The sequence below is a fragment of the Dermacentor variabilis genome, chromosome 10 (genome assembly GCF_050947875.1).
Source record: "Dermacentor variabilis isolate Ectoservices chromosome 10, ASM5094787v1, whole genome shotgun sequence".
Taxonomy (NCBI): domain Eukaryota; kingdom Metazoa; phylum Arthropoda; class Arachnida; order Ixodida; family Ixodidae; genus Dermacentor; species Dermacentor variabilis.
The window spans coordinates 127,217,665-127,289,753 of record NC_134577.1 but is presented as its reverse complement, the minus strand read 5'-3'; the positions used below and the strand labels follow the sequence as shown (position 1 = coordinate 127,289,753).

Here is a 72,089-nt window from a genome sequence, read left to right as displayed (position 1 = left end):
TGCAAAGAGTAATAGCGCTTGAGCACAGCCCATAGTGGAAATATCATCGCGGTAAAAGTAATTATTTCTTTTTATAAGTCTAAAAAATATCTTCTGACATGGCTGATGCATGCATTATTTTTTCGCGTTGCGTGTCGCTGTTGTCTATCTGGGGTAAAGAGTATACATTCGGTTCGAAATCGAATGCGAATGAGTTCCCCTAACTCATTAGATGACAAATGTCATTCCATTCGAATGACATTAAATTTTCCTGCGTAAATCCCGATTGGTGGGATTATATGCGAATGCCTTTCGATTTGAATGACATTAAATATTCCCGTGTGACAGGGGTATAAGTTGTAAACCGAATGTTCTGGCCAGTCGCGGCACCAACTGATACGGCACGCGTTGCCTGCAAGCATCTGGCGCTGTGTGTCTGGTCAGGATTTTCAGGCGCATGCTATTATTCAAACTTCGCCCCCACAATTCTTTACAAGGCGTTGTCATCTGACGCGCAGCGGGACGCGCTCAGTTTCGATATTGCCTCAATGTGGTCTTCAAGTTCGATGATGATTATCTCAAATTATATGGGACTTCCTATTGAGATAGCAGTTATATGGCCGTTCCAGGCGAATTTATGTCGTCGCCATCGTCGTCGCCGTGAGGTTCCATAGAAAGTTCAAGGGGCAATAAAATCGTCGCCGCGCGTAAAAGCCTGCGAGAGTGCGGCGGCGAACGCGGCTCAATCCCGTGCACGCAACGGCGGAGCAGGCAAACAGTTTTATAACTGCGCAAACAAACGACCACAACGACAGAGCACACAAGGACTGGCGTAGACTTGCAAGTAATCTTTATTCCACAAAGACCAAGTATATCTCAGAAATACAGCACTGCGCGTGCGCAGAGAAACCATGATCGCCCAAAAACTTTGTTCAGGCAACACGTAACCTAAATACGTTCATCAATAAACGTCATCTCACTGTTGTACAGATAAACGGAGGTGTCGCTGACAGAATCATCTCCCTTCTTTTAATATGATACGCCTCGCGTAACTCTCTTGCTCGGCACTGGCACAAAATCTTTCAGGATCGGCTTACATGGGCATGCCAAGCAATGAGCAGGAAGGTGCCCACACGTTTTATCTTAATCGACAATTCATCATAAGTATGTTCACGCACCTTCCTGTTTGGCCTACGTAGACTTTGAATGAATGAATGTGCGGTTTTTATTGGCGCAAGGGCAAGGTATGGCCAAAGAGCGCCATACGTAGACTTTGACGCATGAGGAAGCGCGCCGCCTTCCGTGACGCACAAGGCTTCGTGGGAGCACGTGCTAGTGGGCGAGATGGTTTTCAACGAAGGCGCCAAATAAAACAACGGACGAAGAAAAGAGACGTGGTTGTCTCGTGTGCCCTTTCTTCGTCCGCTGTTTTATTTGGCGCCTTCGTTGTAATCATTCGGGGGAGGGTAAGGAAGGGAGGGACGTTTTATTTTGGGCGGCCTGGGCGAATGTGCGTGCCCGGTCGGGCGGCTGTACAGTAGACTCGCGTTAAGATGAACTCGGCTAAGCTGAATTGTCGCTTATAACGAACAATATGGGAACCTTCGTTCGGTATTCCATAAACTCAATCCAAAAACAAAATCCGCTTAAGACGAACCACTTCAGACGTGTTCTTCGTTAAAGACGAACATTGGGAGCGCCGCCGCCACCGATTCTAAATTGGGTGCCTCGATGCGGCGCGCCCGGGTGCGAGCGCATCAAGGCACCCAATGGCGGTTTGTGGCACACATCGCCCATGAACATAGGCGAAAACATTAGGAAGAAACAAAAAGAGACAGTGATGTTTCACTTCGTGAACGCGGGTGACGTGCAAGTATGTGAGCGCTATAGCGCATACGAAGCTATCGGCCTTCGGTGCGCCTATGTCCACATCGCAGATCGTAATCAAGACAGGGCTGCCGCGATACGCAGCAGCCGCTAGAGCAGAACGTCCCTTTGTAAACATTCTCTTACCAACTGAATTAACAAGCATGGTGTCTGCGCGCACAGGCAAACATGAACACATCACAATCGATGACCGCGTACGCTCGCTGTGAAAATGCCGGTGGGTGTGAGGAATCGCGGCAGTAGCAGCGAGCGAAGCGACCTTCACGCGCTGTCGGTCGCTTCAATGCCAACTTAGCGGCGAGAACAAGGCCACGAGCCATCGGCCCACCTTGACTGTGCCCGGAAAGTAGATTGTGTTCAAGAGAAAGCCCGCGTGACCGCATGCGGCCGAAGTGCAGCACCCACGTCCCTCCCTTCCTTGGTGCCATGCGTGCGACGGAAGACTGTGCGCTTCGTACCCCGCCCCCAACCGTTCTTTCTTGAAAGGGAGCTTGAAATAGAGCGTGAAATTCTGCAGCGACACGCGATGAGACGAAGACGATCACCTCTGAGGTTAAGGCACTAAGAAAGGAAATCAGTGAACTTGTTAAGTGTAATGAAGGTTTGAGGATCGAGAACAAGCGGTTGACACGACAAGTTGAAGAGCTACAGCAGTACACGAGGCTGAAAAATTTCGAAGTAAAGGGTGTCAAGGCGAATGCAGAGCCTGTTGATGTCACAAAACAAATTGGTGAAGTTGTTGGCAAACCAGTCAGTGAATCAGACATCGATACATGTCACCGCATTCCCACTCGGAAATCAGACGAGACGAACACTATAGTTCGTTTTGTTCAACGAGAAAAAGGGAACACGTTTCTTTCTAAGGCAAGGAAACAGAGCCTTTATTCCTCGGATGGAGGGGCTGTCTATGTTAATGAGCATGTATATCAGTTTAATAAGCATTGGTTAGGGGCCGCCATTGCACGCAAGATATTAGTATCATGGAAATATGTCTGGACCATAGGGGGTAAGGTGTTCGCGCGTCAAAGTGAACTGACTGATGCTCCGACGATCACTGATCATGGTGATCTGGAAAAAATGACTAGGTAAGGTCTGTTTCCTAAGATGGACTGTCGCACGGCCATGAACTGCGAGCCAACTTGTGCTGGCTATAATGTTGAAGACTTCAGAACGAAGCTTGGCCCTCTAGAGAAAGGGCTCAGTGCTATTCATTCTGACGCTCGAAGTACCAAACACAAGGGTAACCATCTGAACTTGTTTTTTGCTTCCATAAAGAATAAATTGGATTTTTAGTGTTTACAGAAACATGGCTAACATTCCATGAGGATCATCCCCACTTTGACAACTACACTTACAATGCACTATTAAGGCTTCACTGCAAGGGTGGTGGTCTCGCTGTGTATGTAAATAAATTGTGGAAACATTCTGTATTAGATAAATTTTGCGTAATAGACTCTAATGTGGAATACATTGCTGTATCTACTAAAAAAAAGTACCGACGATTACGTTACTTCCTAATGCGAAATTTGAGCGCAGCAAATAAGCTGTTTCACCTTTTCGATAGATTGAGGCAAAGAAATCGAGCAACACATGTATGCGCTATCACAGAATTTTTTTTTATTTTTCACACGTATTCCTTTAACAAAGACTCCACTAACAGTTCTTGACAGTCATGAAGGAAGCTTTGTGGTCGGAGAAATAGACTGATATATGTTCGACTTGGTACACCAATGCTTGATTCTCAAAGACGAGATCTATACAAGTGCCTCGCGAGGTTGTCACAGCCGTGGGACGCGTTACGAGCGAGAGGAACGGGATGTTCTCCCGCATAAGTGTTAGGAAATTGCTGTTTGTCTTTATGTCAAGCCGCCACCGATCTCTCTGATTGCCACCGCACAGGGCGAACGGCAGCGGCAATTTCGGCTCGGGCGGTGCACATATACAGATCCGCCGCCACCGATGTGGCTCTCTGATTGCCACCGCACAGGGGTTGCATTGGAGGAGGAGCGAAGAAAGGAATTAAGTTCGAGCCGGCGCTTTGACAACCGGAGACTCGCAGGAAGAGGGGGGAGGGGGGCGGCGTGTACACCCAGCGGCAAACGATGGGGGCAGAAGCGCGCGCAGCAAGCGGACAACACGATAAAGGGAGGACGGAAGAGATAGCAGCGACTGACTGATGCCGCTGACGCCGATAGTGAGTCAACCCCAGCTGCGGAGTTGGTTTCAGGGACAACGCCGCCGATGCCGACACAAACAATATGATACCCTCGCTTCCGCAGCGCTAAAAACCAGGTCTAGCCGTGGGAAGGTGGTCACGTATTCGTCGACGTGCCGGGGCCTACGTGAAATAACCGGCGCGTCGGCAACTGAAGAGCACCCTATCCGCCACACAAGAACAGGGGGGGGGGGACCCTTTCCTCCTCTTTCTGCATGGCGGCGACGGTGTTCTATGCAGTCACGTTATCTTGACTCTCTAGCGGCGTCAGCGGCATCCAGCGGTATCAGTCGGTCGCTGCTAGCGCTGGGGGGATGAAAGGGGGGCGGAGCTGGTTACGAGGCCGACGACAACGCCGACGACGACGCGAAACCCAGGAACGGACGCCAAAGAGCTGCGCTCTAAAATGTAATGGTCGTTGCAATATAAAAACCTTCTACCGGTAACAAACAGCACTTCTTCGATTTCCTAACCCGCCGTGGTTGCTCAGTGGTTATGGTATGGGGCTGCTGAGCACGAGGTCGCGGGATCAAATCCCTGCCACGGCGGCCGCAATTTGACGGGGGCGAAATGCGAGAAACACCCGTGTACTTAGATTTAGGTGCGCGTTAAAGAACCCCGGGTGGTCAAAATTTCCAGAGTCCTCCACTACGGCGTGCTTCATGATCATAAAGTGGTTTTGGCACGTTAAACCCCTTAATTTAGTTGTAATTTTTCGACTTCATAAAAAATTTACTGGTGCGTCTAGCTTCTACCGAATGCGTATTTATTATTATGGGTGACATAAATATTAACTTATTGTCGAACGATTCGTGTGCAACGCAATTCAATAATACCGTTGCATCCTTTGCCTGCGGGAATTGTATATCTTTACCCGCAAGGGTAACTTTTGAAACAAGTGGTCTGCTTTACGTATGCATTATAAATATGGCGTCTAATAACATTCCCTCCGGTGTCTTGTCCCATGACATCAGCGTTAATTTGCCAATCTTTTGCTTCCTGCCGGTCATGCAGGACATAGATGTCGAGGACCCACGGTTATACAGAGTACTTAATGCTAACGCGATGAGTATGTTCAAAACATTAGTGGAAAGGTCACATTGGGATAATGTTTACGATAAAACTGACGTAAGCAAAACACATACTGCATTTAGTAAACAGTTTCTTTGGTGCTACAATGCCTTTCCACTAAAAGAAACTAAAACTTGCAAAAAGTGTAAAAAGCCGTGGATGACTCGGGAACTGTACAACAGAATTAAAGCGAAAAACCATTTCTATTATAAGTTTATCAAGAGGCATGATGCCGACAGCCTCATTGAATGAAAAAATATAGAGAAATAAAGTTGACAAGAATATTAAAGTAGCTAAATCTACTTACTATATTGATCGGTTTACAGAAGCACAGTTTAACAGTAGAAAAGCTTGGCGCGAAATTACCTTTTTCACTAATAAATGTAATCCAGACCGGCCCCTTACTATTACGATAGTTAATGGTGAACTTACAGGCTGTGATCTCGCAACCACTTTCAATGATATTTTAGTTAATGTAGCAGATTCTGTATGTACGTCGGTGACCACATCAGTGCCAGACGCACTTTCTAATCTAATCATTTCCTTACAAAGTTCTATTGCGCATTTGCCAACTACTACTCATGAAATTGCTTCAATAATTGCTAAATTAAAAAAAAATTATGTTTCACCTGGGCATGATGGTATACTAGCAGTACCTTTGAAGCATGTACCTTCTTTTATATGTGACGTCTTCTGCTACATCGCAAACGGCATATTAGAAAGCGGAGTATACCCAGATGAGCTGAAGAAAGCACGTATATGTCCAGTTTACAAAATTGAGGGAATGAATGACATATCTAATTATAGACCCATTCCTGTGCTCCCCGTTTTATCAAAAGTCTTTGAAGGTGTGATTAGTACTCGTCTCGAAATTTTTTTTTCACAAGTGCAATGTTATGACTTTCTCGCAGTATGGATTTCTGAAAAACAAATCAACAGAACAGGCGCTGTTAACAGTAAAAGAAAAAATTATTACGAATATCGAAATGAAACAATGCACTGTTGGCCTTTTCTTACATTTGCGAAGGCACTCGATTGCGTTCATCACAACTGCGCAAGCTTAACAGTTGTGGCATACGCATCTGACTGGCTAAAGAGCTACTTAAATCACAGGTTGCAGTTATGTTCAAGTTAATGGCGTACCCGCAGAGAAATTGGCGATTCAGCATGGTGTTCCTCAAGGATCAATATTAGGACCGTTATTGTTTTTAGCATACATCAGTGATATTGCTAACATACCCGAATCGCCTAATCTGGTCATGTACGCTGACGATACGAATACATATTTTTTCATCCCACTCCTTGACCCAAATGGAGGCTACGGCAAATGCATATTTCAGAAAGCTACATAACTGGTTATTGGCCAATAGGCTAAGCCTTAATTTATCAAAAACAAAATACATTATTTTTCATCCTATTAATACAGCAGAAAGTCACTCTGAAAGTTGTCTACAAGCATACTGAATTAAAGCGAGTTTCAAAACACATTTATTGCTCTTTGGTTCAATTAGAATCTTTCTTAGAATTTTCGCACCACCTAATTAATGTCTGAGCCAAGTAAAACAGTCGGTTGTTTGTATAAGATATTTCACTTGTTGCGCCCCTGGTTAAAGATATCCATGTATTACGCACTCCTGTACTCAAGCTTATCATACTGTCTTCTTGTTTGGGGAACTACGGCAACCAGCAATTACCTTAAACTAATTTCCATCCAGAAACGCGTTTGCGTACTATTGAGGGGTTTCCTGGCACACCTTCAGATTTACCTAAGTCACCGCTATTTCAGAAACACAGCACCATAAAGTAAAAGAAGTTTATAATTTCTGTCTGCAGAAGTGCATCGATCGTCATATATTGCTCTTTTCTTGTCCAAATAATTCCAGCAGCCGCTATGATTTCCGGACGAAACGTAAGCTTGTTCCCATCACACGCACCACTTACGGCAAGCAAACACTAAGCTACCAAATTCCCATGGTAATAAATCAATTTTCGTTTTAAACTGAATATTAGCTTCCACAAAAACTCTTTAAATCTACAATTTAAAAATGCCTATTGGAACAAACGGAATGGGATATTTATTTAGACGACAGACTCTGTATTTACTTGTACTTATTTTGCTACCTTTGAGATGTTTTTTCTCTGACGCACATGTGGAAAGCTTTGTGATATTGTTTCTGAGTTTTACGGCTGACATATTTATGTTTGTAAAAAAATTATGTATCTTTATACCGCTCATACGAACAGTTGTGTATACAATTTAGTTATTCTTTTCTAGTACAAATTTCATGCTTGTTAACTTACTCCGGCATGCTTTTCACAAAGTTTGAGAAATTCATTGTGAATTTGTTCGGAAGTGCTCGTGCACAATGCCAGCTGTTCTGCGGGTGACCAGGACCTTGTCAGGCTCTAGCCTTTTGTCTTTGCGCCATTTTTTCGTTGAAAAGAAAATAAACTTTCACTTTCACTTAGCGCACGCGAGATATTGAGCCGTTATCGTAGGCTCACCGTCGCAGGCTTTCCCTCGCAGCCAGAGCGTATGGCGTGCGAGGTCGATGTTATCACAAGACGAACGCGGTACGTCCATATCGGAAAGGAAACCTGTAGCAACTGCCAGAGGAGGGCGACACAGCGCGACACCGCCTACCTTCCTCCCTTGCGACGCTTCGCCTCGTTTCTTTTTCCCCACTTTACTCAACGTCCTCTAGACTTTCTTCTAGGCTGCGTTGCTTTGCCGCGCGCTCAGCACGCTTCTTCGTGTTTTCGCTTGCTCGGAGCCTACACCGGCGACCTACGAGGCAGCAGATACCTGCTTTAACTCCCTAGTGAACGTTTATTGCGATAGCAATTATGTGGACACTCAAGCCGCATTTCTGCCGTCGCCGTGAGGTTCCGTATCAGTGAAGACGCGGGAGAGGGGGGGGGCGAGGAGAGGCGATGATGATGATAGGGATCTAAAGAAAGGAAAGGCGCTTGATGGGTGACGAGCGAGAGGAGGGGAGTTCTTCTCCGGCGTCTGCTATGGTGCTATGGCGCCCGCCGCTCCGTACAGACTGGAGGCTGGTGGAGGCAACCTCGGTGACTACGGCATCGGCCATGCTAATCGCGGATGCTGTAGTAGGCGCCTTGCGCGTGCGCCGTAGGGACGCGTTGCCGGCGCTCGTGTGTTTTGAAAGCGGTCTGCGACGTGCCTAAAGTACGCGCCCGCGCCGGCCTCATCTTCAAAGCCATTTGCGATGTCTGCAGAGTGCGTATAGTGCCGTTATCTTCGTAAGCACTGTGCTTTCGACGTTTCGTAGGCGCTGAAGCGACAGCTAAACGGAGGATAATTGACTCGCGGTTGCTGCCTCGATTCCTAACTCCAGCGTTTTCACAGTTTCCGCTGTCATAGAGCGATGTGTGTTCATGTTTTACCTGTGCACGCGTGACACCCTGCTGGTTAATTTAGCTGAAACACGTTGATGGGCTAGGTAGTTTGAATCCATGATAGAATGTGTAAGCGCGACTGAACAAGGACGTAGAAAGGAGCAGACACACAAAGACAGCACTGTCTCCGTGCGTCTGTTTTTTTCTATATCCTCGATGAGTCATGCTTACATATTCTATCATTGTGAATTTCGTTAGTAAGCGAGTGTTTACGAGTTTATACGGCCGATAAAACTACTGTTCTTTATTGGTACAGCTATCTACTAATTTTTTGTCGCAATCGGTGCTTCGCCTTTCCAGCGTAACTGCGAATTTTTTTCCCGCAGCACGAAGGCGCAGAAGTATTTTTAAGGTCATTAGGTGAGATGCCACCGTTTGTGGCTGCTCGCCCATTTGCACAGAAGCGCCAGACATGCATCACCGGCTGGATGAAACCAAGCAAGAATACCACTTGAAAACAGTTTTCTGTTAATTTCAGCTAAATAAATGCTTTCTATATCGTTTTTCCCCACTTGTAAGTCTACTTCATTTAAAATATTGAAGTAAGATACTTGGATGCACCTGGTCATGTTGCCAGGTATTGTTCTGTTAAGACGAACAAATTTTCATGGTCTCTTCCAGTTCGTATTAAAAAAAGCCTACTGTATATCTTGAAGGCCATCTGGCACAGAGCAAGCACTGCGCTGCGTGCTTCGCGGCGTGCTTCGAGGCGAGCGGCTGCACGACGGTCCATTCGTTGGCTGCCGTGTTTCCTCATTGCAGTGTTTTGACAGCGAGTGCGCGTGGTGATCGAGTGAGATGTGTTTATGTTCGTTTGTGCGCACTTGACACCACGCGTGTTAGTTAGTGCGTCTTTGTTTTTTCATTAATTTTTCTTTATTTTGTGATACTGTCAATCCCGTCAGGGAGTTTTGCAGGGGTGGGTTAGATGGGTATGTAGACATTGTAGTGGATGCATTTACATAAGAATACAAAAGGGTACTTAGTAAGTGCAAAGGATAATGGACTTCCTTAAAGTTTACACGGCCGAAAAAGCTACTATCCGCTCTTCGTATTTTCGTCCGCTAATTTGTTATCGCAATCGCTGCTTCGCCTTTGTGGCGAAACTGCGACTTCCTTTATTTCTTAAAATGGGTATGTCATAAATTATGACACCCTACAAGTTTTCGAGATCAAAAAGTGCCCTCGAGTTATTATTAAAAAAGCAAAATTAATAAATTTTTGTTAATTACGTAGCATTCTCAGAGTAGCTTTAGCAGCGCAAACTATTTCCACGTCGCCGTAGAGCTCGTATGCGAAGAAGACAGGTGTCTCATGGTCATAGGTTTTTATACAAAAACCATATTATCTAAAAGAAAAGGACACCCGTATGTTATAGAAATAATAGGAAGGATACTGGGAACGTTGTCTTTCTACTACGGTGGTTGCCTGTAAGAATGCAGAATGTTGCAATAGAATGTGCGTTCATAATTTTGTACGAATGCGTTTCACTTCGTATAAATATATTTCCGCAAAATAAAAAAAGACGCTAATGAGCAGCTTGTATTTGAACCGAGATGTGACACCTTAAATATTTTTTTGGTATTATATGCATCTTTAGACATTTTGCTGCATTGCTGTGGTAATAAATGGCGCGTGCACTGCTTACAGACACCCTCGGCTTGTATTTACAAAGTTTGGTGCCGTTCACAATGGGCTATTGCTGGGCATGGCCTCTGAGGTCAGCGCCACATTATCTCAGAGGCGCTGAGGCGGCCGCCTCCATATGACGCCGTCCGGTGGCGGTCCCCCAATAGCTGCAGCCGATGATAGCTGATTTAAAAAAATTGGAAACGAGTGACGTGGAAGCAGGGTGAATCTAATCCACAAAGTCAAAGGATACAAGATGAGTTTGTGCAGACCAGTTGCAGTAATATCGGCAGTATACTGGGCGATCATTTGTAAGTTTTACGTAATTATCAAAGATTGCCTTTTGAAAAGTACTTAATTGAAGTCCTTGAGCTGAACTACTCAGAGGGGCGGACATTAAAAGCACGAGAAATCGAAACATATATTCAACTATTAAGAAAATCACTAATTACATTCTCAATACCGCAAAGCAAAACGACATAGCACGCCTTCCGCGTGGAAGGCATACAAAGATTTTATGATAACTTACTGTTCTACAGTAGAATCTGCTAAACAAAAATATTTTTCTAGTGATTTGCCTTCCCTTCTGAAATCTAACTCTAACAAGTTTTGAAAACTTGTATCGCCTGAACACGATCCGCAACAGATATCTCTGCTAGACGACAATCATGTTCCGCTTTCAGACAGTCATTGCACCACGGCATTTAACACATTCTTTTCATCTGTTTTCACCCGGGAAGACCGTTTTGACGTTCCATACGTACCCGATTTTGACTTCCCATATATGGAACCGATTGAAATAACTGCCGATGGCATAATACGTCTAATTAAAAACCTTAAATTATCCACTTCAGCCGGCATTGACAATATTGTAACGTAGATTGAAGGCGAGTCTTACAACATATACGCTTCTCTTTAATGGCGGGCCAAAAGAAGAGTGTGAAGCGTACACGCTTCTTCGTCTTCCATGGCGCCAGCCGTTGCGCGCGCCGTCGCGCGGTGCGGGAGCCCCACAGCATTGTGTCAATTGCCCCCATGCGAAAAGCGACCGTCTCGGTCGCGTGAAAAAAGTTCTTTCAGCGACGACAACAAATGGAGCTCCTCAGGTGCAGCTCGGCATTCACTTACGCGCACAGCAGGGTTTCATGCGCACTACATGAACAACTTCAGCGTGAGGACGACGACGGGGCGAACCGGGGTCAGAACTGCAGGGGACGACTTCGTAGGTAACGTCACTGAGGCGGCGTGTAACTTTGTAGGGACCAAAATACCGGCGGAGCAATTTTTCCGAGAGTGCACGGCGACGGATGGGCGTCCAGGCCCACACGAAGGCGCCGGTACTGTAACGGACGTCGCGTCGACCCTGATTGTACCGACGGGTGTCTGCATGCTGTTGGCTCCGGATACGATGCCGAGCAAGCTGGCGGGCTTCTTCAGCTCTTTGTACGAACTCTTTTACGTGTTCGCCGGTCGGGCTATTATCAGCTAGAGGTAGCATGGCGTCAAGTGTGGACGTGACGTGACGGCCGAATACAAGCTCGAACGGCGTATACTGCGTAGTCTCCTGTACAGCAGTATTATACGCGAAGGTCACATTGGGTAAAATCTCGTCCCACGTCTTGTGCTCTACGTCGATATACATGGAGAGCATATCAACCAGCGTTCTGTTCAGACGTTCCGTTAATCCATTGGTCTGAGGGTGATACGCAGTGCTCTTGCGGTGAGACGAATGCGTTAGCTGGGGAACGTCCTGCATAAGTTCGGCTGTAAATGCTGTACCGCAGTCAGTGATGACAACAGACGGTGCACCACGTCGTAGGACGATGTGGCGTACAAAGAACTTGGCCATTTCATACGAGTTTGCTTGCGGAATAGCTTCAGTTTCGGCGTACAGACTTAAGTAGTCGGTAGCGACGACTATCCATTTGTTGTGCGAAGAGGTCACGGGGAGTGGCCCAAATAGATCCATTCCTATTTGTTGGAACGGTGCTTGAGGAGGGTCCACAGGGTGGAGAAAGGCAGCCGGTTTAACTGGTGGTTTCTTGCGGCGCTGGCAATCGCAGAAGGTCTTCACGTACCGTTTCACAGAAGATAAAAGCCGGGGCCAGTAATACTTCTGTCGTACTCTTGCTAATGCTTTAGCGATTGCCACGTGTCCCGCGCATGGCTCATCATGGCAGGCTTGCAAAATGTCTTGGCGCAGCGCCGACGGCACGACAAGGAGGTACGTGTTGGGACTGCTCCCGAAGCTTTTGCTGTAAAGGACACTGTTGTGCAAGCGGTACGATGATAAGCTGCGGACGAGCGAGCGGGGTAAAACACCTGCAACTCCTTGAAGGTGCTCGATCAACGGCAGCAGCTCAGGGTCAACGCACTGGTGCTCAGCCACCTTTATGGCTTCAATAACGCCAACAAATGGCAAGTCATGGTCAGGGTCCAATGGTGTCGTAGGGAGTGGTGCACGTGACAAACTGTCAGCGTCACTGTGCTTCCTCCCAGATCGGTAGACAACTGTTATGTCGTACTGTTGTAAGCGCAGGCTCCAACGGCTAGTCTGCCTGAAGGATCCTTAAGGTTGGCAAGCCACCACAGGGCGTGGTGACCACTGACAGCCTTAAAGGGTCTACCGTACAAGTAGGGTCGGAATTGACCGATGGCCCACACAACAGCTAAGCATTCTTTTTCAGTGGTTGAGTAGTTATTCTCAGCCTTGGTGAGACTGCGGCTTGCATGAGCAATGGTAGCATATTTAACAGGGATAAGCGGGCTAGTTGGTGGTCGTTATTGGAATGCATCATGTAACCGCACAAAAACAAGGGAAAAAGAAGGAACACACAGGACAGGCGCGGCTGTCCTGTGTGTTCCTTCTTTGTCCCTTGTTTTTGCGCGGTTACATGATGCATTCCAATAAGCAATGGGGCGTTCCGCACCAGCTTGCCACTGCACAAGAACTGCACCGAGACCCGTATTACTGGCGTCAGTATGGATTTCAGTGTCAGCGTCTTCGTCGAAATGAGCAAGTATCGGGGCAGCTTGCAAACGCTGGCGCAATTCATTGAACGACTGCTGCTGCTCGTACGCCCAAATGAAAGGCACATCGTCGCGTGTAAGTCGTGTCAGAGGCTCAGCAATTCTCGAGAATTCCTCGACAAAGAGCCTATAATATGCGCACAAACCAAGGATTTGTTGGACAGCCTTCTTGTCTGTGAGTGGCGAAAACTCGGCGACGGCAGCTAACTTGTCGGGGTCTGGTCGGACGCCTTTAGGACCAACGACATGGCCAATAAATTTGAGCTCTTGCAACCCGAAGTAGCGCTTTTCAGGCTTGATGGTGATGCCCGCAGTGCGGATCGCAGCCAGGACACTCTCGAGTCGTGCGAGATGTTCGTAAAACGTGCTCGAGAACACGACGACGTCGTCCGAGTATACGAGGCAGGTTTGCCATTTGAGTTCAGCAAGCACGGTATCCATCATCCGCTGAAAAGTGGCAGGTGCGGAACAGAGACCGAAGGGGAGAACTTCGAACTCATAAAGCCCGTCAGGTGTCACAAACGCTGTTTTTTCACGATCCTGTTCATCAACTTCGATTTGCCAATACCGTGATTTAAGGTCCAACGAAGAAAAAAACTTGGCATGTTGTAGACGATATAATGCGTCGTCGATACGGGGCAATGGATAAACATCGCGCTTAGTGACACTGTTCAATTTCCTGTAATTTACACAGAACCGTAGTGTGTTATCTTTCTGACTAACACTACAGGGGAGGCCCACGGGCTTGTGGACGGTTGGATCACGTCGTCTTGGAGCATCTCTTTCACCTGATGCTTGATTGCTTCTCTTTCCACTGGAGACACTCTGTAAGGATGCTGACGAACAGGACGTGCAGATTTGTCCGTAATAATGCGGTGCTTTGTGATGGACGTGCGCCGTACTTTGGACGACATTGAAAAACAGTCCGCGAATTCATTCACGAGACTCAGTAGATGGTTGTTCTCATGGTGTGGCAGAGCAGCGTTAACGTGAATCCGTTCTTTTAGGCTGGGTAACTCAGATTGATGAGACGATGCGATTTCCAATGTGGCAATGTCAGTGACATCAATGATTTCGCGAAGAAATGCGATTGTCGTTCCTCGCAGTACATGCCGATACTCGTTGGTAAAGTTTGTTAGCAAAACGACTGAACATTTGTTTCGCACCTGAAGAAGCAAGCTGGCTATGCAAATGTGGCGCTCAAGAAGCAGGGTAATGTTGGCCTCAGAAATTCCTTCCGCGTCGTCTTTCATGTCGCATCGGACAAGGGTAAGCACGCTGCTCTTGGGTGGCAACGTGACGTGATCGTCAGCTACGCGAAGCGCGATGTCACTGCCGTTGTCATTACTGTTCGCTATGGCTTGCGTAGTAGCGAAGGTAACTCTGGACTCTTGCAGGCCGATGATGGCACCGTTCACCTGAAGGAAATCCATGCCGAGTATAAGGTCCTTTGAACATTCAGATAGAATGACGAAGTCGCCGATGTACGTGAAGCCCCGAATGTTGACTCGTGCCGTGCACCAGCCCATTGGAGTTATGAGGTGCCCTCCTGCAGTACGAATTTGTGTTCTGGTCCATTGCGTCGCAAATTTGTTCAGTGTGCGCGCGAGATTCTGGCTCATAACAGACGTGTCCGCACCCGTGTTGATTAGCGCCGTGACTTCGTGGTCATCTATGGTAACTGGTACGTCGCAAGATACTGACACCGAACTACACTGCTTTCTCTGCGTCTCAATTACGTCATTTCGCGGTCGTCGTAATCGAGGATCTTCAGCGTTCGCAATGTCAGCGACCTCACCTCCGCAGGTCGCTGTACTCAGTTTTCCTGGGAGGCAGGGCTGGGAGAGCGACGCCTTGTTGCGCTCGGCATGAAGACGGGGCTGGAAGACCTGTATCGGGCAGGTGACGGTGACCGGGGGTCACGGAATCGTGGGCCACACGAGCTCCTGGCATCCGCGAGGTAGGCTTTAATCTCGAGGGGGCGTTCACCATTGCGTGGGCAAGGCGCATTCAGTGAAAATCCACGGAGCCGCGCACGGCGGTAAGGACAGACGCTGTAGAGGTGATCGGCTTCACCACAACGGAAACACAAGGGTCTGCGGTCTGCAGTGAGCCATACGTCGCTCTTGCGGGGTGGTCGTGTTTCACCCATGAACGACGTGCGGCGAGTCCTGAAGTCGGCAGTTGCTTGTTCAACGGCGCGCACACCATGAAAGTCCGGGACGTCGCGCACCTCGTGAAAAGTCGGAGACAACGAACTTCGCGCAGCTTCCGCATACGACATGCGATGCCGTGGCTGCCGTACCTCGTGCTGTGATGCCTCGCTTCGCTCCGGGACTTGAACTGCCTGCCTGATTTCTTCCCGGACGACATCAGTAAGAGCGAGTCGCGGTACCGATACCGGAGCCACCTGAAGCTTTTGGAGCTCCTCTCGGAGAACAAGCCCAATGAGCTCCCGCAAGGCGTCGGTATGGTCCAAGGGTATAGCGAGAGGCTCACGCGATAGGGTCGACACGTCGCTGTTGTACTGTCTTGTTCCTTGCTGCAGTGCCTTTTTCGTTGATATGGCTTCCGCGAGAAACTCTGTGACGGTCTTTGGTGGGTTGCGTATTAGGCTACCGAATAACTCTTGCTTGACACCACGCATCAGGTTCCTGACCTTCTTTTCTTCCGGCATGGATGGATCCGCGTGTCGGAAAAGTGGGCCCATATCTTCGACAAAGATTGCGACGCTTTCGTTCGGCCGCTGTACTCTCGCCTGAATTGCAGATTCAGCTCGCTCCTTGCGATCGAGGCTGGCGTATGTGCTGATTAGCTGGCGTCGGAATTCCTCCCATGTCGATAAGGCCGCCTCACGGTTGTCAAACCATGACCGCGCGTAGTCCTCGAGGGCAAAGTAGGCGTTGAGTAGCTTGCGCTCTGGACTCCAGCCGTTGAATTCTGCGACGCGCTCAAAGTGATCGAGCCAGTCCTCAACATCCTCGAAAGTGTCCACGTGGAGGGATGCGGGGATTCGCGGCTGCTTAAGGACGACCTCAGTCGGTGCTGTTGAGGAAGAATACGGAACTGATGTGCTCATCTTTCCGACTCGATTGGGTAGAGGCTCGTGCTCAGGTGGCTGTCCGTGAAGTTGACGGCTTGTCCGTACGGGAACAGGAGTCAGCTCCACCGGACTTCGTACTGGGCTTGTAGACGGCGTTCCATCTGGGCGTGGTAGCATGTACCCCGCACCTCCACCAGAAAAATGTAACGTAGATTGAAGACGAGTCTTACAAAATATACGCTTCTCTTTAATGGCGGGCCAGAAAAAGAGCGTGAAGCGTACGTGCTTCATCGTCTTCCATGGCGCCGGCCGTTGCGCGCGCCGTCCCGTGGTGTGGGAGTCCCACAGCATTGTGTCAATATTAACTCTAATATTCTTAAGAACACTGTCTCCGTTTCTGCTAACATATTATACCACCTTTTCAGGCAATCTTTAGCGACAGGTCAACTTCCCTCCGATTGGAAAATTGCTAAAATAGTGCCTGTGTTTTAAGCCGGTGATAAACATACTCCCGAAAGCTACCGTCCAATTTCTTTAACTTGCATCTGCTGCAAGCTTCTTGAACACATAATCGCTTTGCATGTTTACCGACACTTAGAATCTAACAATTTCTTTTTTAACAACCAACACGGATTCAGGAAAGGTTTCTCTTGCGAAACACAGCTACTAGAATTAAGTACAGAACTACATTGCAACATGAACAATAACCTCCAGACTTACTGTATCTTTCTTGATTTCTCAAAAGCCTTTGATCGCGTCGCCCATTGCCGTCTGATTTCTAAATTATCTGCGCTTCAATTAGACTCGCAAACCTTATCTTGGCTCCGTAACTTCCTTTCACTCCACCAGTAGTTCGCCGTTATTAACAATTTACAATCCTCCCTTTCTCACGTACCTTCGGGCGTACCACAGGGGTGCGTCCTCGGCCCCCTATTGTTTTTAAGCTACATAAACATCTTGCCAGAAAACATTTCTTCCTGCATGCGAATCTTTGCTGACGATTGCATCATATATCGCCCAATAACCTGTGCCGACGACCACTTAACGCTGCGAAATGACCTTTACCGCATTAATAACTAGTGTACAAAATGGCTTATGTGGCTGAATGCAGAAAAATGCAAAATAATCTCCTTCACACGCTAGCAAAACATTTCCAACTACACCATTAACAATTACCAACTGTCGCAGGCACCATCTTATAAGTACCTTGGTACTCATTTCGCACCCAACCTCTTCTGGTCCTACCATATTACCACCATATGCGCAAAAGCTTGAAAATCTTTAGGATATTTACGTCGAAATTTACATAACTGTCCCACTCACGTTCGTCAACTAGCTTATCAGACCTTCGTTCGCCCACAGCTTGAATTCGCCGCATCTATCTGATCCCCCTACCACAATTATTTAATTAACATGCTTGAAGCGGTTCAGAAAAGGGCCGCCTGTTTTATTTCACGCAATTATGACAACTATAACAGAATAACGCAAATTAAGCTCAGTCTTTCACTTGCACCCCTTAGTGCTCGTCGCGACATTGCCCTTTTATGCCTTTTTCACAAATACGCATACAGCAACCAGCCATTCCCACTTCACATTGATGCTCCTTCCATCAGATCACGTCGGTTGCATAATCACTTAAGTTTCACGAGCTTATATGGGTCAACTCACGCCTTCAACTCATCTGCTCTTCCTCGCGCCATACGTTTGTGGAATGGTCTTCCAGACAACATCGCGCCCATACCAGACCACGATAGTTTCTGTCAACTTCTGCACTCTTTCTTTTTGCAATAAAAACTTGCCACTAGTTTTTCCAATTTTGTTTTACTGCCGATGCCATGTTCTTATACCACCAATTTATTTATTTATTTGTTATTTTGAGAGCTTTAAGACCAAAGACATGCGTCATTTTTTGTACTACTACACGTGTTTTTCTGTTGTTGTTTTTTCGGTATACCACTTTGTATCCGACTGCATTTTTTATATTGATAAATGTGTTTACTGTGCACGCGATTAGTTCCTACGTTTTTATCATGCCCTACCATTGTGCGTATTTGAAACCCTGCCAACTGTTCCTGTGCCTAGAGCCCGCATATTTGCCAGTCTATCTTTGGTTGTAGTTTCTTTTCTTTTTCCTGTTGTCATTATGATCATCCTTATAGTTCTTTTGTGCAGTTTACCCATATGTATAATGCCAGCCAATGTTTTTTCTTTTTTTTCGTGCTATCCTTTTTCCTGCCCACCCTTATATTTGCCGTCATACCACATTATCATCGCTTGCTCTCTTTTGTGTTAAATTGCAAATTTGAGCCGTATGTTACTTTGTTACTTTGAGACAAGTTACTTTGTACCTTTTCTTACCCACCATACTGAATGCCCTGTCAAGGGGCCTGTAAGGTATGTTAAATAAATAAATAAATAAATAAATAAATAAATAAATACATAAATAAATAAATAGGTTACATTATGGCACATATGGAAATTTACAAGTGAGTTTCCAAGGCGTATCAACTTAAACGCATTTCCACAATGAGACCAATTTGGAGATATGCGCCATCAAACACGCCGCAAAAATGCCGTGTTGTTGGACTTGATTTTTAACAAAACGCTCTTTTATGCATGGAAATAGAAGTAACTGGAATGCCCATGTGTTTCGTCCTACACTTTGGGAAATAATATCTGTAAACTGGTGTAATCCAGGAACTTCATTTGAAGTGGATACACCTAGCAATCTCTTCGGTTATAATTCGTAATTTGCAATATGTGCTGTAAAGTAAATGATTATGGAGGTTACTAGTGAGATTTCGTTCATTCGTTGAATAGCTGTTTCGATTTTTCTTGCTAGTAATGTGCGGCTCTTTGAATAATACAGCTCAATGACAAGAACTATGCTATCTGTCTCAGGCGATGTTTAAATATGCAGTAAAGCTTTAACGATTACAAATGACAATAGAAGATATAGAAATTGTGCTGTCATGGTGGGCGCCTAAATATTTTGGGAGAACGAAAGAATGGATTCAAGGCAGGCGGGCGCTTAGAGGACCTGAGCACGAGGTCGCGGGATCGAATCCCGGCCACGGCGGCCACATATCGATGGGGGCGAAATACGAAAACACCCGTGTGCTTAGATCTAGGTGCACGTTAAAGAACCCCAGATGGTCAAAATTTCCGGAGTCCACTACTACGGCGTGCCTCATAATCAAAAAGTGGTTTTGGCACGTAAAACCCCAAATATTATTATTATTATTATTATTATTATTATTATTATTATTATTATTATTATTATTATTATTATTATTATTATTATTATTAGAGGACCTTTGTCCCTACTCAATATGTCGAGATTTCAATGGACCAGTATAGACCGTCATAGATAGCCTTTCTAGATAAGGGAGCTTACGACAAAGTGGACAGTGAATTGCTATGGGATGTATACTCTACGGGAAGGGGTGTGCCGTGAAGTTGTGGAAGCTGTCTCAATACAAGACCCGTCAAGTAGCTGTGTGCAAATTTTCCCTTAAAGCCTCCATAAATTGTTTGTTTGTGGAAATAAACGCAATTTAACACGATGCAGACAGTGACTGTGCCAGTGCATCAGCACATCTTTCGTTCAAGGAAAACACACACAGCCGCACACACTACCAATGGCGGACAGTAACGTAACCTAGAAAAGAGTGAACCGAAAGCCTGCTATTGGATTCACAAAATTTACTTTAACTTTTTTTCAAGTTCAATATATCTTTAGTTACTTATTATATTGCTCGAGGTCTTTATTTCTGTGGTTCGTATCCGCTGGCCGTGCACTTTGAATAACTAAAGTAGGGTGAATTGGCGGGCGACTTCATGCATTCGCAAAGGCTTACACTCTGCACAAGTTCGCTTGCGGTGACTGGAATTTTGCTTGTGTGTATATTGTGCATATATTTTGTTCTCCTTTGCAGTAAATTAGTTGCTAGTGAGTGCCTCAATTGTCGCCTATCGTTTTGCCCTGGGTGTGTCTAGCGCTAGCGTTGTGGAAATCGCTGAATAATTTTGCAGTTAACGAATAACGATGCGAATGGACGTGGAGGTGAAAAACATATGCGCTGTGTGTGTCGCCATCTCGTCCCGTCAATTCGCGCTATTATTCGCTCACTATGAATGAGAACCAACTAGCGCTCAATAAGTTGGCCGCTTTCAGCCGGCGCGAATTCGCGAGAGCGTTAATGGAGCTGTCACCTGGTCGATCTGCTCCTCTGCAAGAACTTCTGGAGCGGGTAGTTGGTGGTGAATTCGAGGGGCGTCGATGGCCTCCTTGACAGTGTGGTTCATCCACAGCGACCGCATCACCACCTGCGCAAGGAGGAACGCGAAGCGTCGTCGCCGTCACTAGCTCATCCCTGCCTGCACACACGCGTGGCGTTTGAGCGTGCACGGCGTAGCAGGGATTAGTTTTTGGGAGGGCGAGGACAGCGGCGGCCGCCCGTCAAGCGCATCACTGGGTGTCGTTTTTAGACAGTAATGTATTTTTAAATATCGTTTATGGCAAGTAGCATAGTTCTAGCCATTGAAAAATAACAGCTATAAACGGACAAGGACTTAGGCAAGGACGACAAGAGGGGGAACTTTGGGCCAGTTGGTCCGACATGCATAGAGAGGAATAGAACCGCGACTTCGCGTTAAAAGAACCGCGTTAAAAGACGAAGGAGTAGACCGCATACCACTCGCCCTGTCCACTCCTTCGTCTTACGCCCCGTGTGAAGTGGCGGTCCGTTTTTGCCTTTGAAAGACGACACCTCGGGCAGAGTCCGTCGAGCGCCGTTGCGCTTCTGGACAGGAATCCTGGTCATTGAGCTGTATTACTCAAGTAGGCACACATTACTTGCACGAGAAAACGTAATGCGTCATCGACTCATTAACAAAAAATTACTAAATAAATTTTAATTCAGTGATTTATGGCCCATATTTCAATTTACGAATTGTAGCCGGAAGACACCAGCTTCGATATATGTGCAGTGATACTTGCGCGAAAAATGCATCATTGTTCCACTTACTTTCTTAACAAACCACAGTTTTCTGCATTGAAGAACAAAGCTAAATGGGACGCCCATGTATTTCGTCACGCACGTTGGGAAGTCTCAAGATTACGGATTTTGATTTCTCGCGCGAGTAATATAGCTCAGAGACCACAATTGCGCTATGTGCCACACAGAGTTTTTGAGCAATATGCTTAATAAAAAAGAACACCTCGTGTAATAGTATAAACGCATTATACAGCATTAAAGTCTGAATCCGAGCTAGTTGGAAGGCAACATATTTGAACAAAACAGCGCAAAGCACGCGTCACGCCGACTAGACTCGCGTTCTAAGGGTCTGGTTGCTATTCGACGCGGCCGTGTTTCACGCTGTTTCGTTCGAACATATTACATATTTTGTCCTTTTTTGGCACAAAGAGAGCTAGGCGGCAAATCGCCCTACGTCCAGGGCCGTAACCACGTGGAAGGTTAGGAGCTGTTCTGACAGCCCCCCGAAATTATCGATGCAGCGATATACTGTTTGACACAACTTACATATTAAATAGGCATGCTACACTCCTCGAGAGGCTTAAACTCAATAACCGTTGTAGTTGCTACAGCCGATAGATGTCGCTAAACACCTTCAAAAAGCGCAGTTGCGTGAGATATTGTGGCGAATGGACGTGTTTTTACAGGGCTCCTTGGCGGCGACGAAATCATGTTTTTTTATGTATGCTTTGAGCTTGCTTCTGTTTTTGATTTCCCGATCGGCCTCTAAATAATACTTGGGTAGTTTTTCTTCTCACTCTTTTTTCATGTGCGCGGGCGTGTTTCGTGTACATTTCCTTTTGCAGGATAGCCGCAGCGTCCTTTCGTGCCACGTGCTTTAGTAACACGTTCAACCAAGTGGGACGTCAAGTTTTGCAGCCTTTAAATAGTAGCTTCGAAGTGGCAGGACTAATAGCTATTACTGGTTTTCCTTCTGTGTGCCTTGCTACCGGCAACATTGCTTTGGTAGGAAAGTGAGAGCGTGGCCGCGTGGTTGAACACGTGCGAAAACGTGTCATACCTTAAGTCTATGCGCCACTGATTTCTTTTAAAACATTGGTGACAAATACTTTGCGGCATTCTATGGATTTAGATTATGTGCGCATTGGTTTATTAGAAAAAGCCGTACAATACATGGCAAGAAAGCCGGGAAAGCGTGCAGTACGCGGGGGGTCCCTCAAGGCAGACGAGTGGACGGATGAGAATGGAGATGGAATCGAGTCAATCGGCACACACTGTGATGTCGATGCTAGGCTGAAGAAAATGGAGGCTTTCCCGGATGAGCTTGTCGAACAGGTAGAAATGCTCAAAAATGAGCTAAATCTGGAGCGTGATGCACGGAAGGTATGGGAAAACAGACATCAAGCAGCCGAGGAATAGCTGAACAGGGCCGACATTGTGAACGAGAATGGTCGTGACAATGGAACGCTGTCACCCGACGTGACAGGAGAGAGAATGTCAGCAAGGCACGTGTGATGCGTGGAACGTGGGGAGGGGGTAGCTGGAAAGAGCGGCACCTGCCTTGAGGCCGCCGCACAAAAAAAAGCAGGAGCACGGGGGACATTGCCCCTGGTCAAGTTCGATGTACGCGGAAAATGGCAAAGGGAAGCAGGGAGGGGTAGAAGAGCGTGAAATGGTGATTATTGCCGGTGACTCAAACCTGGGAAGGTGCTCTCACACAAATGTGGAGAAGGTTAAAGGCCATAAAGCAGTGCTGGTAGGGACATTTCAAGGGCGGACACTGAGTTTTGTCATGAGGCGAGCAAAAGCAAACCTCGCGGGAAATGCCCAACCTACCTACTATGCAACCTTGTCATAGTAGAAGGTGGACCAAATGACGCCCTAAACAGGAAAGCGACAGGGCTAGCCCAGCGCTTGGCGAAGGAGGTAGACGACTTGCGCGAGCTGTCCCCTGAAGTGCAGATCGTGGTGTGCACGGTGCCGGAGGTGCCTGTACGTGACAGTCGCGTACAAAGAGCCGTAGTGGCAACTAATGAGGCGATATAGAAAATGAGCCGAGAGAAAGGTTTCGAGGCTGTCGAAGGAAACGGAGAAGTGGGAAGGTGTTGTCGTTTTGAAAGAGATGGGATACACTTCAATTACAGGCTTGGACGAGAAGTGGGCTGGCGATTGGCTGGTCGCATTTTGCTTCTTAAGGGGCCCACGGGCGCTCAGGATGCCAGAGTAGGTAGTAATGAAGAAGGTGGCCTAGGGGAACCTCAGAATAGCATCGCCGTCAATAACAGAAAAAGGAGGAAAACAAGAAAGAGAGCTCACCATGTAATAGAACATACAGGGCGGCAGAAGAAAGAAAAAGTGCGCAGAAATTGAGAAGCAGTTAAATAGAGAACAAATAGGGGTCTATACGGTTACAGAAACTGACCTCAGAGACCCGGAACAGGCGCCAGTGTTTGAGAATTATGTTTGGAAAGAGTGCCACAAAACTAAGTTGGAAAAAAAGAGGGGGGGGGGGGGAGTCGGAATGCTCGTCAATCAGGGAGCCAAATGGAAAGGAGTAAATTCAAATCGGGATCATCTTTCGTTATCACGTACAATGATTGGGAATAAATGGCTGGGCGTAACGTACTTGTGGTCCGGAATAATTGCAAACAGAAGAATCGAGAGTTAGTGGAATGCATAAATGCTGATATTAAGGGTTTCGGGAATAGTGCTGAAATTATCCTATTAGGTGACATGATTGCCTACATACGGGATTTAGGTGGATATATTGACAACAACGGGAAGCCAATGCTAGATCTTTATGACCAAGATAACCTCGTTATCTTGAACACATGGCCTAAGTGCGAAGGGAAGATCACGTGGGAAGTGGGAAACCTCAATGGACCATTGATTACTGTCTGATGACAGAAGGAATTCATGTTAAACTGAGAGAAATTGCCCTTGATGAGGAACGGTATATTAGCAAAATGAGTGACCATAAACGCATCACTTTGAAAATGGAATATGTAGTTGGGAAAGAGAGCAAGGAATGCAAAATTGCTAGTCCGAATTTGAACGCTGAACAAATAACAAATGTAGTCACTAGAGTCGAGGAACAACTTGGCGAATGGCCATGTAAAGAGTGGGAGTATATTGAGCTTCTAAGTGAAATAACTACAGAAATACGGAAAGAGAAACAACATGTTCGTTGGAAAGGAAAAGAAGAAACCGAAAAGCTGGTGGAACAGGGAGATACGAGAAGCGACCGGCGAAAGACAGAAAGCATCCCGAGAGCACAGGCAGGCAAAGAAGGCGCAGTTGCCGCAGCATGAACTAGCCAGTAAAAGGGAAATATACCGGGAGAAAAAGTCTATGGTTCAAATGCTGCTACAAGCAAAGATAAAAGGTGAAAGTGAACGTTCCTCGTCAGAAATACGGGTGAAAAAGAAGGCCGCACCTAGAATATTTTCGAACCACATAAAATTATTAGGCAGGAAGTCAACAACAATGCAACAACATATCCTCGACGAAGATGGAAACAAACTGGAAGGGGAAGCGGCAATAAATTACATCCAAAAAATAACAACCGAATCTTTCCAAGGCAATTACGAGGTTGTATTCGAAGAAAAAAAAGAGCATCAAAGAGACCCAGGTGGAAAAGGGGCTGGTGCTGAGAAATTTCCGCTGGAAGAAAGCCGAAGAAAAACATCCTAAGCGCACAGCCACAGGGCTAGACGAGGTTCCTGTTAGGCTGATTAATGAAGTAGTACCAAAAAGTGAAGAAGCTCTGGTGAAAGCTGTGGAAAAATCTCTAAAAGATAGAATACCAGGCAGCTGGCGACAAAGTAGAATTCATCTAATTTATAAAGGTAAGGGGGAAAAAGATAGAATTCACTGGTATAGATCGTTGACGATTCCATGGGTAATATACAGGATAGCAATGCAGGCAATCAAATGAAAGCTGCAAGCATGGGCAGATAATAATGGCATTTTGGGAGAACTTCAGAACGTCTTAAGAATAAGTAGACGTTTGGATGATAACTTATTTGTTCTTACTCAGTGTATTGAAATATCAAAAGTAGAAAGCAGACTGGTACATGTGGCCTTTTTAGACATTACAGGAGCCTATGGCAACGTAGACCGCAACATATTGTGGGATATTCTAGAAGGGTAAGGCTTAGGCGACGGTTGTTTGCATGTTTTCAGAGGTTTGCCTAGAAAATACCGTTTGCGTTGAATGGGAAGGGATGAGGAGCGAGGAGAAAGTTGATATCAAGAGGGGACTGAGGGAGGGGTGCCCTTTATCCCCACTGCTGTTTATGATGTACATGGTGAGGATGTAGAAGGCACTAGAAGGAAGTAATATCGGCTTGGAATCACTCATACAAACTGGCAGATACAGTAGCAGAGCAGCAGTTCGAGGTTTAGTTTTTTTCGGACGACATTGTGTTCCTAGCTAACAAGCAAAGGAATTTGCAACGTCTGGCTGATATCTTTGGACAGGAAGGCGAGAATTTAAGTTTGAAAGTCAGAGAGCATGAAATAATATCATGGGTGCCAGCAATTGAAAAGAAACCTCTCATGAGTAACTATCTAAGAGGAAAAAACGCAATCAGGAAAGAAACAATTTATGGTAACTCAAACGGAAGCTGAATAATTTTCGAAGTGAGATCAGGATGCCTTAGAACGTGCACCTATAAAGCGAGATATAAGAAGGAAGAAGAAGCATGTGCTTGCTGAGGTGAAGCTACGGTAACGATGGAGCATGTTTTATTAGAATGTGAAGATATCTGCCCAGCGGTAAAATTAGGCACCACTGGCCTCCTTGAAGCCCTTGGGCTCATCGAGAGCAGGAGGAAGGTAAACGTGTCCGCAATAGGGAATAGTAAGAGGCGTATGGAAGAATTGGAGACGAATAGTAGAAAAGGAAGTCACGAAATTTGGTTATGCAAAGTCATCGCGTTCTTTTTTCTTTTTTAACCTAGGTAGGACATTAGGCAGTTCGACCGACCGACAGCTACGCCGCTTCATGCGACCGGGTTCACGTTTTGTGTACCGGCGGTTGCGAAGTTGTGCCCGTGGTTTACCGTTCGTAGTATCGCAGCTCTTGTTTATGCTACATGTTCGACAATACTCATGGCATGTCGCGAATGATACAATTTGAGCATCACTTGATTTCACAGGCGATTATTGTGCAAATTTTCCAGCAAATTTTCGGTGACGACGTTTATGTCGCTTGCTGCGGTGATGCGCTCCCAACGGTCGGCTACGTGTCGATGGTATTAGTAAATCTCTTTTGGTTTCTCTTCAGAAACAAAGCGCCGACGACCACCACTGCATACCTTCTATCTAGCTGAACCTCCCGGTCGCCCTAATTTGAATTTCTAGGAGAGTGACACATATCTGCGGTATGTAGCCAGAGAGGCTCGAGTACGGGCTCGCCGCGATGTGCATCGGCAGCCGCGGGCAGTCAGAGTATTACGCTGGTTCTAAGTTCAACTTTTCTCGTTTCGCGCAGCGCCCGTTCGGGCTTTAGGTCGAACACTGATGCTCGCCTGTCATTAAAGATACAATTTAGACTTCAGGTTAAGCTCGCTATCATCGTTTTTCTCTGAAACAAGCTGTGGTCGATGCTCGAGTCAGCGGCAGCGGCGATGCATGTATCTGATACGCACGTAAGAGAGAAACCTTTTCCAAGTACGTCTGAAGGAGGAACTCGCCTGCTTGAAGGACATAAGCTTTTATTTTGTTATCGATGGCCCGTGGGAGAGCGATCCCTTTCCGAGAGACTTGTGGGGTAGCAGGGATGCAGCCGGCCTTAAATCCGTTCCTCTACTAGGTGCACTTACATCGGAAATTAACAGCTGCCTGTCAAAGTGGCCTATGGGGATAGAGTGACTGTCCGTGGCGCTATCAGTTCGGCACTGCGCAACCACGTCGTCAGAGCAGCTTACAGCAGCTGGGGAGACACCAGCCATACCAGTGTAAGCTGATGGAGAAGCTTTGCTCCATATCTGGTGCGTTGCCACCTGCACAGTGTCCAGTTTTCCTGTCTACTTCTCCATGCGCGTCACCGGCGAACGTCTTCTGCGCCCGAGTTCTGCCTTGTCTGATCGACGCTTCACTATCGTCCGTGCCATTACCTGGCTCTCTAAAAGGCGAGTGGCTTGCGGAACGTTCCACTGGAGGTTCAGCAGTGAGCCTTCAATTGGAGCAGCAGGGGTGCCACCAGCCGTAAATCCCTTCCTTTTCTTTGTGCAGTTTGGTGAAGCTCCTTCGCATTGTAAAAAGTAAAATAATGCACTTCTGCTGCTCCTATCATGCCCTAGTGTTTTTTACCCAATTATTTGTGATTGCTTCAAGACAGCCAATCTACTAATAATGTGTATTGACGTTGAAAAAAACACTGGAGCTGATCCAATTTGCCACCGGAGTTAGCTGATGCTGTTACACCTATTGTTTGTTTCACATGTGCACTCGTGTCATGAGTGGCTCAGAGCAATGCTTTAGGACGGGAAAAGAAGTCACACCGCGCTGGAACAAACGGTAGCCGACATTAACACTAGGCGTGCTGCCCTAGATGATCACGTAAATAATGCGGACGAGAGCCAAACTAAATGACTACAGCGAGTGGCTGCAGACAGTTAGCGAAGAAAGTGCAGCGCTTCGCAGTAGGCTAGACGATGTTGAAGATTGCGTTCGCAGATAGAACCCAATATTCTACAGCTTCCCCGACCGTCCAACGAATCCTAGGTTGAATCGGAAGAAAATGTTTAGACTCTTGTGTGCAATAGTTCAGGTATTTTTATCTCACTTGATGGCATATCTTGAGCCCCGAGGTTAGGAGCATACGTGACTGACAAATGTCGGCCCATAATTGTCAAATTTTCGCGTTTCAAAACGAAAGACGCCATATTTCCCAAGAAGGGCTAACTTAAAAGATCAGGTGCAAGCATTTGTGAAGGCTTCGGTTGGGCAACCCGTAATTCTCTAAATAAATTTATCGAACATGGCAAATCAAGCGGGCAGCATTGTTTTTTGCGACATAATAGACGGTTCATAAATTAAAAAAAGCGCTTATGTAGACTCCGCAAAGCAATAATATGTACGAACTTCCCCCAGATTGTAGATCCATCCGCTGTTTCGTTGAATGTTAATCCGTCACAGCATGACAAACCACCAAAAAGATCGCATAAGTTTAAGAAGGGGGCTCCTACTGTAGGTAATCTATCTTTTGTTTTAACTAACATAAGGAGTGTTGTTAACAAGCAAGATGATTTGTCTTCCATCGTTCATGAATGTGCCTCTAATGTGGTAGCATTAACAGAAGCCTCGCTTTCAAGTAAAATTGTTGACAGTGAAATTTTGCGTTTGTTATGCTTGCATGGGACAGCCACTTCCATGCCGGGACTAGTTTTATTATGTTTGCAACATTGCTTGGTTTTGATGACGACATCACAGAATTGAATAAAGAGAGGCCGCTGTGTGATAGAGCCGACAGGCGTCGTTCAGTTATTGTTATCAAAAGGGAATAAGCAACCGTCAGCGCGTATAAGAAGCACGTGCTGTTCCGAATAAAGCATTCTCTGTTCCAGAGCCCGTTGGTCTTCTTGCTCGTCACGCGGCGCGCCTGCGCGTCACCGTCCACGCAGTACACGACACATGGCGATGAGGATGAGATCGACGCGAGTGGCTTTCGGGAACCGCGGCGGATGCTGACAACAAGCGGGGCAGGCAACCAGGCGAGGGTGGCGGAACCTCGAGGAAACGGCAACATGTCAAAGGCGGGAAGAATCGATTGCTTCGACGAGAAGGCTGAATGTTTGGACTCGTACGTGGAACGGTTCGAGTTGTATGTGGAGGCAAATGAAGTAGCCGACAGCAAGATATTAGCCGTATTCTTGACGGTCGTAGGAGAGAAATCATACGAAATACTGAAAAACCTGCTCGTACCCCATGCACCGTCCAGTAAAACGTACGATAAGGCTTAAGCGGTTTTAAGAACCATTACAGCCCCCGAAAAGCCATTGTGGCGGAAAGGTGCGGATTCAACTACCGCGTGCAGTTTGAACAAGAAAACGTGGCAGACTTCATACTCCAGCTGCAGAATTTAGCTAGAAGTTGCGCATTCGGTGACTTTCTTGACCAAGCCTTGAGGGACAGGCTCGTACCGGGACTGCGATGCGCGGGCACCCAGCGGGAGCTGTTTGCGGCTAACGCCAGGGTTCTGCCCTTGAAGGGACTTGCAAAATTGCTCTGAACCGCGAAATGGTATCGAAGCAGTCGCAACAAATTAAGTCTGACGAAGCAGCTCGTCAGACGCACCTGACAGGTGAAAGCAGGCAAATAGGCAAGCTCTCAGGCTAACAACGCCCCGTGAGAGAGAACCGCAGGCGAGGGGTCAGGACAGAACCGATAGAATGTTTCCGATGTGGAAAAAACTACTCGGAAAGAACATGTCGATACCGCAGGTACAAGTGCCACAACTGTGGCACGCAAGGTCATCTCAGGACGATGTGCAGGCGGGGAACCGAACCACTCAAAGAACTAAATTGGGTGGACGACTCCACGGAAGAATGGGATAATGATCTGCAGATTTGTAGTATCACCAGCAGCAAGTCCGCGTATTATGTTACCGTAGATGTAGAGGGCCACAACGTGACCATGCAAATAGACAAGGGCACCTCAGTGACAGTGATGCAAAAGGCAATCTATCAGCAGAACTGGGTGCACATGCTCCTGCAGGCGGTGGCTGATCTGTTAAGAACGTACACGGGCGAGCTTGTCCCAGTTCTTGGTTCGGTCGACGTGCAAGTAAAATACAACAAGCAGACTTGCGTCCTTCCCCAGATAATAGTCGATGCTGCAGGAAAGCAGTGGTCGTGCCTACTGGGAAGAAACTGGCTGAGTCGACTAAGGGTAAATTGGAACGACGTGGCTGCCATAGGGACAGTATACATTGTAACTGAGCTGAAACAGAAATTTGCGCTTGTTTTTTCGAAGCAGTTAGGACCAATTTCCGGGTTCAAAGCGCAAAACTAATAAAACCTGACAGCAGACCCGTGTTCTGCAGAGCACGTAAGGTACCTTTCGTTCTTGTTGAACCAGTGGGAAATAAGCTGGATACTTGGGAAGAAGCGGGCGTCGTGAAGCGAGTAACACGGAGCGATTGGGCAACACCCTTGGTCGCTGTGCCAAAATGCGGAGGGGCAGACATCCTGTTGTGTGGTGACTAAAAGCTCACTGTGAACCCAGTGCATAAAACAGAGCATTACCCGCTTCCGCTACCAGAAGACTTGTTCGCAGCCTTAGAGGGCTTGAGTGTTTTTTCGCATTTTGGATCTAGCCTCTGCGTACCAGCAAGTGGAGCTATTCGAAGACTCCAAGTCGCTCTTGACGATAAACACGCCTAAAGGGCTCTTCTAATACCAGCGTTTGCCCTTTGGCATTGCAAGCGCTCCGGTAGTATTCCAGTCACTTATGGACAGAATTCTCAGTGGTATTCCTGACGTAGGATGCTACATTGATGATGTAATCATAGGGGGTACCACCACGTCGGATTGTCGAGAGCGGCTAGAAGAAGAACTCCAGTGGTTTCAGGCCTACAATGTAACTCTTCAAGAGGAAAAATGCAAGTTTTTTCAAAGGGAAGTTTGGTACCTGGGCCACCGGATATCTCCAGCCGGAATCCAGCCTTTGGGATCAAAAGTTAAAGCAATTACGGCTGCGCCAGAGCCCTCAAATGCAACGGAATTGAAATCATTCTTCGGCATGGCGCCCTTTTATTTCAAGTTCCTGACGAACTTGACGACCGTGGCAGCACCGCTGTACGCTCTTTTAAAGAAAGACCTGCGGTGGCACTGGTCCAAAGAATGCGCTGCTGCTTTCCAGCAAACAAAGAAGCTGCTCACGTCGAGCCCCCAGTACTCGGCTACTACAACCCAAAGCGACCGCTTGTACTCAGTTGCGATGCATTCCAGTACGGACTGGGCGCAGTGATTTCGCATGTGCAACCAAACGGGGAAGAACGGCCCATTGCGTTTGCCTCTCGAACATTATCGGCAGCGGACCGCGCGTACTCGCATTTTGAAAGAGAAGCATTGACCATAATATATGGGTTGAAGAAGTTTCATCGACATCTGTACGGCCGTCGTTTTACGCTTTTCGCGGACCACCAGCCGTTACTCGGCATTCTAGGTGACTGCAAGCCGATACCAACTTTGGCCGCGGCACGCATGCAACGATGGGCGCTTATCTTGGCGGGATATCGTTACGAACTTAGGCATCGGAAAGGGTCCAAAATGGAAGTGCTCGATGCGTTAGCGAGATTGTCACTTCCAAGTCAAGCAATGGATGAAGAGGCCGACTGTTTGGCAGTTTTTGAAACGACGCCGCAGTTGGCCAGAGATGTCGCCAAGACTACCAGACAGGACAAAGTGCTGTGCAAGGTTGCTGAACTTACGCTTAGTGGATGGCCACTGCAAGTAGAAGCCGAGCTACGGCCATACCACACCAAACCAATGGAACTATCGCTAGAGGAAGGATGCGTGACATGGGGTAGCAGGGTCGTTGTTAATCTGCCCAAACTGCAAGAACATGTGTTGACATTACTGCATGCTGAGCACCCTGGAGCAGCCCGAATGAAGATGTTAGCTCGCGGCCTAGTGTGGTGGCCTGGGCTTGACGCAGCCATCGAAACCGTTGTGAAAAGTTGCAAAATCTGCCAAGCAACGCAGAGTAGCGCTCCCCGCGCCCCTTTGGAATCCTGGCCATTTCCCGCGCGCTGCTGGCAAAGAGTACACGTTGATTTTTCGAGGGCGAAGGCTCTTCATTCTTGCTGTGTGTCGACTCTTATTCGAAGTGGATTGATGTCGTGAACATGAAATCGACAACGACCTTGAACACCATTGAATGGCTTCGTACCCTCTTTGCTGCATACGGGTTGCCGGAACAGCTAGTGTCAGATAATGGCCCCCAGTTCACGGCGAGAGAGTTAAATTATTTTCTCGAGTCATGGGCAGTGCGTCACACGTACAGCCCACCTTATCACCCGCAGTCTAATGGAGCAGCTGAGAGGTGTGTGCAAACAGTAAAGAAAACCTTGCGTAAGCAACTACTCCATGATAGCGCTTCCGGCAGCCACAGGACGCTAGGAGAACACCTAGACCATTTTTTGCTTGCGTACCGGACAACTACATGCGCAGTAACGGGCCTCTCACCAGCCAAACTGTTTCTAAGAGGGGCGCCGCGTACAAAGCTGTCGCTGCTAAAGCCATCGTTTCAAGAAGACATGCTAAAGGGGCAACAAATACCCAAGGCTCAACGCGATCGAGGTCACTCTCCATGGCGCTTCTTCATGGAAGGGGACCGCGTCTACGTTAAAATTGTCAGAGGGGAGAAAACAGCGTGAACTGAAGGCCGAATAGTGAAGGTCATTAGCCCTGTGACGTACTTGGTGGACACGATGAGCAAAGTGCATTTCGTTCACGTTGATCATCTGCGTCTAGCCACTTATTACCAGCACGGAGATACGTCTACCCCATGCCAGTCATGTTCCAGACAGTCCCGGCGGGTATGCCCGGGAGCACGACGGGTGTGCCCGAGCGAGACCAGCCCATGGAGGGAGACCGTCAGCCAATGGGTCAACGAGAGCATTTTCAAATAAATCCTGAGGATGAGGCAACCGTTCTGCCCACGAACCCCACACCAGCACGGCCCCTATGCCAAGCACCCTTCCAGCCCACGTCACCAGAGCCCCCTGCCGTACCGCGTAGAAGTTCACGACAGCGGCACCAACCTGTTGGTTACGAGTCGGAGGACTTTCACAAAGGAACTTAACTTGTGGGAGAAGGAATGTGATAGCGCCGACAGGCGTCGTTCAGTTTTGTTATCAGAAGAGGATAAGTAACCACCAGCGCGTATAAGAAGCACGCGCTGTTCTGAACAAAGCATTCTCTGTTTCGGAGCCCGTTGGTCTTCTTGCTCGTCACGTTGCGCGCCTGCGCGCGTCACCGTCCGCGCAGTACACGACACGCAGTAAGCGGCTGCGCCTTTTTCGGTTGAGTCGAACTGCGTGTCAATGCTTCGTTGCTTCCGCGATAAAATACTGGCGATGAGGATGGGATGGGTGCCTAGTTAACAGAATGCTATCACTGGGAGTTCATCCGGTTCATCGTCGTAGATTCACCATCGAGCCCAAGTGAAAGAATAGGACAAGACACGCCACCGGAAAATTTGATGGGCGTCGCCATGGAAGGCTATATCGAGCCATTCCATTTATCTCGGCCGGACGACTGGGAAGTTTACACTCAGCGATTCAAAAAAAAGTATTAAAGAATAAATTGTGGGTTTTTACGTGCCAAAACCATGATCTGATTATGAGGTATGCGGAGTGAAGGACTCTGGCAGCTTGGACTAGCTGGGGTTCTTTAACATGCACAAGATCTTAGTACATCTCAACAACCACATAGCCACCACATAAGCGACAGCAACCAAAAACCAAGCCACCACATAAAGAACTCCGACAAGCAGATGTTCACGCTCCTGAGCCGCTGTGGTTCCGCGACATTCCAATTAGCCAAGGTCCTTGAGGCACCGGCACAGTTGAAGAACACTACGCTCTCAACGATATTGTCTGCCCTGCAAGAATCTCTTGCTCCGAAACCACCCGAACTGGCGTTACGATTTACATCGCCGAAACCAGGCGCTGGGGGAGTCGGCTGCCGGTCGCCTTGCTGCCGTCGGGAACTCAACGCTGCACTGCAAGTTCACAGCCCTCGACACAGCGTTTCGGGATCGTGTCGTGTTCAGCCTTTACAACGAAAAGGTGAACAAGCGACTGTTAGCGAAAAATGAGGTGCCCCTCATCAGCGCCATGGATGAGGCCGTCGCAGCTGAAGTTGTGGACTGGGAGGCTGATATTCTGCCCCGCTCTGGCACAGCCGCAACGCGAATAGAGCCACTGCACCAAGCAACGACGGCGGCAATTCCGAAGAGCAGGACGTCACGGAGGAGGATGTTCTACGTTTACGAGGTATTTCTGGTACGCGGAAAGACCAAGAGAGACTGCAGGGTGGATCCTGCGCTAGGTTTGGCGGGTCGCGTCAGCGTCGTCTCTGTCATCTCAGGGACGCACAGTGCCAAAATCGAGGAAACACTGGGCACATTGCCAGGGTACGTCGTTCCCGAGCGTGGTCCGACCCCCGAGTATACTGGGAAAACGGAAGCAAGAATCAATTCAATGGCGCCTCTCACGAAAATAGCTCGTACTGCGACGACGGTGTGCCAGCCTCCATTCATGTACTGGCGGAACCGTCAAAGAAGAAGGTTCATGTCCACGGCAGCATCGAGGGCGCAGCGTGCCAAACGGAAGTGGATGCGGGATCGACGTTCTCGCTCATTTCCGATGGCACAGCTAGGAAGATTTTTCCGAACGGACGACTTCTACAGCTGCAACCGCTCGATATTGTAATGAGAGATTACCAACACAACCGCGCTGCCGTGCACGCAATTAGCATATTCAGAGTGACATTCAAAAACTTCAATCGGCTACTGAGGCTGGTGCTCTTCAAAGGCGAGCGCCCGAGCCTGTTCCGTCTGGATTGGTTCCTGGCAATAGGCATTGGTTCCTGGCATTAGCACCTGGTAGCAACATGTCAGCCAGCCGCCAGCTACGTGTGAAGCATGGTCAAAGATTTCGTTTCTGTATTCGACAGTGCGCTGAGTTGTTACCGTGGAGCACCGGGGCAGTCCGCTCTCGACCCGGACGCTGCACCAGTCCACCTGAAGGCTCAGAAAGGACTATTTGCGTCCCGCCCAAATATCGACGCCGAACTAGATAAGCTGATACCACAGGAAATTCTTGAGGCCGTAGACCACGCCCAATGCGAAATACGTGTTGTAATTCCTTTGAAAGCAAACAGAGATATCCGCATTTGTGCTGACTACTAGTGCACTATTAACAAGGTCCTGTAGCCCTGCACGTATCCTGTGCCGGTAGATCAGCAATCTTTTTGCATCCCTATCGGGTTGGAAAGTATTCGCAAAACTAGATTTGTCCACGCCTACCAGCAGCTACCATGACCGATGAAGCTGCAGACGCACAAACTAGTGGTATACCCGACGGCATTCCGCGTCCGAAGAGTTTGGTTTGGAGTCAGTGTCGCGCCCGGCATTTTTCAAAATCTGAGGAAAACCCTGTTGCGCGGCAGACCAGGCGTGGTTCCGCATTTCTATGAGATCATTGCTTATGCCTCGCACCAAGCTCTTTCTCGCCGGCTCCGCGATGTCCTCAGTAGATTTCAAGACGTCGAGCTGAGGGTTAACAAGGACAAGTGCAATTTTGGTGCGGATCGCGTGGAATTTCTATATTCCTTATGGATGCCGGAGGATTCCATGCAATGTCTAGCAAGACACACGCAGTCATAAACGCGCCTGACCCCACGAACAAAGCCGAACTGGAGGATTTTCTGTGGTTCGTCAACTTCTACCACGCATTCCTACCCCGCAAGGCAACAATTGCCGAGCCGTTATATCGCCTGCTGGACAAGCATGCAACCTCCGTCTGGGGTCGAGGGTAACATAGCGCCCTTATGTGTGTGAATCTGCTCTTGGCATCCAACCAAGTCCATAGACATTTTGATGAAAGGAAGCCAGTGACCTTGCGTGCCATGTTTCTCCATTATGGTTACTTAAAGTTACATACGCCAACATATATAGAAGTAATTATTGTAAATGTAGTAATTTGCGTAGCACTGACTGTCCGCCCCCCCCCCCCCCCCATGAGCGGGATCTGCATAATTTTCTCTTTCGTTTTATTGGTAATGGCTATGCACTTTGTAGCGACTATGACACATTGAAGAGCAGCCTAAACCCTGCCCGTCAGCTCCCATTCAACTCTCAAGCCAATAATTTTTCTGTTGCTGCGAGCGCTATCGGCGGCCTTTGCTCGTAGCAAACGTTTGGGGGATCCTAGATGCTGCACTGGAACGCTCCAACGCGAGTGCCGCGAGAATTTACCCACGACTTGTGCCTTCGCTAAAACAGGTGAAATGAAGATGCTTGACCTAGGCGTATTATGTTCGCACTCATAATCTTGCTCTTCCAGCTTTTCCCTTTGCACTTTAGAAGCGATTTTAGGTTCCGTGCGTTTATTGAGAGCTACTAATTTATTCCACACAGTTTGTGCTGATCATTCGTGAATGGCGACTAGCGTTTTCTATTAGGAAAATTTATTTGTGTGAAACACAATACGACCGAAGCTGGTATTATGTATCGCGAGCTCAAATCAAGTCACATAAGTTGATTCAAACATGAACATGTCTACGTAGAACATACCTATGGGGTGAAGCAAATTGAAGAAGCTAATAACATACTCTCTGACGTGGCGTCACCCCGGGTTACATGTGAATGCCAGAAGGGCAAACATGTTCATTCACAAAAAAAAAAAAAAACTGCAGTTTAGTTTTGCCATGGTTGGAAATCAATCAAGACACATGGTATTATAAAAAAGAAAATACATCAGTAACTTAACAATGCACGATACAAAAGATAGTAGGAATAAGGTTAGCACTACAATAACTACATATTAGAAGTATTTGGTGCATCACAATTAGGCAAAAATAGTATCTTTGTTTTCTTCTTAAATTGCAAAATAGTTTTACAGGTTGCAGCGTGATCAATTATTCGAGGATACACATTGCATACTGTAGCAATTTGGTTATATATGTTGTTACGGCTGCCACCAGTTGTTACAAGATGGTACCAGTTATTACGGGGACGGGGTTTCGGCGACCTTCAACAGCGTCTACTTAGACCTCGAACCAGATTGACCTTCGGAGAGGGTGCGGCAGGGAAGAAGAGACCATGTAAAACAATAACAGAAGTTTAATACATCATTACGGGTGAGCGGTGCGCTCCGACACAGAAAGTACAGGAACGTTCGGTGTGCGTGCTCCTGCCTCCGAGGGCAGAGAAGATGCGTCCGTGGCGTCTCGCTGGCCTTCTTATGCCCTACAGCATCGGCCAACCGCATTCTCTGTTGCTTCCTCGCAGAGGACCTTGTCAGACATTGGTCAGTTCGCACAGAGGAACCCGAAGAAAACGCAATGGTGTATAGGTGGGGAGTGTAGGTGACGTCGGGTCAACACACTGGTCAGACCGCACAGGAATTCGGAGAGAATCTACTCCCTGGCGTAGAGGGGGTGAATGTAGGGGCAAGGGAGAGTAGGATTTGCGTTGGCGCATAATCCCGTCGGCACACACCCGATGGACAATTCTTTTCATCTTGACAAGCGGGACGATTCAAAACGTCGTGTCTCAGGCGCTTGGCAAGCTTTTCCTTCATCGACGCGTACAGTGAACCGTAACAATGTGTTGGACGCCGTATTTAGTTCGGGCGCGAGGGGAAACGAGGGAAGTAACTTGTAGACTATAACTTATGTTTCTTTTCTCGTATGTGTTTCGAAAAGATGTGATGTCCTGGTTAGTTTTATTACAAATATGAACAGCAACACAATACTCATGTCACAGTGGGAATGCAGGAACATGAAAGGCCTGAAATAAGCGGTCACCCATAGAAGGATTTGGAGACGAAGCGTTTAAAGTTCGTTCTTTAATGAAAATAATCTGAATGGATCGGTTTTGTTGCGTGGGCCCCGGATTAAATTGCAGCATACCAGTTGTGGATGAATTAGAGCTGAATTCCTTACCCGTGCCAAGCGAAAGAGATTAACCTAGATCCGACAACAATGGTATCAATAAGACTGAACACACCACATTTATTTATGTAGAAATGAACTGAAAGGGTTCGCATAAGCTGGCCTGATTACATGCAAACAAAGGCCATCATTCGTGCTTGCAATATAAATGTTCTGTAGAGAGGTTCCGCGTCGCTGTGGTGACTTGCTCTATACTCTAGAGCTTCGTAAAAGCACTTGGAAACATTGTACGCGTGCTTTTCCCGTGCCCTGGAAGGAGGAAATGTAGCAGCAAGTTTGTATTGCTCTGATATAGAGGCCATATAGTCGGAATCGCGCACAACACAATTTTAAACCATGTCGCTTCATTGTGGTCTTTGCAGTGAGTTATTTATTCCCCTGGTGCAAATCACTGCACAAGCGTAATACAAATGTGTTGCGTTCTGATTGACAAAAAAAAAGACTGTGACAGCAAGTGTGCATATGGACAAAAATAGAGACGTTCCATGAGTCATTTGCGGACGAATACTTAAAGTGCACCAAATGGAAAGCACGTTGAGCCGTTGGTAATTCATTTTGAAAACTATTGACAGCGCAAAACGACACGGGCGACCAAATGCGCGGTTTATTTCAAAATAAAGAAAATGCAAATACAGCTTATCAAAAAAACAAAAACAAGAAATTGACCACCCTTCCAGTACTGTTAAGAGGAGTTGAAGCGAAGCTTGTGTTAACTAGTTTAATGCTTGTCTTTTAATGTGTATATCTTTAGTGTAACCCTTATTTATTTATAACTACAGCGTGTGATAAACTGTGTGACTATTATTTGTGTAACTATAGAAGCATCACAACACCATGTAGAATACCACTGATGATAACGACTTCGTGACCAAAACACAACCGATCACACACATTGCAGCTGGCCCCGAAGTTCCACTCGAGAAATTGGCGTTGTAATGGGGTGTACTGAACAGTTCAGATGCTAGCGTCTGTTCGTAACCGAGAAGGCAGGTGACGCAGAGCAGGAACAGCTGGTTGCCAGAACGGCTCACACTCGTACTAAGCATTGGAGATCCCCTGGTCCATTGGTTGCACTGCAGGCATGGAACAGACGATCTGGCTGGCTTTGTTCTTGTGCTCGTGTTCTTCATTACAATTACCCCCGGTGCAAAAGCGGAGCCATCCTGGCGACTTACGACGTGGAGACGAGCGGGTCATAGGATTGTTTCAGGCGGCGAACGTCCCGTCCACGGCGGCTCTTGTCGGATGTAGGTGCAAGCGGCGCTATGACATAGTTGACCGGAGAGGTGCGTTCGACGATGCGGTATGGTCCATAATACTTCGAGAGAAGTTTTGTCGAAAGCCCAGGCGTGATAGAACGCACGGACAACAAGACAAGTGTGCCGGGAGCGAAGTTCGAATTCGTAGCGTCGCCATCACGATTGGCTTTTTGTTGTTGTTGGTCGGTGGAGGTGAGCTTTCGGGCTAATTGACGGCATTCATCGGCGTATCGGGTGACGGCTGAAACGAGAGCACACTCTGACGTGTCTGGTGTATAAATCAAAACCGTATCGATGGTATGGGAAGGATCGCGACCGTAGAGAAGAAAGTATGGAGAAAATGCTGTAGTACTTTGTGTAGCCGTGTTATATGTGCACGTGAGAAATGGGAGGACGACGGCCCAGTTTGTATGCTTCGATGAAACGTACATGGTGAGCATATAACCAAGGGTGCGATTTAAACGCTCCGTAAGCCCGTTAGCTTTAGGATGGTACGCCGTGGTGGTCCGGTGAACTATGCGGCATTGAGCAAGCAGAGCTTCAACCACCTGCGACAGAAACACACGGCCTCTATCACTCAGCAGCTCCCGACGTGGGCCATGACGAAGAATGAAACGATAGAGCAGAAGGGATGCAAGGTCACTGGCGGTCGCTGCAGGTAGAGCAGCGGTTTCAGCATAGCGTGTAAGGTGATCAACTGCGACAATAATCCATCGTTTTCCAGCGGGCGTTAGCGGTAGCGGCCCGTACAGGTCAATTCCCACGAGGTCGAAGGCGCGAGCAGGGCACGGAAGCGGCTGTAATAAACCGTGGGCTGGATGAGGCGGATATTTGCGGCGTTGGCATTGCGGGCATGAGCGGACAAACTTTTGGACAAAAGTAAACATTCCTCGCCAGTAGTAACGTTTCTGCAGGCGCTCATACGTCTTCAAAACGCCTGCGTTTGCACATTGTGGGTCAGTATGGAAAGACGCACACATGTCGGAACGCAAATCCTAGGGATAACCAGGAGCCACTTGCGACCATCGGGCTCGTAGTTGCGTCGATACAAGAGGTTATGCCGGACAGCGAAATGGACAGCCTGGCGATGCTAGTGATCTAAAGAAAGGAAGGACGCTTGATTCTCACACAAGGAGCGGGAGATGGGAGATGCAGCCGACCCAGAAAGGAGATCCAAAAGAGAGGCCACCGAAGGATCCTTGCGCTGTTCTGATGCGAAGGTGTCGATGTCGAGCGAGGATACCGCCTTAATGGTGGAAACGGGGGCCGTGTCGGCTGGCAGCGTAGAGCGGGACAGAGCGTCAGTGTCAGTGTGCTTGCGACGTGAGCAGTATATGACGTGTATGTCGTATTCTTGAATGCGCAGAGCTCAGCGGGCAAGGCGTCCAGACGGGTCCTTTAAAGAGGATAACCAACAAAGGGCGTGATCGTCACTAACCACATTGAAAGGCCTGTCGTATAAATAAGCGTGAAACTGCCCGAGTGCCCAAACGATGGCCAGGCATTCTTTTTCTGTGACGCTGTAATTGCGTTCCGCTTTAGTCAGCGCACGACTGGCGTAAGCAACGACGTACTCGGAGTAGCCAGGCTTGCCCTGCGCAAGGACAGCGTCAAGACCAATACCACTGGCATCGGTATGCACTTCGGTTGGGGCGATGGGGTCGTAATGTCGCAGTATAGGCGGAGACGTCAGGAGACGACGTAAGGTCACGAACGCGGTGTCGCATGCATGAGACCAGGAGGATAGGTCGTTGGCGCCACTTAAGAGTTGTGTCAGAGGTGATATAACCGAGGCAAAATTGCGACTAAAGCGTCTGAAGTAAGAACAGAGGCAGATGAAGGCGCGGAGTTCTTTCAGTGTCTTAGGTTTCGGAAATTGTACCACAGCGCAAAGTTTTGATGGGTCGGCACAAATGCCGTCTTGTGATACGACGTGATCTAAAATCATGAGCTTGCGCGCGGCGAACTTGCCGAAGGCGAAGAAGATGCGTGCTGAAATTAGGGGTGAACACAACGATGTCGCCGAGGTAGCACAAACACGTCCTCCATTTTATGCAACGCAAGATATTGTCCATCACTGGTTCAAACGTAGCAGGTGCATTGCATAGGCCAAATGGCGTCACATTAAATTCGTATAAACCATCTGGAGTAATGAATGCAGTTTTATGGCAATCAACTGCTGACATCGGGAGCTGCCGATGTCAGCCCGACCTTAAATCCAACGAAGAGAAGAACTTAGCATCTTGCAAGCTGTCCAGGGCGTCGTCAATGCGCGGTAGAGGGTAGACGTCTTTTCGCGTTATCTTATTAAGACGGCGATAATCGACGCAGAATGAAATGGAAGCATCTTTTTTTTTTCGACGAGAACCACCGATGATGCCTACGGGCTATTGGAAGGTTGAATGACCCCGCGCTGAAGCTGATCACCTGACGCTCCTTAGCGGATACGCGGTACGGGCGCTGCCGCAATGGCGCATTGGAGCCAGTGCCAGTGGCTGACGGTTGACGTGCGACCCAGAGTAGGCTTAGCGAAATCAAAAGAAGAGTTGACCTGGGCAAGCAGGTGAAGAAGCTGGGGGCGCTGCTCGGAAGTGTGGTAATCGGCAATGAAAGGTGTGAATAAGTCAAGTGATAGCGGAGCAGATGTGGAAAATGCACAGAAGTCAGTCAGCTCTGCATACGAAGCATCCGGCATGTCGGTTATAAAAATGTCACCAAGAGGCTGAACATGGCCAAGTGATTCGCCGCAAAGAGCCGTCAGGGCTATAGGAAGCGGATTGCAGACAACGATGGCGCTGAAACCGGCTGAAATGTGAAGCGTTGCGAAAGGGAGGGGAACGTCTTTGCGGGTTATGAAGAGTTCCGAAGGAGTGAAGAGAACAGCGCCTTCAGAGACAGCGCCACAGAAGATGGAACAACGGCGGACGAGTACGGCGGTATGGCGATGTCTTCCCGAAGAACTCGCTTAGCGGGAAGAGAAGCGGCGCCCACGAGGGGCACGTCACACAGAGGCGATAACTTGACTTCAGCACGTGCACAATTGATGACGGCGTTATTTCACGAAAGAAAGTCCCAACCAAGTTTCATGTCGTGAGAACAGGACTGCAGAACCGCAAACTCCACAATATAGAGAACGCCCTGAATAACAACTATAGCTGTGCATGCTGCTGAAGGCTGAACTGGCTGGGCGCTTGCTGTGCGAAGAGACAACCCATAAAGTGGCGTCGTAACTTTTCGTAACGCGCGAGAGAGGCGTTCGGTTAGGACAGACACGGCTGCTCCAGTATCAATTAGCGCAACGGTATGGACGCCGTCAACAGTAAGGTCGACAACATTCGAAGGCTACAATGGAGGACTTGTACAGATTGATGGCGACGCGTTTCCTGCCTCCTGAACTGCGGCGCTTAATTTTCCACTTGCGTGGGTGAAGGGTGCCGACGCATGGGGGACAACGAAGGGCAACGCGGAGACGGTGAATGACGTGTAAGGACCGGGCGCTCGGCTGGTGGCCTGTGCGACTGCCGACTAAAATAAGTGTCATGGAAAGGCTGCACGTCGGCATAGGGAGGCGACTACACAAACCCCTCAGAGTGCAGCATGCGTCGGCGGCAGAGTCGTGCAACATGGCCGGGAATACCACAGGCATAACATATGGACCTGTTGTCTTGCGTGCGCCAAGGATTAGCAAAGGCAGGAGCAGGTCGATAAACGGGATGATGAACGGGTGGTAGCGGCCGAGGATGTAGCGCAACGAGTGGTTGACGAGGAGGCTGCGCGGTGACGGATGCGTAAGTAAGTGGCGCGGCGACAGGTTACTGCTGATGCTGCATTGGCAGAGCCTCAGCAACTTGGTATTCATTAACCCGCCGGAGCATAGGGGCGAGCTGTGTAGGAGGCTGTTGCGGCAGCGGCTGCTGTTGGGGTAGCTCAGCGAAGGGTAGTAGGGAAAGCGTCCTCCCGCACGAAAGCTTGGACTTGTGTGAGCAAGGGGGAGCGATCAGAGAAGGCTGTCATGGAAGAGAGGGCCTCGTCAGCCACTGAGGGGCGCGTGGTCAACTCGCGCTGCCTCCTCAACTCATCGTAGCTTTGGCACAAGTTTATGAGCTCTGCTACGGTGTGCTGACTCTTGGCGATCAACATTTGGAAAATGTCATCGGCGATGCCCTTCAAAATGTGCTTCAATTTGTCATTTTCGGACATAGAAGCATTCACACGTTTGCATAGATCGAGAATCTCTTCGAAATAGCTGGTGAATGTTTCAACGGGTTGTTGCGCTCGCTCTCATAACCGCTGCTTGACGCGCAACTTGTGGACGACGGGGTAACCGAAAACTGCAGCGAAACTGGTCTGGAACGCGGACCAGCACTGAAAGTCTGCTTCGCAATTTTTAAACCACAGGAGAGCCACTCCCGCAAGGCAGAAGATGACGGCATTTAACTCGGCGGCATCGTCCCATCGATTGTGCCAGCTCACCCGTTCGTAGGTAAACAACCAGTCATTGGCGTCCTATTCATCCGTACCGCTGAAAACCGCTGGATAGCGTTGCGGGACAGCGCCAGAGCAGGCAGCGGGGGGTGGCGGCGACGTCGACTGGGGAGAGCCAGGCATGACGGGAGGCAGAGTCCGAGACCGGAGTTCCAGGGTGTAGATGTTTTTGAATACTCCACACCTTCCGCCAATTGTAATGGGGTGTACCGAACAGCTGAGGTGGTAGCGTCTGTTCGTAACCGAGAATGCAGGTGACGCCGAGCAGGAACAGCTGGTTGCCTGAACGGCACACACTCGTGCTAAGCACTGGCGATCCGGCTGGTCCACTGGTTACACTGTAGGCATGGAACAGACGATTTGGCTGGCCTTGTTCTTGTGCTCTTCTTCTTCATTACAGCGTTCAAATCTGGCCCTCGCGCTGAGAAAGTTGACGCTAGCGTTCCTGAGGCTTCCGTTGTTTTTGGAGTAGACTCCGAGACTTCTTCGTTGTCGACGACCTTCTGCTTCACGTTCTTTCAGCTCGAGCTTCGCAGCTTTTCGTTGTCGTAACGCCTCGGTTTCGCACTATGTTAAGGTGAGGTCGGCACCAAGGAGCGTTTTCTCGAGCAAGTTCCCAGCGGCATTCATCAAACGCCGCCTGTTCTTCGGCCGAACGCACAACGCACGGCCAACCTATCGCAGCTCCGATAGTGTCGCCTTGCGCCAATAAACACCATACATTCATTCATTCATTCCGATAGTGTTCTGACGCGAGAAACACTCATTCGACTCAAGTTAGTTAGACACACGGCTGCTATTGGCGGAAAGAATGACGTCAGTAGCACGGCGGCGCCGCAGGATTGTCGCTTCCACGCGTCTATTGCTCTTTTTGTATAGCAATCTCTGCACCTGCGGAGCTGTGAGAGCAGCTGTGTTTTTTTTTCAGAGTTACATCGCCGGCGCAGGCTAGCAGCAATGAGACTTAGGAGAGCTTACGTGTGGGAATGCGAAAGCACTGAAGTCACTTTTGGGAAATGTTTTCCCTTAGGTATTCATCCGAATGTCGTCATGCGCGTTGTAAATTTTCACAGAATTGTTTTTTGTGTTCCCTTGCTTCGTCTTCTGCGGCGTTCTTCCAGAGGCAACTATGTTTCATAGATGCCGCTGAAGTAGGCGCTTCGGAGTGCATCCCAGTAGACGCAGCACCGATAAAATCCGAAAAGCAAGTGACGCGCCGGAGGCAGCGAAGTGACGTGTGCAATGACGCGCGTACTAGGTAACCTCATTTTCTACAATCGTGATTCGGCGTTGAGAGGGCATCGCAGTAGACACAGCACTGATGAAATCCGGAGAGCAAGTGACACGCGGAAGACAGCGACGGAAGCAGTGACGTGACCTGTGCAACAACGCATGCGCTACACACACGCACAAGTTTAGTCAAGCATAACTGTGGAGCTACCGTGGCGTCGGGGAAGCGCGCTCGTCTCGCAGGTCCGGGTTCGATTCCTGCCTAGGCAGAAAGGAACCAAATTTTTTTTTCAATTCCATGAATTGACCTTGTTTGCAGAAACTTGCGTGACAAATTTAAGGTCAATCCGAGCACTTTTGACAGGTTTTTACTCGTCGCACCGTCGGCCATTTTTGGTACCTTCTTTAGTCACGCCGCCAGCGACAACGCCAGATTTTCTTGTAATGGTGCATATATGAAGCTTTCGCATTAAAGGAAAGCTTCACTGGAATGTCCATTGTGATCGTGCAAGGTCGCTCAAGCATGCGTTTTCTTCGTCTCTTTTATTTTTTTGCCGTGCAGTGCCAGCCACGGAATGAAGCGCAGGGATCGATCTCAGCTTACTATTTGTAGATATGGCCGATCGATCAGCACGCGCATCGTAGACTGCGAGAACGAAAAGCGCATCGTATACCGCAAACTGAAAGGCACAGATTACAGCGTGAGCGAAGATTTTTTACCCGCAGTTGGGAACGCCCGCAAACATCTCATCGCCTACGCTAAAAGTCAATCTATGCCTTTTTCCATGCCTTTCAAAACACTCGTTATCGGTTCCCAGCGCTATGAATACAACGATTTGACGAAATCAGTGAAAAAGATTCAGTAGCAATCATTGCACAAAATACGTGCAGTAAATAACCGCCCTTCTGCCCCTAAGAACCTTTTCTGAGTTGTTTACACTAATGCCCGCAGTTTCATTCCCAAATGGGACGCAATATCAAATCTCGTGACGTCATCTAACAGCAACTTTCTAGTTCTAAAAGAAACGTGGCTCACTAGTGAAATTAGGGACGATGAAGAAGTCCAAGACTTGCCAAACTTCGATGTTTATCGCTGTGACCGTCAAGAGGCACGCGGGGATGGCGTTCTGATTGCTTGCAGTCGTGAATTATCCTGGACATCAATTATTATTTCTTCAAACTTTGAAATACTACGGTTTCTTATTCGTTCTTCCCCTCGACATGTCTTTCTAGGCATGTGCTACAGGTCACCTACCAGTAATCCAAACTTCTAGCCAGAACTTAACAGTACTTTATGCCAGATTGCAGCAAGCCATCCTAACGCTCATATACTTCTGTTCGGTGACGTCAACTTCCCCATTATTCATAGGAATAACCTGACTTCAGCAATAAATAAAACACAGGCGAAGGACTTCGACGACATCTGTTTGAATTTCAACTTATCTCAGCTGATCTCGGAGCCGACACCTGTAACGCGCGACTGCGCAAAAATTTTGGACCTGATATTTACTGACCATCCAGAGACATTATTATCGGTTACCTACCTTCGTCCTATCAGCGACCACAGTGTAATTCATGCCACATTTGAGTTTGCCCCAGCAGCGCATGTTCTTTCCAGCAAAACTATCAACCTATATGACCAAGCAAACTTCGAAGGTCTAAATGAAGAATTGTGCATTTTTTTTCCAGTCTTTGAAACCACATACAAGGAACAATCTGTTCAAGACAACTCGGAACGGTTTAAAAATAAAATCAACGAACTAGCAAACAAGTATATTCCGAAACTAACATTGCGTGAGAATCATCATAACCCCTGGTTCGATAACAATTTAAGGAGGTTGGGAAATAAGAAAGAAGGATTTTTCGTAATGCCAAGCACAGACCAAGCCCAACTTCATGGGATAAATACTGCGCCGCGGAGAGAGAATAATTACGTGCTCTCCGCAATGCCAAATGGTCCTTTTTCAATATTGACACACCTAAAATGTTAACAGACAATCCCAACCAATTTTGGAAGGTTATCAACCCAAGTAACACACGCACTATAACTCTTGTTAGTGATATAGAGGAAATCATGCCTGAAACTGAGTGCGCACTCATATTTAACAACGCATTTTCGCCAGTATTTTCTAATGATAATAACGTTCCATTGCCTAATGTCCCCTGCAACATAGCTTCTAGGATGCCGAGCGTGGTGTTTTATCCTGCTCGTGTGTTGCGCATAATTGAAAACCTTAAACTCTCATCCTCAGCAGGTATAGATGGTATAAACTCTAAAGTGCTAGAAATACAAATGATATTTCTTTATAATTTTTATATCTTATATTCTCGCAGTCACTTTCTACAGGTTCCATGCCTCACGACTGGAAGGTGGGCAAGGTCGTTCCCTTCTACAAGTCTGGTAATAAGAACACACCCTGAATTATCGACCCATTTCTCTAACTAGCCTTCCGTGGAAATTCATGGACACGTAATCTGCTCCCTGATCATGAATCATTTGGACGCGAATCAATTTTTTCATTCGGCACAGCATGGATTCTGTAAGGGATTCTCTACCGAAACGCAACTAGCTTTGTTTCTGTATGACTTACACGTAAACCTTCACTCTAACCAACAAACTGACGCTATTTTTCTGAACTATGAAAAGGCCTTTGACAAAGTTTCTCACCGCCACTTACTTCTAAAGCTTCCTTCTCTGAACTTACACAGTGACGTACTCAAATGGCCCGAAGCATTCCTTACTGATCGCTACCAATTCGTCTCTGTAATTGACAAATTATCGACCCTCCTCCCGGTAACTTCTGGCGTCCCTCAGGGATCAGTTCTCGGTCCTCTTCTCTTTTTTAATTTATATTAATGGTTTACCGCAACACGTAGCTTTCAAGATACGAATTTTCGCCGATGAGTGCGTGATTTACCATCCAGTTTCTAATACTACTGTCGAAAACACCTTACAACAAAGCCTTAACATCGTGCAGTCTTGGAGTGAATTTTGGCTGATGACTCTTAATCCTCTGAAATGTAAACATATATCTTTTACCCGCCCCCGTAACCCTTTCTTGTGCTCTTATACAACAGTAAACGTACCCATAGAATCAGTAAGATCATTTAAGTACTTGGGCGTTAAACTTCCGCGTGATCTCAGTTGGTGTACGCATATTTCCAACATACTTTCATCAGCTAACCGAACTTTTGGCTTCATATGACGACACTTGCGTGAGGCCCCGCAGCACGTAAAACTCGTAGCTTTCAAATCCCTTATCAGAAGAAAAGTTGAATACGCATCAACCATCTGGCACCCATATCAAGTCTATCTTGTTAACACGCTCGAGTCCTTTAAAAACCACTCATCAGATACATCCATTCATCCTACTCATATGACGTAAGCCTATCATCCTTGCGAGCAAAATCTGATCTACAGCCTCTTGCACATCGCCGCGCTACAGCCAGTTATTGCCTTTTGTGTTCTTTTACAGTTGCCTAATTCACCAGCGATATATCACACCAACCGCACGCATATCGCTACGGACTGGGCACCCATTACAAGTTTTACGGCCACGCTCCCATACAACTACTTTTTCCTCGTCTTTTTTTTTTTCAGCACAGCAGCAGACTGAAACGCCCTTCACCACCATATCGCTGAAATCACTTGCCCGACACCGTTTTTCCACAATGGGTCTTTGTTGGCTGAAAAGTAACCTGCATTTTTCACGCGTGATTCTTTCTGTTTTTATGCACTTGCGAAAATGTAGCTTTCTTGTAGAACTTTCCTGTATACCTGTGTTTATGTTGCACCATCAACTGTATCCACCCCTTATGTAATACCCCTAGTAAAGAGGTCCTTAAGGAAATGAAATTGAACTGAAAACTGAACTGAACGACGATACGTGCTTTCTCAGTGGCTTTTCGCTGTGCTTGTTTCTGATAAGCTTCGCGTACGAATTGCAAAGTGCTTTTGCGGTCCACAGGCTGTGTCAGACCGGATGTATATCTTTAAGTTTAAAAAATTCAGCGTTAGCAACATTTAAAAAACGAATATGTGGCATAAAGCACAGCTGGATTGCTCAGGAAGGAAGACATTATTACAGCGTAAATCAAATGTAAAAATGTCTAAGTAACACAATTTGGCTAACCAACTTTTTAACTAATTACTTTAGCACAAATATTGAAAGATACAAATCGAAGCCAGTGATTTCACAAAGCAGATTCATTTCGACCGAATTCGGGACACCACTTTTATGATATGCGCTGCCGAACTGGCAATAAAAGTACTTGGTGTTCAACGTAATTTTCCTTTAACAAAAGTTGCTAGGTTTTTATGCACTGAAGCTCAAAAATCACTGGGGCAGCAATGCATTTAGTCGCTACCCTTGCGAACGCATAAGTCGAAAATTAGGTCGTTTTTATCATTTGTTCAATGTGAATTCTTTAGAAAACATTCTTTAGAAAACATCAACTGCTTACACTGTGGAATGTTATAAACAAAAAGATAGCGTTAGCTAGTTACCTACAAATGCCTCCCAAACTTACGTCTTCTTTTCATCAGTATCTAACGAAAACACATGCCTACAACACCCGGCACATATGTTACAATAAGGAATAAAATACGTACGAACTACGGCACCCAGAAACTTAGCTACAGAATTTCCAGTATTTTAAACGATCACCATCCTGCTGTAAACATTATCCAGGAAAGTAAATCATTCAAAGCTTTCAAAAATAACATCACTATGTATGTATTGTCACTGCAGGCATGACCACTCCTTTTGTTTTTGTTTTTCTGTTGTTTCTTACAACATTTTCCCAATTCTACATAAATGTTCAATATGGACGCGTGTATTCTTTGCAGACGACGACGACGACGACGACGACGATGGGAACACTAAGGGACTCCGCCTAGTGGGTCAGAGTGAGATTGGATGATGACGAAGAAGAGGTGTCTCTGCTCTGTTTGTTTTTGAACAGATTGTCCTGTTGTTCGTGAAGAACGTCTTCCTGTGTTCTTTGCGCGTTGTACTGCGACACTGGTGGATGTGCTGGGTACTGACCGCGTCTGATGCGTCGGAGTCCTTCTGGGAGTCGCTCATCTAGCCCGGACGCACTGTCACCAGTTACGACACCCGTGCATCGCTTTAGTCGTCGACTGCTAGGCCTTGCCCCGGAGTTCTCCGCTCTTCAACCGCCTCTCTCCAGCAGCTGCACACATCTCGCAATGGCCGAAACCAGTCCACCACAAGCACCCCAAAGCAGTGGGTTTCCCAGTCCACAACAGGTAACCGTTCTACATCCACTAGTTCCCTATCGCTATCGCGGTGCAGTCTTCGAAGACATTGAAGACTGACTGGACAAGTATGAACGCGTCGTACAGATTAATCAGTGGACTGAGCAGCAAAAGCTCTGCCACGTCTATTTCGCCTTTCACGACAGTGGCCGTACTTGGTTCGAGAACCGCGAGGGTAGCCTCACGAGCTGGCATGACTTTCGGCAGAGGGTCACGGATACTTTTGCGAGTGCCGACCGACGCGACCGCGCCCAGCAAATGATGGAGCTACGCGTGCAACAACCTAATGAGTCGGTCACAATGTTCGCCGAGGACATGGCCCGCCTCTTTCGTAGAGCCGACCCGAACATGACCGAAGATAGGAAGTTGCGCTACCTCATGCGAGGTGTAAAAGAGCAGTTGTTCGCGGGGCTTGTGCGCAATCCGCCAGTCACTGTCGCTGAGTTTATCAAAGAGGCTACGGCTATTGAGCGGGCCCTTCATCAAAGCACTACAATCAATGCCGCCGCAGTGACTGCCGAGTATCAGAACTCCTTGCGTGAGTTGGTCAGGGAGCTCATTAGAGAGGAAATTCAAAAGATTCTAACCCCGACACTAGATAGACCCGTCGCGTCAATCACCGAAGTGGTGCGTGACAAAATCCGGCAGGCGTTCCCGGTAACCAATCTTCAAGACCACCAGCGACCCCTGAGTTACGCCACCGCTGTGCGATGTCCACCACCGGTTGCAAACACATCGCCGTACCACCAGCCTCTGACAGCGGCTCCTTGGTCGCCACCGCAAGAGGAGGCTTCAAAGTGAGCAGCCGTTATGCCGCTTCAGTTATACCGCCAGCCGTCGTTCGCCGCGTCTTGGTCACCGCCGCAAAACGAGGCTACGGGACGGCCGCAACTTTGGAGAACCGACGTATGGCGCACTGTCGATAGGCGCCCACTCTTTTTTCACTGTGGAGGCGCCGGCCATATTTTGCGTCATTGCTGGCATCGTGACACATCATTTAGACCTCTTCGTCCATGATCCTATGGTCGACGCGCAAATGACGACGCCACGCTACGCCGCGAAGACGCTGCTTTTCAGGGACCCCCAATTGCGCACCCGAGTGAGAAATCCGCGCCCAATGATAGGTACGATTTCGGCCGTCGGTCGCGCTCTCCAACCCCTGCACATCACATGGCTTCATCTACTGGACGTGCTTTTGCGGAGCTCCGAGGACGAGGGTCGCCCAGCGCCCGTTGGAGAAACTGAAGGCGGCGACCTCTAGGGGCAAGGTTGCAAGCCCGCCGCAAGACACTAAAAAGCCCCCAACATTCTCGCTGCAGAACGACGTGAAGCCGATAAACACTGAAGAAATTGTGAGCGCCGACATTGATGTTTTCGTGGATGGGTAGCCGGTGACAGCGTTAGTTGACACTGGTGTCGACTTCTCTATAAGATTCAGGAACTCGTTCTCCGCCTGAAGAAAGTAAGGACTCCATGGACGGGACCTCACATAAGGACGGCAGGCGGCCAATTACTGATGCCTACTGGAAGATGTACTTCTAGAATTAATATCTGGGATTCTTCTTTCGTGGCCGCTTTCATCGTTCTGCCTGTGTGCTGTAAAGATTGATTATTGGAATGGATTTTCTGAAAGAATAAGGCGCCGTAATTAAGATCCCGGACCGCATGGTGACGTTTTATAAGAGCTCCGGTTTAGTCCATTGCCTATCGCCGCAACACAACTCCTTCCGTCTAACAGAAGACGACGTCGTCATCCCCCCTGGATCGTGTGCCCTTGCTTTGGTAGCATGTGACATACCGTTTCGTTGCGAAGGAGTTGCCGACCAAATAACCACGTTGTTGTTTACTCACGGTATCTTGGTCGCACGAGGAATCGTGAATGTCACCGACGGGCACACAAACCTGCTGCTAACAAATTTTACCACTGAGCGACGGCACCTTCCTAAGGGCACTGCTGTGGCGTATTTTGACGGCGTTGCGGATGTTCGTGGCTAATGTTCAGAACTCAAAGAAGCGCCTACGCAAGACCCAGCTCCTTCACCTGACGTCAGCATTGCTTTGTCGCAGCACGAACGAGAGCGCCTTCTTACGCTGTTGGCCAAGTTCAACGACTGCGGTGCGTCGACGTGCAACGTCGGTCGGACGCCTCTAACAAAGCACCGAATAATTACAGACGATACGGCAAGACCAATTCACCAAAATCCATATCGTGTGGCTCCTAGAGAACGTGACGCCATACAACAAGCGACCAAAATGCTTGAAGATGACGTGATCCAACCATCAAAGAGTCCCTGGGCATATCCTGTAGTTCTGGTCAAGAAAGAAGAGGGAGCTTGCGTTTCTGTGTGGACTGCTCAAAGCTAAATAAGGTGACAAAAAAAGACGTATACCCGCTTCCCCGTATAGATGATTCACTCGGCAGGCTTCGAAAGGCACGTTACTTCTCTTCAATAGAGTTAAAAAGAGGATATTGGCGATTCGAAGTAGACCCGAGAGACCACGAAAAAACTGCTTTCGTGACGCCAGAGGGCCTATAAAAATTTGAAGTCTTGCCTTTCGTCTTGCGTTCTGCCCCTGCTACGTTCCAACGCCTCATGGATACGGTACTTTCGGGTCTGAAGTGGAAAACCTGCTTACTGTATCTCGACCACATCATCGTGTTCTCCGCAACGTTTGAACACCACCTCGAACGGCTTGAAGCGGTTCTGCAGTCCATACGGTCCGCCGGCCTCACCCTGAAGCTGCAGAAGTGCCACTTTGGCTTCGCGGAACTGCATTTTCTCGGTCACGTCGTCAGCCACGCAGGTGTCCGGGCGGATCCCGAACAAATTGCAGCCTTCGCACAGTTTCCTGTACCATCCGATAAAAACGCTGTCAGGCGCTTCCTCGGCCTCTGTGCCTATTACCGGCGGTTTATTGCAGACTTTGCGCGCATTGCGTCACCGTTAACTCGCCTGACGAGAGACAACGTTGCTTTTGTATGGGGCGGTGAAGAGCAAGGTGCATTCAACGACTTGGGGCAACGTCTCCAGACACCTCCAGTGCTTACTCACTTTGATGAGACCGCTCCTACATTGCTCCATACTGATGCCAGCAATGTTGGCTTGAGAGCTGTTCTTGTGCAGCGGCAAGAAGACACAGAAAGAGTGCTTGCCTATGCAAGTAGAACACTCTCACGTACAGAAGCTAATTACTCCACATCTGAGAAAGAATGCCTCGCTGTGGCATGGGCGGTTATGAAATTTCACCCATATTTGTATGACCGCCACTTCACACTTATCAGCGACCACCATTCACTCTGTTGGTTGACAAACCTTAAAGATCCCTCTGGACGACTGGCGCCTTGGAGCCCAAGGCTGCAAGAGTTTGACATGACTGTCACGTACAAGTCGGGGAAACGACATACGGATGCTGACTGCTTGTCCCGATCGCCGATAGAGTCAGCTGCTCCGCCCGGAGAAGAAGATTCAGCATTTCCTTGTGTTATGGACACATTCGCCGTCACGCAACAACAACGGGACGACCCTGAGTTGCTTGAACTAATTAATTACTTGAAGGGCAGATCTGCGAAACCACCTAGAGTTTTCGCAAGACGACTGCTGTCGTTTTGTTTAGGGGCCAAGATCCTTTACAAAAAAAATTTGCTTAGAACGGGTCCCTCTATCTGCTTGTCATTCCTGCAGCTCTTCGTACGGAAGTACTTCAAGGTTGCCACAAGGAGGTGACTTCTGGTCACTTAGGCTGGTCACTTAGGCTGCCAGAGGCGCAAGTCGTCTCCGACGAAACCAGCCGGCCTCCTTCAACCCGTCCAGGTCCCTCGAAGACCATTTGATCAAATCGGAATGGATATTTTGAGCCCACTTCCTACTTCTACTACAGGAAATCACTTTGTTATTGTCGCAACCGTCTATCTCACATGTTACGCAGAAACAAAGGCAATGCAGAGCAGCACAGCAGCCGAGGTAGCGCGCTTTTTCATTGAGCATGTGGGGTCGCGACACGACGCGCCACCAGTCGTAATAACAGACCGAGGAACCGCATTTACGGCTGCACTTTTAGACTACGTCTGACGAAGAAGATCGGCAGGCTAAAAACCCCTGTTGCAATCGCGTGGCTCGTACCCAGTTCGTTAGCTGGCTGCGCCCTACCTGCGGTTGCCGTGTTGGTCGCTGCTTCTCTACGACCCGAATAAACTCCTTTACAATTGGTGGAGCTGCTGGGTACAACCGGAATTCTGGAACTTCGCAACTGGACACTGCAGCCTGTCTTCATTATGCCGGAAGAAGGACCACCGCAACCACAACCCGCTGCCCCAATGACTACCGTGGTCTGCCCCGGCCCGTTGCGTCAACGCGACCCATCCATCTTCAGCGGTACCGAAAACCATGACGTAGAAGACTGGCTCGCTGAGTACGACCGGGTGAGCATCCACAACCACTGGGACGACACCAAAAAGCTGAATTACGTATCCTTTTATTCGAGCGGTGTCGCCAGCGTGTGGCACCGCAACCATGAACGTGATCTCACGACGTGGCCAGCCTTCAAAACTAACGTGACGGCGGTATTCGGGCGCCCCGCCGTTCGCAAGCTTCGCGCCGAGCAACGTTTGCACAGTCGTGCGCAACAGTGCGGGGAGACATTTACAAATTATATAGAAGATGTCGACCTCTGCAACCGCGTTGACGTCACAATGGCTGATGCCGAGAAGATCCGCCATATCTTAAAAGGCATTGAAGACGACGCCTTCCAGATGCTGTTGGCGAAAAATCCGGCGACAGTCTCTGAACTCGTCAGTCTCTGCCAAAGCTTCGACGAACTCCGCAAACAACGCCTAGCCACGCGCCAATCTCCTCCTCAGGCGACTTCAATGTCGAGCTTGGCTGTTTCGCCGGATAACACGTCGCTACTGCTACAGATCAAGGAGTTCGTCCGTGAAGAGGTGGCTGGTGAGCTTTCTCTGATTCCCCTTACACACGGCCAGTCGAATTCTCCGTTGGCGCCCGCTCTCCAATCTGTCATCAAGGAGCAGGTAGCCGACCACATTCCACCGTCTCTCCAGCAGGCTCCGGTTGCCGCTCCCCTGACGTACGCCGAAGTCGCTTCGAGGCCTGCACCACAGACCTACGGTCCCCTTCGCCCGCCTTTGCGCCCGCCCGTATCCGCTCCAGTCTGGCCACTGGTGCAGTATGCACGACCTCAAGATCATTGGCGCACGGAAGACAATCGCCCGATTTGTTTTTATTGTGGCCGTGCTGGACACGTAGCACGTCACTGTCACCTCCTTACACCGAACGTCCCCAACAATGAGCGTCCATATGCGCCACGTTTCCAACAACGCCGCAGCTATTCGGACACCTTTGAATCTCCTCCTGTTGTCGACACCGTATTCTCCGCCGCTCGCCGTTCACCTTCTCCTCGCCGCCGCTCGCTTTCCAACATGCACCGGCGTCGGAGCCCTTTGCGCCAGGAAAACGAAATATCGCAGTTCAGGAGGCGAGAACTGCGGTGCCAGCGAAATGTATAAGGCCTCACACTTCCCCGAAGAACGTTATTGAACTCGCAATATTTATTTATTTTTATTTAGTACATACTGCAGACCCTTTTCAGGGTCCAAGCAGGACAGGCATATATTCTTAAAACTCAAAAGATACAGAACACAATGAAAAGAAATATACATAAAAATAAGGAGACAAATATTGCAAACTATTAAGATGTCATAACATGGTTCCAATCGGATATTGTCCGCGGAAAAAAGGAATATTTAAAACAGTCAGTTTTCGCAAAATACGGTGTCAATGAGTGAATGTGATGATGTCGGGTATAACGTGTGGTTAGAGGGGATATGTACTGTGAAGGATCCAAAGCAAACTTATGGTTAAGTAAAGTAGAAGGAACATTGACGCTAGCACTTGTCGACACCGGCGCTACACTTTCAGCGATAGATGCCCGTATTTGCCGCAAGATAGGAAAAGTGACGACGTCGCTTTCTGGACTGTCTCTTCAAACTGCCAACGCGCAGCACGTCGAGCCATCCGGCGCCTGCACTGCTCGTGTCGTAATTCAGGACGTCCTCTATATCATAGAATTTATCGTGTTGTCATCATGTTCACACGACGTCATATTAGGTTGGGACTTTCTCTACACACATCATGCGATCATTGACTGCGCCCGCGCCGAAATCGAGCTGTTTCAGTTTTCGACTGATATTATCACTGACCATAAGGACCATTGCCGCAAAATCTCTGTTTCAGAAGACACCGTTATACCTGCCTGGCCTTCCACCCTTGTCAGTATCTCTTGTGACTATGTAGATGACGGCACAGTACTCTTCGCTCTGTCTGAACTCTTAGTTCGCCGCCGTTCACTACCACTGCCGTTCGCTGTCCTCGAGTTCCAAGCTGGCGCCTCTCTCATGTGCGTCTCAAACCCATCGGCAGAACCAATTACTTTACGCCGCCGTGAAAGCCTTGGCAGAGCAGAGCCACTGACCTCATCTTCAATATTTGACACGATGGACGACTCCACTTATATTGCTGCTCTCGAGGCATCGCGTCCACAGTCACTACCGCGTTCTTTTACGCCAGCTATTGCCAGTGACCTTACGACGACGCAGCGCGACGAACTTCTTCGCTTGCTCCAAGGCTTCTCTTCCTCCTCTGATTGCCAAGCAACATCACTCGGCCGCACAACGACTGTTTCGCACACTATCGACACTGGGAGCCATGCACCAATTCGACAGCGTCGCTACCGAGTATCGGCGACTGAAAGACGCGTTATCAATGACCAGGTGAACGATATGCTCAATCGCGGTGTCATCCAGCCTTCTAGTAGTCCTTGGGCATCACCAGTCGTCCTAGTTAAAAAGAAAGACGGCACCATACGATTTTGCGTCGATTATCGAAGGCTTAACAAGATTACCCGAAAGGATGTATACCCGTTGCCACGTATTGACGACGCACTTGGCTGTTTGCAAGGAGCGGAGTTTTTTTCCTCCTTAGATCTCCGCTCTGGCTACTGGCAGGTGCCCATGGCTGACACTAGTTCTAAAACCGCGTTTGTAACACCAGATGGCTTGTATGAATTCACTGTGATGCCGTTCGGTCTCTGGAATGCGCCCGCCACCTTCGAACGCATGATGGACGGCATCCTACGTGGCCTGAAGTGGCATGCTTGCCTCTGCTACCTCGACGACGTTGTCGTCTTTTCCCCTGATTTTCCGACCCATCTTCGGCGTTTACATCAAGTTTTGACCTGTCTCCGGAATGCTGGTCTCCAGCTTAACTTAAGAAAGTGCCGATTTGCAGCTCGAAAACTGACTATATTAGGCCACGTTGTCTCCAAAGAAGGCATTCTTCCTGATCCTGATAAACTGCGCGCCGTATCCGAATTTCCGAAGCCCACTAACTTGAAAGCACTACGCAGCTTCATTGGCCTATGCTCCTATTTTCGACGTTCCGTTCGCAATTTTGCTACAGTAATCGCACCACTTAACCAACTTCTTCAAGGCGACAATGAACTTTCTGCTTGGTCGGAAACCTCTGATGATGCCTTTACGACTCTTCGTCACCTCCTCACGTCTCCGCCAGTCTTGCGTCATTTTGATCCAAGCGCCCCTACAGAACTTCACACTGACGCCAGTAGTGTCGGCCTTGGTGCCGTGCTCGCACAACGCAAGAACACTAATGCCGAATACGTAGTCGCTTATGCTAGTCGTGCCCTCACGAAACCTGAGGCCAATTACTCAGTCACAGAAAAAGAGTGCCTGGCTATCGTATGGGCTCTTCAAAAATTTCGTCCATATTTCTATGGTCGACGCTTTGACGTGGTGACGGATCATCACGCTCTTTGCTGGTTGTCCAACCTAAAAGACCCGTCGGGCCGCCTCGCTCGGTGGGCCCTCCGAATCCAGGACTATGATATCCGTGTCGTCTATCGTTCTGGACGCAAACATTCTGACGCCGATGCCCTCTCGCGCTCCCCAGTTACTTCAGACAGCAGCACTTCCACTTATAGACATGACATCTCACCACTTGAGATCCTGGACATGGCATCGGAGCAACGAAAAGACCCATGGATCGTCATGATATTCGACTTTTTGTCCAATCCTCCGGCAACTTCGGCACCTCGAGCGTTACGCCGACAGGCGCAGGATTTCACAATCCGCGACGGACTTTTATACCGCCGCAACTACCACAATGACGGCCGCAAATGGCTCTTAGTAGTGCCTCGCCACCTACGACAAGATTTATGCTCCGCTTTTCATTCTGACCGACAGTGTGGTCACGGCGGAGCGTCAAAAACCTACACACGGCTTCGCCTACGATATTATTGGCGAGGGATGTACACCTTCGTCCACAAATACGTGCGCTCCTGCATTGCGTGCCAGCGACGCAAATGTGTCCCGCATCCCTCCACAGCACCTCTCCATCCACTTCCATGCCCAGCTCAGCCATTCGACCGCGTCGGCATGGATATATACGGGCCTCTTCCATCTACTGGCGCTGGCAACCGATGGATTGTTTTGGCCGTAGATCATTGGACACGGTATGCTGAAACCGCCGCCTTGCCTGCTGCACCAGCAAAAGACATCGCCTCGTTCATACTAAACAACTTCGTTCTCCGCCATGGCGCCCCTCGTGAAGCGATCGGGGCCGCGGATTCCTCTCAGACGTCCTGCAGTCACTCCTATCTGAATGCCAAGTTATTCACCGCACTACTACTGCTTATCATCCACAGACAAATGGCTTAACAGAACGATTCAACAGAACTCTTGGTGACATGCTATCACTGTATGTTGCATCTGACCACTCCAACTGGGATCTTGTACTTCTGTTCGTCACTTACGCATGTAACACTGCCTCTCAAGCCACTACTGGATTCTCGCCATTCTTTCTGCTTTACGGCCGCCATCCCTCCAGCACCATTGATACTGCTCTCCCATACCGGCCGGACACTGCTGAATGCTCAGCTGTTTCTGCGATTGCTCAGCACGCCGAGAAATGCCGACAACTGGCCCGTTCTTTGACGTCTGCTCAACAGTGCCGCCAAAAAGAGGGCCATGACCTCAATCCTCCCCCTCACCCCTTCCCCGTCGACTCACTGGTGTGGCTTTGGGTACCGCCTGTTGCTACTCCTGGTCTTTCGTCCAAGCTCCTCCCGAAGTACCACGGGCCCTACCGCGTGGTTGCACAAACATCACCAGTGAAGTACGTGGTCGAACCCGTATCGCCATCTCCCGATCTCCGTCGACGAGGGCGAGAGACTGTACACATTGACCGGCTGAAGCAGTACTACGATCCGCCCACCTCTTCCTAGGTCGCCAGGATGGCTACTCTTCAATTCCGGGGGTGGTTGTGACGAAGAAGATCGGCAGGCTAAAAAGCCCCGTTGCCATCGCGTGGCTCGTACCCAGTTCGTTCCCTGGCTGCGCCCTACCTGCTGTTGCCGTGTTGGTCGCTGCTTCTCCACGACCCGAATAAACCCCCTTTACATACGTCTTTCTACTAAGTGGAACGGCCCATCGAAAGTCAACCGCCAACCATCCACAAACCAGTGGGTTAACAGAGGGCCTAAACAAAACCATTGAAGACATGCTATCAATGTACGTGCACGTTGAACATAAAAATTGGGACGACATTCTACCTTATATTACCTTCGCATATAACACGGCGAAACAAGAGACGACGCGCATGACTCCGTTCACCCTTGTTCACGGACGAGATGTACGAACAATGCTGGATTCGATGCTACCACACGACTTTGACAATACTGATACGGACGCCGATGTGTTTACGCAACGCGCAGAAGAGGCTCGGCAGCTCGCGTGCTTGCGGATCTGCCAGTAGCGAGACTACGACGCAGGCCGCTACGATCTTCGCCCTAGAATAGTTACCTATGAAGTCGGCGACAGAGTGTGGGTTTGAACACCCATACGGAAACGAGGCCTCTCCGAGAAACTGTTAAGGCGATACTTCGGACCATATCGGGTATTGCGGCGACTCAGGGATGCCACCTACGAGGTCGTTGGTGATAATACCAACTGTACGCGGCGCCGCACACAACGTCCTGAACTTGTGCACGTTGTCTGCATAAAGCCGAATGTGAGCGAATAACTATGCTAGCGGCCTTTATTTCCGCAAGTGACATTTCTTGTCTAGCATCGGGATGACTCTCTCGTAGGGAGGGACAAATGAGGCGCGTATTCTATGCAGACGACGACGACGACGACGACGACGATGGGAGCACTAACGGGCTTCGCCTAGTGGTCAGAGTGAGATTGGATGATGACGAAGAAGACGTGTCTCTGCTCTGTTCATTTTTGAACAGATAGGCCTGTTGTTCGTGAAGAACGTCTCCCTGTGTTCTGTCCGCGTTGTACCGCAAGAATATGAAATAACTCCCGTTTCAATTTTAACCAATCACTCTGTACTTCCACCTCGTTTAGCGTTTATTTTATGCGCTGAATGTCTGGCGCTCTCGAATGGGAGCAAGAAGGGCGCAGACTCCTTGTCAGGCATCCACTTGCCTTTTGGTCTGCGCCCTAGGCAACTGTACCATACGTTGCCTGAATAATCTCTTTGACCCTTTGAATCTCATTTATGAAGTCACCGGCTACTATTCGTATATGTGCCGGGAAGTAATAAGATTAGGGAGGGGATAGTATTGGGCTTGTTGGTGAAACATGCTTTAGAATTTGAGTAATAGCGCGAGGACAGCAGAGGGGACAGAAGGGAGTACAGAAGACAATGATTTAAAAAGTTATTTAGGAAAACTTGATTGATTTATCGAATATACATACTGAGTTATCGTGCGAATAATGTCCACCTCTAGAGTTCGTGGGGATTACCGATATTCTATGAGTTGTTTGTCAAAACAACCGATAAGCAAACATGTTACATGAAGCTTCAGCTGTGACGGTGACTATGTGGTCAGGTGGTGTTGAGCGCGCCTTAGTGCATCCGTGGCTGAGGTTTCATAAATAGAAGTAAATCACGGGAGAGTCTGTGGCTGGCCAGTGCAGAAAGCCCGTGTTTGTTTGAATGCTTTATTTTCAACAGACCTCATACAGAGCCTGCTTGAGGGGCAGAGGCTAAAGGCTTAAAATGCCTGACAAAGGCCTCTGACCCTTTACAGTTTGGCAAGCGGTTTTAGGCAAAGATTACAGTCACGCTTTTATCACAGAACAAGTGAACAAAAACACGTAAAAAACACAGAATATAACCATTTTACACTTTTATAAGAATAGTATCAATGTCTATATTATTTACATGATGTATGAAGTACATATATACATTAAACATGCATTTCACGTGGGAGTTTTTATTATGCAACTATATTCATAGAACATCAGAAGATGTTTGTATACACACATACATAGTGCACGCGTTTGTATATCTACACCCACCAAAAAAAAATGACATAGTAAGTAAAGAACCACAGCAAACATTATTTCTGAGAGTATAATAATTCAGAAATAATTATGATATTATTATTGTTATTTTTGAAAATATTTATAGCAGTACTGAAATTCAATTTTTCTTTAACCTTATGTAATACATCAGCTACCTGATATTCCATTTTCTGTCGTCCGTATTCAGTTCGTATTTTGGGAGCGGGTCGTTTCTGGAATCTTATGCAATAGCTAGGAATAATTTCATATTTTGTGTAGAGTTTGTTTTTGTGTATTAATTGCAATAGCTTGAAATAACAGAACTGGTCTGCCCGCAGTATACCATGTTTTATAGATTAGGGAGCCGTTCCTAAATCTTGTACTTTACCATAGTAATTTTCAAAAGACTGTAAAATCTTTTTTTGAAGTACAACAAGCTTGTTGTAGATTGTTCATGTGGTGGTACCCCCAAGACAAGAAAACCATATGTAAGTTTGGAATAGAAAAGAGAATAATAAAGAGTTCGCTTTAGCCAGAGTGGTATAAGGTGGGTTATCCTGTGCAAACATCCAACTGTACGTGCTAAATCTGAAATTAGATAATTTATATGTGGAGACCAACTTAGTTTTTCTTGAAACCATACCACGAGAAATTTTTTTTCAACATGTTTAATTAGGCTGTCTTCAAATTTTAGCATTACGTTTCTGTACAATGGTTTGTTGGTAGGTCGAAATGTCATGTATGATTTTTTGGAGGCATTTAATGTCAGCATGTTCAGTTTTAGCCATGTGGATCTGTTCGCAGGACGTGCCGCGCCGAGGTGTTTGATGAACAGCATGCGTGCTTGCAAAGTTGCCCTAACGTTTTGCTGTGTTCATATAATTTTTAAGTTTATTTATTGGGTACGTTTTTGTTGTTGCTAAGTCATGATGTTTGCGGCTTGCGACGTACTGCTGTGGAAATCAGAACAGAAGCGAGGACAATTCAAGATCAAGAAATTCAATTCTGCAAGGTGCCACGTGTTTTGAAAAAGATCATTTTAACGTTAAAATTGTATATAAAGATCGTTTAGCGTCACTCGAGTGCAGAAAAGCACGCCCCCGTTGTCTCTGGAACTGGGCATCTAATAGTAGTAATGAGATGAAAAAAGATGTCGCAGAAAAATAAGAACGTTTTCAGAACACAGGTTTGATTCTTGTCTCTTTGTGACAAATAGCAGTTGACAACCATTTTACTTGACTCTTAACGTAAGGTGGTAGACCTGCCTTACTTACTGTGGTGATCAGTTTGATTTGCCTTTTGTCATCTGTCTTACAACACAATTGCTACAGTTAATTATTGTGAAACCGGCAACACGCTAGGTTTCTCTTTGTTCTCGAACATTGAGTATTGAACGCTTAGGATTAACTTGACGTGAACAAGTGAACAAGGCCTTCCGCACGCAATCCGAAATGTATAACGCTTATGAACACCCTCTTTTTTGTCGGCTTTCTTTCCCCGAACCTTGATACGCAGCAGGACCAAACACAATGGAACGGTAGGTGTGAGCCCACAACATTTTTAACCGATAATACGTGTTCCCTTAGGCAGCGATTAACAGAGCGGCCGGTTTGGCCTATGTGAACATTGCCACAGCTCAACAGACACCCACCACGCAACGTGGAAGTGGCCTGGCGTGCTTATCTTCGCACACAAGCGAAGCCTTTAGGGAAGAAATGCGGACACAAAGCTTCGCCACCGTCTTAGATGCCGAGAAAACCGCTTGGGCGTCAGGCGTGCTTGCAACTTTTTTCAATTGGTGGGCAACCTTATGCCTGTAAGGGAGTACCAGTGGTCTCTTCTTCTGCATGGCATCACGCTTTCTGCTGCATCCTTTTAACTTCCGTGGCAAAGCTTCCGACACACCGCTTAATATCATAGAAGGGAAGGCGGATGCAACCAGTCTCGAGATACGCAAATGGAAAGTGTCATTCATAGGGCCCTTATACGACTTCATTAAAGCAGACCGGATACAAAGCGACGCCATACTTCTTTACACCGTTTAGATTGAGCAGAATCATAAGGCAGGAGGTCCTTACAGGCACGGGGGTTGTACATTGTACAACAGGAATCTGTAGCATTTAGTAGCAATTTAATGTCTAAAAACTGCGTATAATCGCCTTGAGTTTTGGAATGTAACAGCCCCAAGCGGACAATGACTTAGGCAAAGATGAATGCGACAGTGACGTTGACTCACAATTATGCCTCCTCAGTATACCGTGTAAGAGTAATCGAATATTGCTTGAAGAAAGGGTTTGTGCCCCATGATGTCTTGTTTCGTTTTGGCCATGTGCACTCCTCGTTTGGCCATATCAAACGTATCTGGCAGATCATGAAGCGCGAACTTTGGTGACAAATACGTTTGAGTTTGCGCAAGGATTTGTTGTACGCCTTCTGCTATTCGTGTTTTCCGGAGTGGGTGGCTGTTTTGCAGTTATGTCCTTCCATTGCTTGGCAGCTGAAACGACGGAGTACTGGTGGCGTTTGATCCTGCGTCGACTTCCGAAGTGCCCGCTCAAGTTGTGTTGGACGCCTGCCAATGTGCACATTCTCTGAAATGTTTGCATTGCTGATAATATGCCCTCCATTCTGAAGATAGGTCCAAAGTTTTGCCTTAACCTCAAGGTTCCAGAACGTGAACTTCTGGCTCTGAACTGTCGCGTCTTCTTGAGAGCTCAAGAACAGGGCCATGAGCATTGCCTTCAGGAGGGTACTGACTCAATCCCAAGGAACCAGCACACAGCCCGAAAGAGGTTGTCCACGGAAAACGTGGCGGCCTTCTTCAAGGTAAATGAACTGTCTCTTTTGCAGTCTGACAAGGACGGTGCCTTTGTTTTATAACCTCGCTGCCTTTTCCTGCAGAAATCCTCCTGCGCTACTAAGAACTTTGTTCCTTCAACAGCAAAGGCTGCCAAGGTAACAATTCGTGGCGTGTCTATTCAAGGAACTAAATTTAGGAAAGCTTGCAAAATCTATTAGTGGTTGCAAAGGAATTACCCTATAAGTGTTTTTCACCGTAAGTATACATAAACCGGAGAGGCTGTTTAGGTCTATTGTGACAGAGAAGGGTACATGGCTGCTTCAGTTTAGTCGATGCTTGTTTGGAGGGCAACTCCGACGATTTGTCAATGTCAACGGATGTCGATGGAATTCTATGGATGCATTCCTCTCCACACTTCCGTAATGTTCTCAAAAAAGCAGGTTTGAGAGTATCACCGATTTTTTCGATAAATGAATTTAATTAATTACCTGGAACACTCAACCTTACCTCTTCCACAGCTACAGGCCACATTGTGTATAATGTCAGGAGCGTTTTACGCAAAGCATGCCGGGATCATCCAAACGACCGTGAGGAGAGCGTGGAGGAGTCGATGATCGTGAGCTAGTGCTTGGCGGGAGAAGTTCCTGTCGCGAGGAGTTGCGTTCCCTGTGAACGGGCCAGTGATGGGGGTCGGCAAGTGGTGTTGGGTCGTTGGGTGCACGAACATCAGCCCTCGCCATCCACACACACAATTTGATCCGGTGGCGATTGCGTTCCGCCGAGGTTAAGCCTATCAAAGCCGCCGAGTTCGTGCGCCTACTGCTTGTGGAGGTCAGTAATTGACCTGAAGCTAATTAAGCCATTAGCGTGAAGAAAACCACTTCTTTATTTCAGTTTTGATCATGTTGAGTTGAAACAAACCATGCCTCATTTCGTACCGTGCGCTCGCAAAAAGCTAGAAGCGACGACACGGCACGCTATCAACATTTGTATCAACATTTGACTGACCGCCGTCGTTCTAGACGGCGGTCAGTTGCACTCGCCGGCGGTTCCCTAAATTAAATGTGACTACGTACATTGGTGCACTTTACATACTAATTGTTATGCTGACTCATTACTTAGCTTCCTAAATGCAGTGTTTGCCTCTTATCGAAAATGGGCAACAAGCGGAGGCCCCTACGATATAGCAGTGTAAACCGCCTCATTCAGCTGCCAACGCTCTCAATATTGGCATAGGTGTTTCCGTGCGAAAACTATGCGCTTTTTCAATGAAACATCATATGCGCTATGTCCTCATCTGTGTCTACTGCCCGCAACACATTGTGTGCATGAAGAAATTACTAACGATGATAAGTAGGCAGCATGACAACGCTCCCGTACTGCGGTCTCCCGCTCGCTGTTTTCGAAGGTGTGTCGGAGGTGTTACTGCATCGTTCTGAGTGAGAAAGTGTCTGAGTCGCGCTCATAATATAAGCGCGACTCAGGGTTTTACATGCCGAAAATCTGCGTGTTTTTATATATTCTGGCAATATTTCATGTCACCGATGAGCGGCTAGTATTATATCTCAAGAGAACGACCAGCGGTCGCTGTACCTGCCGGTGCAATCAAATGCACCGGATGAGGGCTTTCGATTGTCAGCTGCGCTCTTGCGGGTAACAAATGCGGAAAGTCTTGCTCCACAACTTATTTTGATTACGTGAAGCGCTTCCATGAGAATGAGTAAAACGCCTAAAATAACAAGCAGCACGTATGAAATCAAAGGTTAGTGCTACCCGTGCTCTACACGTTGCAGCGAAATGTGTTGCGCATGCGTGCTGGCTCTCGTGGTGGCGGGTTGAATGCGAAAGGGAATCCGTAGCTATTGAGCTCATCAGAATCAGAGCTGTACCTGTTTGACAGATCGGAAGAGGTGGTGCAGCTGACATCGTCACGCAAACGTCCGGCGCGGTCACGTATCCGCAGAGCGCCTGCTCTTCGCCGGTTTCGTTCGCCCTGCAGGGGAGACCGGCATGCCTTGCGCGCCTTCCCCACTGGAGTAACGGCTGTGACGTCACACGAAGAGCTTCGTTCGGCTGCTCGGTCAGGTTATCGGCTTATTCTTGCGGCTTTTTGCTTATTTAAAATAATTTTGGATTTGAGGAACAATTCTACTATCAGACGCGTGACAAGGGGGTCTTAGGAACCTAAACATTTAATTAGCTTGACATGGGAAAAAAACGCCGCAATTGCCCTTTAAGCACTTAAATAAGCTTGACTAGGATGGCCCGGTTGTCTAAAAAAATTCAGGCGTGGTCCCAGAGTTTTTGAGCAGCGGAAGTATCTTCGGCTATGCTTTCAGTATTGATCTCGAGAATTTATTTTAAACTGTTCCCCACAATGAACCAGTTCTTTGCATTAGATAATGTATTAATAATAATTGAAGTACCGATTTTACGAATTATTGCGGTTTGCCTGTGGACAAGTTTTTTGACACTGCTTGAATTTTACCTAAGTAGCACAATTCTTTCTTTTAATGACTTCCTTTATGTACAACGTAAGAGCACCTCTACTGAGTCTTTTGGAGTTGCTGTATTATGTAATATTTTCCTTTTTTGTATTGACCAGGTGCTTGTAAAAAACCTCGACTCGGGTCTATTTCCTAGAACATTTAGATATGGGGTCGATTTTCATGCATTTTTTAAAGAATTGTAACATCGTGACTGTCTGTGACAATGTGGGACATGTACTATATATTTTTAGACAGCATTGATAACGTCGAACGTTTCCCCATGAACTGCCTAAAGACAATTATTTGCGGTTTATAGACAATAATTTGCTACTAATCACTCCACATTGGTATTGGATGTACAACCTCTTGCCTGTAAGGACCTCCTGCCTTATGATTCTGCTCAATCTAAAACTGCGAAAAGAAGTATTGAGACGCTTTGTATCCGGTCTGATTCAATGAAGTCGTATAAGGGAACTATAAACGGCAGTTTCCATTTGCATATCTCGAGACTGGTTGCAGCCACCTTCCCTTCTAAGGTTTTAAGCAGGGTATCAGAAGCTTTTCTTCAGAAGTTAAAAGGATGCAACAGAAAACGTGATGCCATGCAGAAGATGAGACCACTGGCACTGCCTTACATGCATAAGGTTGCCCACCAATTGAAAAAAGTTGCAAACAGGTCTGACGTCCAGGTGATTTTCTCGGCCGCTAATAAGCTGTCGAAACTTCGTGCCCACATTTCTTCCGAGAATACCAAGTCTGTGAGCGAAGAGAAGCGCACGCAGGCCACTTCTGCGTTGCGTGGTGGGCATCCTACATAAGATTCCGTTGACCTGTGGCAGTGTTTGCATAGGCCAAAAAGGCCACTGTGTTAATCAGCGTCTAAGGGAACACGTATTATCGACAAAGAATGCTGTGGGCTCACACCTGTCGTTCCATTGTGCATCATGCAGTGACGTACCACGACATGGGGACACGTGCGTGATAAGAAAAAGCAGAGAAACACGTAAAGTGCTCGAAGCCTTTCATATTAAGAAGATGGAAAATGACTGCACCAGGGTGCCTTCAATATTGCTCTACAAGAGTGAATGTGCCGTTTTTGGTAGCGTTGCAATATACTTTGTTTGCGCGTGCTGCGCTCTCAGTGTGGGAATACCTGTGAAAAATTGATATATTTGGGCAGTGGCACTGAAATAAACTAGTTGGAAGCCATGCGTCCTATCTTGTCTCTCTTGCGTTTGCTGTCACTTATATTACCACGGAAATCTTTCGTTAAAGTGCATTTTATTTTAGATTAGTTACGTGAGTAGGGTAACAGTAATGAGAACATGTGAATCGTATGGCACCGTTTTGTATCGATTCAATAAGGCCAGTTAGAACGTGTTCAGTAGGATCACAAACATAGCTTGAATATTCCAGTTTATTGTGGGATTAGGGTTTGTAAGCTAGTAGCTATGCAGATGGGGGGGGCCTGAGGTAACCTAAAGTTCCCTTTGCGTCGTTAGTAACTATGATTATGTGCATTGTCCAAGTCATAGTCGTGGGATATATTAATGCATAGGTACTTTCTCAAGAATGTGAATTGATGTCGTTGTCATTATAGACTATGTATATGTTGGGTACTTTTGCCGTTTATGAAAAGCAAGCAAATATATTTTGTTATTACTCACAACCATTAATTAGTCACGATACCATTTACCTTATATTGATAAATCTTTTTGGAGAGCCATGTTATCGGTTACGTCAATGATCAGGCGATAAATGACGCCATAATCTGTGAACAAGTGCATATTTGAAGAAACAGTGGTGGGTAGGTCGTTAATGTAAATTACAGAAATGAGTAGGCCAACTACAGTGCCTAATTGTGGCACGCCAGATAAAACGGAAGATCGATTTGAAGCATTATTAGCATGCACTTATTGTTGTGCATAAGTAGAAAAATCTTTAATTCTTCTAGGACAAGGGGGTGCAGGTTAAGTTTTGCAAACTTGAATACTAAACGCTTATGTGGGACTTTGTCGAATGCTCTGTCCAAATCAATGACGATGGCTTCAATGGGTATCTTTTGCTCAATGTCAGTATCAAGGTCATGATTAATTAATTCTCAAATATTCTAATCAGATCAATATTGTCAACCAGAAACGTGTGGGCCAAAGTGAAAAGTTCGCGATGCAGGTTTTTATTGCTCTATAGGGCTACATAAAAGTTTTGTCCAAGCTCGGCACTTTTCGCATGCTTTTGCGCGAAAGAAAATTTGATTTAGCACGTATTCAGTAACAGAAAGATGGGTCAGGAACTGTTCATGATGGCCTACAATTTTCTCCTTTATAATTATGCTCTGATTTCAATATCAGAAAAGGCAATTAATGTATAATATCTAATTATGTAATTAGGTAATGCAAAAAAATTGCCTTATAAGGCGTACCTGCGTGAGTCCGCTGCAAATGATGAAGGCGCCCGTCGACGAGGTGGCCATGACGACGCTTCCGTCGGCATCTGTTATCACGAGCGGCGACATGGAAGACGTGGGTCGCTTCTTGGGCCGGATGTAATTGGTGGCGCTGGACACGAGGCCGAAAGTGTTCGCCTTTCCAGGATTCGCGAAGTCGTCCATTTCGTTGTTGAGCAGCACGCCAGTGGATGGTGAGATGGCCAGCGCCCCAAAACTGCGTAGTAGAGTTAGTGATCGGTCAAAGATCTCATACTATTCCGAGAAGCACGCGTCAAAGAATGCTGCAAAGAATTCATGCAGGTCATCTCGGCATGCAAAAATTCAAGGAAAGAGACAGACGTCTCGTATGTTGGCCACGGCTCAACGCTGCGATTCCTTCTATGATGCGAATCTCTCCGATATGCCGCAAGTACGCTTACAAACAGACGCAAGAACCTTCAAATGCGACCCGTTCCAGTTTGTGCATGGCATAGAGTTGGGACTGACATTTTTTCGTTTGCGGGAGACTCGTACATAGTTGTTCTTGTTGCCATATCAAACTTTCCAGAAGTCCTGAAACTGCCAGAGGCATCGGCGTGATTAACTATAGAGTTGGGACTGACATTTTTTCGTTTGCGGGAGACTCGTACATAGTTGTTCTTGTTGCCATATCAAACTTTCCAGAAGTCCTGAAACTGCCAGAGGCATCGGCGTGATTAACCATTGCAGCCCTCAGTGCTATCTGTGGAAGATTAGCGTGCCAGTTGGAGTATGTACTGATAATGGTCCGCAAGTTTCTAGCTATGAATATGCTCTATTTTCAAGGAAATCGGACTGCACACACGTCCCATCCAGCCCTCATTATCCGCAGTCTAACTGGCTTGCGGAAAAAGGTGTGCAGATTGTGAAGCGCATCTTGAAGAAAACTGCAGACTTGGGGTATGATTTCTGGTTGCGCCTGCTGGCTTACCGCACTACCCCACTGGAGGAGGGGCGATCCCTTGGTGAACTCCTGCAAGGAAGGCACCTTCGCGCCAACCTCCCGGACCTCAGTGCTGTGATTGCGACCGACATCAATAAGCACAGTCAATAACAAGCTGGAAGACCTTTGCCTCCTCTCCAAAGGAGTACCATCGTGAGGCTCAGAGAGTCCCGAAAACCTCAAGCGATGGGTCTGCCCTACCCAAGATCTTACCTGGTAAAAACGGAGGACCAGGAGCTCCTCAGGCAGAACCATCCTCACCTACTGCAAACCGGGGAACGGCTTTTAGAGGCAAGCGATGACTAGAGATACCACCCCAGCGGACAACGACGTTGGTTACCATTCAACAGCGACAGATCCAACCTCGCAAACAGTCACACGTCAACCACCGACAACGGGCAACCCTTCGACCCCGCTTGTACCACCACCAGCTTTGACAAGGTCGACCCGAACCGTGAAGCCACCGCAACGTCTTCATTGTGACGAACGTTCTAATCAAGTGTCTGTATAATCAAGTGGTGTCTGTGGTGAGATGAACTTTCAACAACTGTTTGGGAAGGTGTACAATTCATTTATCGCAAAGGTATGTATCAGACAAGGCAACTGTAGCATGACTGTGCACCCTAAATGCGCACATACTCTCGGCGCACGGTCCCGCGCCTATATAATCAATTGCTTGAATAAAGCAATCGTTCTTCTTGTTCTGGCTATCATGCTGTTGCGTCGTCCTTGCTAGTTACTACCATCAATCCACTTCAAGATGTTAGTGTCAAGGTTCAGCTTACTTAGTTTATAATAAAGTTTGACAGACCTTATCAAATGTTTTAGCGAAGTCTAAAAAAATGCAATCTGCAAATGAGGAACGATCGAGAATACGGTGCAATTTGTGCGCAGAGATTGCAAGCTGAGTTTCATATGAAATCGCTTTATTTAAATCCATGCTTATCTGGTCTGAAAAATACGTTGGATTCCAGGAAGTTAGGAATACGTTTGAGAATTATATGTTCTAGCAATTTGCAGCACGTGCTTGAAAGCGAGATGGGGCGATAATTAGCTGTTAAATTTTTGTTACATGATTTATGCAGCGGAACAACCTTCCCAATTTTCCATTGGCTAGCTTGAGTAGATGTATCCAGTGATTGTTGATAAAGTTTTGTTAGGATAACAGAAGTAACTGCGTTTTATATTTTAAAGAAATTTTGAGTTAATGGAGTCGTAACCAGGCAATGAATGTTGGTTCAGGGCATCAATTTAGCAACGCCAGCCGTATCCACAAACACTGGAGGCATAATCATGATCGTACTGACGAGTAGGAGGTAGGCGGTCCTTGCAGAGGACAGAAAGATTTTGCACAAATGCGTCATTAAGGGCGGCAGCGCACTGTTCCTTAGGTATAAGGATACCCAATGGGTCTTCTATAGTTAGGTGCTTATCATCCAATGGGTTGAGTATACCCCAAAACTTCAACTTTTTAACCTTAGTCTTTAACATTGATGGACGTACGTTAGATAGAAAGCTATATTTAGCGTTCTTTAGTGCTGTTACATACGTGTCGAATGCGGACTTATAAGAAGACCAGCCTGTGTCAGTTGGCGAGTGCTTTGCGGAGCAATATACGCGTTTTATGTGGTTACACAGGCGCTCAAGATGGGTATTCTACCGAGGAACATCAGAACTGGATGTAACGATGCAGGATGGAATGTACTTTTCAGTTCCTGAATTTTAGGCCAAACATGTCCTCATTGTGATGAAATGAACCGTTTTGAAAAATT

At 47.6% G+C, this 72,089-nt stretch overlaps 1 protein-coding gene across 1 annotated transcript; it reads right to left on the bottom strand.

Moving 5' to 3' along the window:
• Positions 1-20,450: 20,450 nt before the first annotated feature.
• LOC142559412 (scoloptoxin SSD20-like) lies at positions 20,451-70,572 on the bottom strand. The gene is made up of 3 exons (XM_075671010.1): positions 70,531-70,572; positions 69,330-69,608; positions 20,451-20,606 (listed from the first exon to the last, which is right to left on the bottom strand). Exons 1-3 carry the CDS (start codon positions 70,570-70,572, stop codon positions 20,451-20,453), a joined length of 477 nt encoding a protein of 158 aa, XP_075527125.1.
• Between the last annotated feature and the right edge of the window lie 1,517 nt (positions 70,573-72,089).

What these genes read in the sequence shown, in the direction of transcription:
- LOC142559412 (XM_075671010.1), bottom strand. Translation starts at nt 70,572, where the DNA reads ATGGTTCTGCCTGAGGAGCTCCTGGTCCTCCGTTTTTACCAG. An exon ending in TGGTCCTCCGTTTTTACCAG is followed by an intron (nt 69,609 to 70,530) that starts GTAAGATCTTGG and finishes TTCTCGGAATAG; the next exon opens with TATGAGATCTTTGACCGATC. An exon ending in TTTGCAGCGGACTCACGCAG is followed by an intron (nt 20,607 to 69,329) that starts GTACGCCTTATA and finishes CTCCTTGCGCAG; the next exon opens with GTGGTGATGCGGTCGCTGTG.